The sequence below is a fragment of the Nannobrachium achirus genome (assembly GCF_963921795.1).
Source record: "Nannobrachium achirus genome assembly, chromosome: 24".
In the NCBI taxonomy this organism is placed as follows: domain Eukaryota; kingdom Metazoa; phylum Chordata; class Actinopteri; order Myctophiformes; family Myctophidae; genus Nannobrachium; species Nannobrachium achirus.
The window spans coordinates 2,095,841-2,167,929 of NC_137831.1; the positions used below are offsets into that span (position 1 = coordinate 2,095,841).

The 72,089-nt window shown below is 43.5% G+C and overlaps 1 protein-coding gene across 1 annotated transcript; it reads left to right on the top strand.

Moving 5' to 3' along the window:
- Positions 1–4,836: 4,836 nt before the first annotated feature.
- pudp (pseudouridine 5'-phosphatase) lies at positions 4,837–51,717 on the top strand. Its single transcript, XM_080754864.1, has 4 exons — positions 4,837–4,920; positions 7,770–7,988; positions 16,151–16,380; positions 51,114–51,717. Exons 1-4 carry the CDS (start codon positions 4,854–4,856, stop codon positions 51,288–51,290), a joined length of 693 nt encoding a protein of 230 aa, XP_080610990.1. The 5' UTR covers positions 4,837–4,853; the 3' UTR covers positions 51,291–51,717.
- The last annotated feature ends 20,372 nt before the right edge of the window (positions 51,718–72,089 follow it).

A 72,089-nucleotide genomic window follows, 5' to 3' on the forward strand; every position in this document is an offset into this window, starting at 1 on the left:
TGATTACTGGTGCTATAGATCTGTTTACTGGTGCTATAGATCTGTTTACTGGTGCTATAGATCTGTTTACTGGTTCTATAGATCTGTTTACTGGTGCTATAGATCGGTTTACTGGTGCTATAGATCTGTTTACTGGTGCTATAGATCTGATTACTGGTGCTATAGATCCCGCGAGAGTGTGTTGCTGGGGACAGCTAAAGAGCAATAATAAAGTTGATTTTCTCAGTTGTTGTGTCGCTGAAAAAAGCCACTTTAGTATGACAATTTTGTTAATATTATGTGGCTTGTGATGATCTGGTCCAATATTTAGTTCAGTGAGCACAGCTTCTGAACTATTATTTTGCTCTGTGTTCACGTTAGCTCTCTCATTGTAAATGAATAGACTCCAAACATGCTTCCGCCTCCTAAAAAGGTATCTACCTACGTCACACAGAAACGGGAAGTACAGGTCTTTTGCACCCTCTTGCTATCGCCCTCTTGGCTCTGGTCTCTCATAATCACATGTGATTTGCCAACTGGGCTTCCAGTAATCAAGTGTCCAGAGAATATTGATCTGAAATAATCCTTTGTCAAGCAAATCAAGGTGATTGATTACAGTTTGCAAGGCAAGGGGGACATCATGGAGAGCCTTTTTAAGCATTAAAACCCTATGGGTGGACAGACCGGAGTCCCTCAGGGATACATACTGGGTCAGCTCCTTCCCCCCCCCCCCCCCCCCCCGCGACACCAAAATCTCTTTTCCGAAATGAGTAAATCAATGGCTCAATGGTGAGCTGGTGATCCATTTTTTGGAGCTGTGTGGAACACAAGCTCCCTATACGTGGCCGTGTGTGTGGGTCTGTCTGTCTCCGTCCGTGTCTGTCTGTATGTAGCCTAAACGTCGGCGCGTAACTAGTGCCGCACCATTTACGCCACTCGCGCAATATATACATCAAAATGTGCGGCTCGGCCGGGAATGGTGTGCTATTACCTTTCGTTCCGATCCGCCTTACCATGCCGACGTAATCGGCAAAAAACGACGCTTAATTGTCCCCATTGACTTATAATGGGACAATGCAAGAAATCACTTTCAAGTATTTTTCTCTCGTAAACCATAGGAGCTACAGTTTCAAACCTCGGAGAGGAGATTCATAATGATTTTAAGAATGAATCGAAAAATAATTACATCACTCGGCCTCATGGTGGCGCTATAACGGCCCACTTTACGTTTTGCCCCGTAACTCTTGAACCGTAGATCGGAAAATTAAAATTCTTTTTTCCCTGGATTCCTTGGGTCAAGACGCATCTCCCCATATAGGCCACGCCCATTTGCGCCAGGATATATTTTCCGCCATCTTGAATTTTCTCCAAAACACACTTTTTGCTCCTTTTCCTACATATTTTCTTCAAATGTCACAAAAATCGGTACACATGATCCTGGGTGACCAGAGAGGTGCTGTTGAGTCTAGCCTGCCCTGAGCATCAACTGCAATACACACACACACACACACACACACACACACACACACACACACACACACACACACACACACACACACACACACAGCTCCACTTCGAACAGAGGTTCGATTTTTTCTTTTCTGCTCGTAGCTTGTAGATCTGCTATTTTAGCAAAATGGTGAAAATTTCAAATCCTTCTAAGGTTTTTTTTGAAAAACCTATGTTTCTGGCAGGAACTTGTACAAGCTTGGGTACCCACTAGACGCCTCTCTCTCTCTCTCTCTCTCTCTCTCTCTCTCTCTCTCTCTCTCTCTCCCAGCCACGCTACACACAGTTGCGTGAAACATCTTCTCCCTAGCGTCTCAGAATGAGGGGGGGGGGGGAGGGGAGGGGGTTCCAATGCATTGTCAATGGAAGGTTGTTTGGTGTTTTGTCGTTGCCGTGTCTCTTGCTCAACCGAAGGCTGTCTTTTGGCCAAGAGACACGGCAACGACAAAACACCAAACAACCTTCCATTGACAATGCATTGGACCTTCCCCTCCCCCCCATCATTCTGAGACATTACGGAGAAGATGTTTCACGCAACTGTGTGTAGCGCGCCTCTCTCTCTCTCTCTCTCTCTCTCGCCACCCTGGGGTGTTGTTGTTGCTATTGAGCGACGTTCTGAGCTTTCACTCAGTCAGTATAAGAGCAATTCCCCCGAAACTGATGCAATTTGGCAACAGAGAGAGAGAGAGAGAGAGAGAGAGAGAGAGAGAGAGAGAGAGAGAGAGAGAGAGAGAGCGGAGCTCCCAACCAGGGACGTGCTGGCCATTGGGAAAAGCGGGACAACTCCAACGGCCGGTTCATTCCCGGCCGGTCCAGGCCGGCCATTAGGAAAAAAATAATATAAAATGTCAGCCTTCGTTCCATTTTGGGGGCTGGGCGGTCAGCAAAGTAAATCGTCACTGTCGGGCAGAAACCTCGTATCTCCAAGTTTCAAATTTGTTCATTCTTTTCGCAAGGCAAAGCCCTGCTTCATCATACAAGGCCGTCGCACAAAAGTAGTGAAAACAGCAGATCTACAAGCACACAACGCCGTAGATCGGCTGTTTTCACTAGTTTAAATCATTTTTTAAATGATAAATACAAAACAAACGGTTTTGGACATACAAGGTTTCCACCCGACAACGACAAAATATAACTCATGTACAGTAATTGGCCCACTGGCTTGTCAATCGTCATGATCTGAAATGGCAAATCTTTGAGTAGCAGCAGCGCTATAGAGAGAGATCTCTCTCTATAGCGCGCAATGAGGGCCTCTACAACTCTTTTTCCCGGGCTGAATCAGGGGCCCAGCACGTCCCTGCTCCCAACGCCTCCATTCCATTCTGGCTGTCCCCCCAATTAGAGCTTAAATCCATAGGCTCATTAGAGTCTGCTGCGGGCCGAAGCTCCTTGGTTCCCCTGATGTCTCTCTCTCACGCTAACAAGACCAACTCTGTTAACATTTCCAATTATTCAGAGGAAATGTGACAGTGGCGCCGAAAGAAGTCCTATGTTTTATTCTTTTTTTTCCCCCCACCACCTTTATTTTTATTCTCCAAATTAATACTTTAAGACAGCTTCCTTTCCTGTGACCTGCTCCGGAGGATTCAGGAGGAACGCAGCGCGTCCACATGGGGATAAAACCATGCTGTTGTAATGAGGTTAAAACTACATATCGTACTGTAGTAATTGCGACCGTCAGGGAGCAAGTTGCGATGAAGTGTGTGTCACACTTTGCGGTAACACTTTGTCTGTCACACTAGTTGTCTGTCAAGCTAACAGCACCCTCTAGTGTAATAATGTTATAGGGCAATAAGTCCTCTTCTTTCATCTGTCATCTCCTTGATGATTGGTTGGCAACATTTTATTTCACAAGATTTCGCGTTACTTAGAGGAGGCCATACATAGGTGTAACAGTGTAATAGTGTAATAGACTGTGTGTGTGTGTGTGTGTGTGTGTGTGTGTGTGTGTGTGTGTGTGTGTGTGTGTGTGTGTGTGTGTGTGTGTGTGTGTGTGTGTGTGTGTGTGTGTGTGTGTGTGTGTGTGTGTGTGTGTGCGTGCGTGCGTGCGTGCGTGCGTGCGTGCGCGCGCGCCTCATTTTAAAAAGTCTGTTGTTTCTGCACGCCCTGGCGGTCGCTTCTCGCCTTTAGGGAGTCTTAAGGTCTTTGCAAACTGCTGCGTTTTTCGGGCCGAATATCGGAGTGAATTTCGGAGTGCGTGAATAAAAAAATCAACCTCACGTTATGTCAATCACATTTGCACACTGCCGCCGGTTCCGTATTTATTTTCGGACCAGGTTTGATTTTTTCCGATTTTCGCAGCTGTCTCACTGAGTCCCTTAGTCTCTCTCCCTTTCCTCTCTCTCTCGGATTTCCAAAACGCAACGAAAACAAGCAGTGCAGTGTGCAACCACCTTTACTTGTGAGGTTACTTAGAACTACATGCTGTTGTAATGAGGTTAACATTACATTGTGTGATTCTATGCTCGATTAGCTCCAGAGTCACATGTTATGAGGCTGAAACGTAGGCCTACACGTCTTGTTAGAAGAGTATTTATAAGGTCAGAGTGTTGTACTGTTAATGTGCTTGAAACAATAAGACGTATATTGTGTAATTGGATCACTGGATATGGACTTTATTGAATAATGAAGGAAAACAAAAACATTCTAAAAACATTATTCTAATAATATATAATATAATATAAAGACAGCTGTTTCAATGAGCAGAATGACACGCACGCACGCACGCGCGCACGCGCACACACGCACACACGCACGCACGCACGCACACACACACACACACACACACACACACACACACACACACACACACACACACACACACACACACACACACACACACACACACACACACACACACACACACACACACACACACAGGAACCGTAAGGAGAAACATGACTTCATTTCCCATCAGCCCGTTGCAAAAAAAAAAGGACGACCATAAAACGTCAAAACCATGAACGTCCACACAGGAATAATAAAGCAGCTCGTATTGGCTGCTCGAGTTTAACGATTTAATCTGTGGTTTATTTCATCTTCAGTGTTGTTTTATGTGTTCATTAACACACCGGTAATATAGAAAGTTAAATTAACAGCCTCTTTGTGTTGAAATGCATAACAAACATCCACTTTTTCCTTCTCTTGGTGTTAGTTTTTGGTCGGCCCTCCTCAGAACACGTTCCTCTCTGTCGTTCTGTAGGGACTCTCTCTGTCCCAGGTGTTTCCACCAGGTGGGCGTGGTTTTCATCCCATAGCTCTAGGCCTGTAACCACGCCCACCTGATCTAAACACCTGGGACAAGAGTCCCTCTGAGGCAGCGTACCAGAACAGAAGAAGAGAGAAAAACAAACCGTTGCAGCAACATGTGTGAGGAGAGGAGCTTCCAGCCTGTCAGCCATGTGATCTTCGACATGGACGGACTGATACTAGGTTATTAAAACATTATTTAATGTCCTTGGGTTAACAAACAACACGTCTTTACTGTTACATTGTTTTGAAAGTTAGTTTCTGTTTTAAAAGGGGAAAAACTAGAAAGGACACAGTCCTTGTATTGGGATGTACTCAGGGACGTGCTGGGCCCCTGATTCAGCCAGGGAAAAAGAGTTGTAGAGGCCCTCATTGCGCGCTATAGAGAGAGATCTCTCTATAGCACTGCTGCTACTTTGCCATTTCAGATCATCAAGTAACAAGCCAGTGGGCCAATTACATGAGTTATATTTCGTTGTTGTCGGGTGGAAACCTTGTACGTCCAAAACTGTTTGTTTTGTATTTATCATTTTAAAAATGATTTAAACTAGTGAAAACAGCCGATCTACAAGCACACAACGCCTCGCACCGCGAGGCTTTGTGTGCTTGTAGATCTGCTGTTTTCACTAGTTTTGTGCAACGGCCTTGTATGATGAAGCAGGGCTTTGCTTTGCAAAACATTTATAAATTTGATACTTGGAGATTCAAGGTTTCAGTGACGATTTACTTTGTTGGCCGCCCAGCCCCCAAAATGGAACGAAGGCCGACATTTTATTTTTTATTTTTTTCCTAATGGCCGGCCTGGACCAGCTGGGAATGAACCGGCCATTCGGGAGTTTTCCCAATGGCCAGCACGTCCCTGGATGTACTGTTGCATTTTTTTGACAGTTAGTTTTTGTTCTAAAAGGAGAAACAACAACAACAGCCTGTAGCCTGTTACTAGGTTAACAATAACACTATCTTTATTTGATCTTACATTCTTTAGTTGTGGTTCTAAAGGGAAACAAATATCAACAGCAGACTGTAGTGTTTGTATCTCTGCTGCTGCTGCTGCCTTGTCAGTCAGTTCTGTCTGAGCTGGGGCTGGCTGGAGGAAAATAGCAGATCTACAAGCTCACATTGTAACGCGTTGTGAGCTTGTAGATCTGCTATTTCAGGTCTGTTTTACTAAAGCATAGTGAAGTGATATTGATGAATGTGATAAAGCCACAAAAGCATGTCATAAATATCAGGCTACATTTCACTTAAACGCCAGAGCTTAACTCTGCATGTAAATAAGACTTTTTTTATTAATGTGAGAGATCGGGACATAATTCTGTTGGTCCTCCCAAATGTAGAACTTGAATATCTCAAAAGTAGTATTTCAGCATGGCATCATTCATTCAGCAGCCATATCTTCAAAACTGTTGGGTCAATCTCCACAACCAATATATCATTTTGTAGCTATGATTCCCAGCTTTCAAATGAAGTGTGAAAATGAAAAAGAAAAAAAAAAACAATCAAATGATCTCGCGGCACCCCTGGACTGCCGTCACAGCACCCCAGGGTGCCCCGTCACCCACTTTGAAAACCCCTGCATTAGAGGGTAGGAGAGGACGCGCACATTTTATTTAACAATAAATGAATCATCTTATTGATTATGTGCGATGAGGAAATGCTTCTCCAGAGGCATTGAGTGGCGCGTCGCAGCCCATTGATCCCTGGCTGATTGATCACACCACGCACCTGTCATCTGATCACAACATAAATAGATGTAGATAGATAGATAGATACCTTTATTATCCCAAGGGGGAAATTCAGTTGTCCAGTTGTAGCACAGCAGTATACAGTTATTTACAAAGTTACAGAGAAGTAGGAAAAGATAGATAAGAGGGAAAAAAAGAGCAGTACAGTACCAATAAAGAGAAGGTGTATCAATAGAGGGGGCGAATAATATATAAGTATACATAAAGTGTCTTACAAAAAGAGACCATAGCAGTCAATGCTAGTTAGTGCAACAAGTATCTCACTGTCATTGTTAAGAATACTCAGAAACTACCAACACAACCTAGTAGTGCAGAGTCAAAAATCAGTGCGAAAGAACAAACAAAAAAAAAAACAGCTCAGAGAAGAAGAAACTAGGAAGTGTGTCACCACAAGACGCACATGAGCACTCTCCCTGGAAGGTCCTTAGAGGTCAAAGTCAGTACAGCAATAGTTCCGTCAGTCTAGGTTAGGAAGGAAGTCCTTTTCAAGCGTCCGTTATGTGTCTCGTTGTACAGCTTAAGGGCAGCCGTTACAAAAGATTTTCCTAGTCTTTCACATCTCCGTCCTGGGTAGGCAAAGCTGTGTTGTGGGTGTTGTAATACAGGGGATCTCAAAGTGTGGTCCGGGGACCCCGTGTAGGGGTCCTCGAGGGAGGTCCAGGGGGTCCGCATGTAGCACACTGTCATCAAAATCCTTTTTAACCATTTTATCCGTTAACTAGTTGGCTATTCAAAATAATAGCAGATCTACAAGCTCACAGCCCATCACTTTGTGCCGCGCTGCGAGCTTGTACATCAGTGTTGTTTTTGACAGCAAATTCAGATTTTGTTTTAGTGATAGTCTTTTGAATTAAATGTCATTTAGTTTTAGTCATAATTTAGTCACCTGAAAAGTTTAGGTTTTAGTCAAATTTCAGTCGATTAAATATACGATTTTTTTTGACCAAATCTTCAGTTGATTTAGTCGACTGAAATGTATTTTGGCAGGCCTTGATGACATTGTAATGTAATGGCTACAGAAAAAAATCAATGACCATACATGAAGCTAGTTAGTTTGTTTTTAGGTTTTTAGAACTTTGATTATATTGTGTTTTTTCTAGATAGATATCCATTTGCATTTGTTATATTCTTGATGATGTACTGACATATTATCTTGTTTATTATAGTGATGTATTATCTGCTTATTGTAAGTCGCTTTGGATTAAAAGCGTCTGCTAAATGCCTAAACTGTAAACTGTAAACTGCCTTAAATAATCATGTGCGGTATTGTTGTCCTCTCCCTCTCAGACACAGAGAGACTGTACACGGTCTCGTTCCAGGAGGTGTGTGACCGCTTCGGGGTTCGCTACACCTGGGCGGTGAAGTCCAAGGTGATGGGCATGAAGGCTCTGGAGGCTGCCCAGGTCATCTGTGAGGAACTGGCACTGCCCATGAGCGCCCAGGAGCTGCTCACTGAAACCAGGAGGATCCAGGAGAACATCTTCTCCTCTGCACAACTCATGCCAGGTACAGTAGGAGATATTCTCCTCTGCCCAGCTCAGTAATTAGAATGGGTTAATGGGTTAAAGGACAACTCCATCCTAAATCACATCTTTCCTACTTATATTGATCCAAAAGACTGTCCATGGTGTCTATTAGGCAGAAATGCTCCTGTTGTCCAGTTTCCCCAGCAGAACCCAGCAGCTCTCATAGCATAGAGTGGAGCATATAAGCCTATTGCTGTTACACTATTTGTTGAGGTCAAAAGTAAAAACAAAAAAATGTCATGAATGTGTTACTAGTTGTCATTACAAACACATCCATGCCATCATTGTCCCACACAAGCCACCACACTGCTAAACAGATGTTTTATGTGTTTTGCCAAGTCCCGGAAATGATGCCCTTTGATTGGCCAGTACAGTCACTTTAATTGGCACTTGTGCCGAATGCTCACCCCAAAACATAACTTATAAGACTGTGGTGGCTTGTATGGGACAACCAAGGCATGGATGTGTTTGTAATGACAACTAGTAACACATTGATGAAAAATAAAAATGTGTAAAAGCGATAGGCTGTTTGGCCTAAACATGGAGATGTTATGCTATGAGAGCTGCTGGGTTCTGCTGGGGGAAACTGGACAACAGGGGCATTTCTGCCTAATAGACCCCATGGACAGTCATTTTGGAACAATAAAATACAACACTACAGTATGTTACACTATAGACCCCATGGACAGTCTTTATGGAACAATAAAATACAACACTACAGTATGTTACACTATAGACCCCATGGACAGTCTTTTTGGAACAATAAAATACAACACTACAGTATGTTACACTATAGACCCCATGGACAGTCTTTATGGAACAATAAAATACAACACTACAGTATGTTACACTATAGACCCCATGGACAGTCTTTTTGGAACAATAAAATACAACACTACAGTATGTTACACTATAGACCCCATGGACAGTCTTTATGGAACAATAAAATACAACACTACAGTATGTTACACTATAGACCCCATGGACAGTCTTTTTGGAACAATAAAATACAACACTACAGTATGTTACACTATAGACCCCATGGACAGTCTTTATGGAACAATAAAATACAACACTACAGTATGTTACACTATAGACCCCATGGACAGTCTTTTTGGAACAATAAAATACAACACTACAGTATGTTACACTATAGACCCCATGGACAGTCTTTATGGAACAATAAAATACAACACTACAGTATGTTACACTATAGACCCCATGGACAGTCTTTATGGAACAATAAAATACAACACTACAGTATGTTACACTATAGACCCCATGGACAGTCTTTATGGAACAATAAAATACAACACTACAGTATGTTACACTATAGACCCCATGGACAGTCTTTATGGAACAATAAAATACAACACTACAGTATGTTACACTATAGACCCCATGGACAGTCTTTATGGAACAATAAAATACAACACTACAGTATGTTACACTATAGACCCCATGGACAGTCTTTTTGGAACAATAAAATACAACACTACAGTATGTTACACTATAGACCCCATGGACAGTCTTTATGGAACAATAAAATACAACACTACAGTATGTTACACTATAGACCCCATGGACAGTCTTTATGGAACAATAAAATACAACACTACAGTATGTTACACTATAGACCCCATGGACAGTCTTTATGGAACAATAAAATACAACACTACAGTATGTTACACTATAGACCCCATGGACAGTCTTTATGGAACAATAAAATACAACACTACAGTATGCTACACTATAGACCCCATGGACAGTCTTTATGGAACAATAAAATACAACACTACAGTATGTTACACTATAGACCCCATGGACAGTCTTTATGGAACAATAAAATACAACACTGCAGTATGTTACACTATAGACCCCATGGACAGTCTTTTTGGAACAATAAAATACAACACTACAGTATGTTACACTATAGACCCCATGGACAGTCTTTATGGAACAATAAAATACAACACTACAGTATGTTACACTATAGACCCCATGGACAGTCTTTATGGAACAATAAAATACAACACTACAGTATGTTACACTATAGACCCCATGGACAGTCTTTATGGAACAATAAAATACAACACTACAGTATGTTACACTATAGACCCCATGGACAGTCTTTATGGAACAATAAAATACAACACTACAGTATGTTACACTATAGACCCCATGGACAGTCTTTATGGAACAATAAAATACAACACTACAGTATGTTACACTATAGACCCCATGGACAGTCTTTATGGAACAATAAAATACAACACTACAGTATGTTACACTATAGACCCCATGGACAGTCTTTATGGAACAATAAAATACAACACTACAGTATGTTACACTATAGACCCCATGGACAGTCTTTATGGAACAATAAAATACAACACTACAGTATGTTACACTATAGACCCCATGGACAGTCTTTATGGAACAATAAAATACAACACTACAGTATGTTACACTATAGACCCCATGGACAGTCTTTATGGAACAATAAAATACAACACTACAGTATGTTACACTATAGACCCCATGGACAGTCTTTATGGAACAATAAAATACAACACTACAGTATGTTACACTATAGACCCCATGGACAGTCTTTATGGAACAATAAAATACAACACTACAGTATGTTACACTATAGACCCCATGGACAGTCTTTATGGAACAATAAAATACAACACTACAGTATGTTACACTATAGACCCCATGGACAGTCTTTTTGGAACAATAAAATACAACACTACAGTATGTTACACTATAGACCCCATGGACAGTCTTTATGGAACAATAAAATACAACACTACAGTATGTTACACTATAGACCCCATGGACAGTCTTTATGGAACAATAAAATACAACACTACAGTATGTTACACTATAGACCCCATGGACAGTCTTTATGGAACAATAAAATACAACACTACAGTATGTTACACTATAGACCCCATGGACAGTCTTTATGGAACAATAAAATACAACACTACAGTATGTTACACTATAGACCCCATGGACAGTCTTTATGGAACAATAAAATACAACACTACAGTATGTTACACTATAGACCCCATGGACAGTCTTTATGGAACAATAAAATACAACACTACAGTATGTTACACTATAGACCCCATGGACAGTCTTTATGGAACAATAAAATACAACACTACAGTATGTTACACTATAGACCCCATGGACAGTCTTTATGGAACAATAAAATACAACACTACAGTATGTTACACTATAGACCCCATGGACAGTCTTTATGGAACAATAAAATACAACACTACAGTATGTTACACTATAGACCCCATGGACAGTCTTTATGGAACAATAAAATACAACACTACAGTATGTTACACTATAGACCCCATGGACAGTCTTTATGGAACAATAAAATACAACACTACAGTATGTTACACTATAGACCCCATGGACAGTCTTTATGGAACAATAAAATACAACACTACAGTATGTTACACTATAGACCCCATGGACAGTCTTTATGGAACAATAAAATACAACACTACAGTATGTTACACTATAGACCCCATGGACAGTCTTTATGGAACAATAAAATACAACACTACAGTATGTTACACTATAGACCCCATGGACAGTCTTTATGGAACAATAAAATACAACACTACAGTATGTTACACTATAGACCCCATGGACAGTCTTTATGGAACAATAAAATACAACACTACAGTATGTTACACTATAGACCCCATGGACAGTCTTTATGGAACAATAAAATACAACACTACAGTATGTTACACTATAGACCCCATGGACAGTCTTTATGGAACAATAAAATACAACACTACAGTATGTTACACTATAGACCCCATGGACAGTCTTTATGGAACAATAAAATACAACACTACAGTATGTTACACTATAGACCCCATGGACAGTCTTTATGGAACAATAAAATACAACACTACAGTATGTTACACTATAGACCCCATGGACAGTCTTTATGGAACAATAAAATACAACACTACAGTATGTTACACTATAGACCCCATGGACAGTCTTTATGGAACAATAAAATACAACACTACAGTATGTTACACTATAGATACTGTAAAGCCCTTATCAGAGTCCAGGGTGAAGAGCCTATCACCGTATATTTTAGGTGATCAGCTATCCACCTAAAGTGAGAAAACAAGTGGAGGCCATCATAGTCAGTCACGGTGAAGTCCTATCACTGTGACTGACTGGTCTAGATCGACCAATCAGTGAACGGGGTGACGGGTCGATCTGTCTGATAGTAAAAACAGAGAGATGTGTCGGGACTTATTGTGTCTAAAAAGACATATTTAGCCACTTGTACGCATGCCCCACATTTTACCACGGTAAACGTGATAAAACAATAGAACAAAGCAAATGAAAACATTTTAACACTCACTTTTTCTTTTCTCTCATTACAATCTAAAATATGAACCCTTGTTGTAAAAAAACAAAGTTGTCCTTTAACTCAGCAGTGGTTCTCAGGCTTTTTGGAGAAACACAGTGATGTGTATTTGGGCCCATCAGACTCCCATCTCAAAAAGTATTTCATGAAGCCAGATTGTACATGCTGTATGCAGTGCAACTCTAGTTGGTCACTGCGTTGGGAACGGGACACTAACTGAGGTAAATAAATGTGGCTCGTTGCATGCATAATGTTGCACAGCTTAACCAGTTTGAGTGTCATTTACACAAACCCACCTCCACGTTGCACTCATTTATTGATTAAAAGATAAAAGCCTTTTTATCTGTCTCTCTCACTCCACAACCCAGCGCACTTGTTGTCATAGCAACGGGTAATATTTGCATACTTGAATAAACAAAGTGCGCTGCACTTAAACACCCTCTCCAATGATGTCCTCATCAGAGTCACGGTCATAATTAAGAGTACACACCGCCTCTGATGCCGGCTGCACCGATGTCTTTAAGCCATTAAGATTTAAAAAAAGAAACATTTATTTGTTTTCTGAGAAAGAAAATAGATGTTCCTATATCAGTGGTTCTCAAACCTTTTCATGTCAAGGACCCCCAAAATGTTATCAGGGGTGAGATGCCTCACGTGCAAGCACGCGCACGTCACGAATTTAGAGGGGCACCACTTCTAATATCCACATCACACCACTGAATGTTATGTATTTGGCCGCAGACCCCCATCTCAAAATAGTTTGTTTCAGAGAACCCCAGAAGCAAAGAAATTAGTTAAAAATGTTTGCTTTGAAAAAATATATATATTTTCGTACGATTTTTACCACTTTTCAAGATCTGCCACGTTATGAGCTTGTATATCTGCTTTTATTATTATCCCCAGATTTTGTAACCATTTTTTTCACCCAGTGCCAACTGCCCAAGCTGTAATCCTGGACTCTGCTCTCCCTCTGCCAACCTGGGCAGAGCCCCAAACTGAGCTCATGCTTCCTTCAGTACATGAGGAGTGAGCAGGCCGCTTCTTATCACCTGACAGGGGGGATTTCCCCAGAATGGACGTAGCGTGTGGAAAGAACACGTTATTCCAACCTGTTCCTTTCCCCCTCCATCAGGCGCCCCGGCTGGCCAGGGGGAGGCAGTATAGAGACTAGGATTACTGTTTTACTGGGGGGATCGAACCCGGGACTGTGAGGCGACCGCGCCGCCACCGTGCCATCGTGGCCCGTGTTTTCTCCAATCTTGTAAAAACGTTGACACTAATGTTTAAAAAAAAGAAAAAATTCCACAGCTGTGGTGTTTTTGCCATTTAACCATTTCTTTTTATAGATTTTTAAAAATGTTCACAAACAACATAAAATCACAAAAACAAAACACTGTAAAACAGAACAGACTACAGAGTCCTCCATTTTTCAAGTCCACTTTTCCTGTTCACACTATTTTCGAGAGCAGGCTCTGACATCGTAATCCTTCAAACAACTACATGCATTTCTTTGATCTAATCTCATAAAATATGACTAGAATAGTATATTTGTTCAGTGTTTTACCGCTTTGTTTTGATACCTCCGGCTCCTACTGTAGTTCCAAACATGAAATGACATTATTTTTATCACATTCTATTCTCTCAGTGTTCCAATAACTCTCTAGAGAAGACTGTCTGTCTGGAGCAAAGCGGCTGTTTTTTGGCAGTTCCATTTCTTTGAGGAGAATTCCTGATTCTTCTCTCAGTCGATGGAGAAACATGACTTTGTCAAAAGAAGCAGACAACTTTCTCTCTCTAAGGGTCGTTTCACACTCTAATAAGGAACCTAACTAATTTCGGTTCGGGAGGGCTCCCCGACCCGAGATTATTTAGGTTCGGGGGGAGTTCATCCATACTTTCTTAACGGCTAGTGCCGAAGTCGCATGTAAATATTGGAGGTCCGTGGCATGACAACGTTTGTGGCCGATGAATGAGCGTTGCAGAGCGGATACATATTTGACTGGCCCTCGCGCTGCACACTGAATGACTGGAGGTCCAGTGAGTAGCAGCTCCAGTAGGCAGCAGCACCAGCGGGGTCTCTTCTCTCTCTCTCTCTCTCTCTCTCTCTCTCACTCACACTCACAAACGCTCGATCAATCTACAAGCTCACATTATAGACGTGCCGCCTCCCTTGCTGCATGCATGTCATCACACAGTCACAACTCGTCGTGGAAAACAACACGGAACACTAGCAATTAGCAAAGTTGTGTTTAAGCACTTCTTTAGTCTTAAAAACGGCAGTGCGATACACGCAGCAAAGCTGTGTGTGTGTGTGTGTGTGTGTGTGTGTGTGTGTGTGTGTGTGTGTGTGTGTGTGTGTGTGTGTGTGTGTGTGTGTGTGTGTGTGTGTGTGTGTGTGTGTGTGTGTGTGTGTGTGTCGCGTGCGCGCCTCCCAGCGAGAACCTGACAATGTATCCGCTCTGCGACGATCAATACACGGCCAGACAAGCATTGGAAGTCGGCGTGCCTCCCTCCCAAACGACCGCTGTTTCATGGGTTCACAGCCGAGCATATGAACTTGGAGCCAGGATGAATGAATGAGAAGACACCGCTGAGTACCGAAATTAAGTCGGGAGGTCACAACATTTCTCCAGCACCGTGGAGCCGAATTTAGTCGGTTGACGCCCCCCGAACCGGGGGATGCGAACCATATTTGGGTTCGCCTAGTGCCGAACCGAAATTAGTTAGGCTCCTTATAACGGTATGAATCGACCCTAACACATTAAGACGATTCTACTTAAAGGGATATTCCACTTTCAACAGGGATACAGCTTATGGGCTTTTCTCCACACCCATTGTAACTTCAAACTCCATTTTAACCATGATAGATTCATTAAAAAAACACCCATTATTTTTTCTGGTAACTCATATTACCCTCCTAATACGTGAGCAGGCCGTGTTTTTTCAATAACCTTTTTCATTTATTTTTAATACATTTTTATTGTATTTAATTTTTTCCATTTTTTCCAAAGAACTATTAAAAATAAAAGAAAAAAGTTATTGAAAAAAACATAGCCTGCTCACGTATTAGGAGGGTAGTAAGAGTCACCAGAAAAAACAATGGGTGAGTTTGAAGTTACAATGGGTGTGTGTGGGGAGAGGCCCTGGGCCTGGAGGGCCTGATAACATTTACATCACATATCTAAATATTCAATCAAGTGAATTAAAAACTGTTCAGGGTGTTCATAAAAGCGATACAATGACCAAAGGTTTTTTTGGAAAGTGGAATTTCCCTTTAAGTATTGACGGTTCAAGTGGTTAAATATCTGAAAACACGAATTGACATGAATCCAAAATACACTGATGATTGTGCTGTCAAACAATGAAACTATATGGAATCTATGAACAGGTTGTGGGGGTCCCTGCTTCATCCCTCTCTCAACTAAGGGGTCCCTGCTTCATCTCTCTCTCAACTAAGGGGTCCCTGTTTCATCTCTCTCTCAGCTAAGGGGTCCCTGCTTCATCTCTCTCTCTCAACTAAGGGGTCCCTGCTTCATCTCTCTCAACTAAGGTGTCCCTGCTTCATCTCTCTCTCAGCTAAGGGGTCCCTGCTTCATCTCTCTCTCAACCAAGGGGTCCTTGGCCTGAAAACGTTGAAGACCCCTGGTGTATGCATTAACTCTTTTACATGTATTTGTACCTTTAACTCTCTCTCTCTCTCTCTCCCCCAGGTGTGGAGAGGTTGGTACACCACCTCCATGCCAGCGGCGTGCCCATGGCGGTGGCCACCAGCTCAGCGGGTGCCACCTTCCAGATGAAGACCCTTCACCACGGGGTCTTCTTCAGCCTGTTCCACCACATCGTGCTGGGGGACGACCCGGACGTGAAGGCTGCCAAACCCCAGCCAGACCCCTTCCTGGTGTGTGCCGGGCGCTTCAGCCCCCCCGCCCCCCCGGGGAAGGTAAGGGAGACCACCAGAACCAACCACATGCCTTTGTTCTGTTTTTGTGGGGAAAGCTTTGGCAGGAAAATAAGCAGATGGGCAAGCTCACAGCGCGTCACAACGCAACTGACGCACCGCCGTCCAAATAATTGTGACCGAAGGTCGCATTTACCCTGAGAAATCTTGTAGCGTGTCTGACTGTCTGTACGTACAGGAAGTGATGTCACAGGATGTCAGTGAGTCACAGTGATGTGGTACAGAATGACTCATATATGGGCATGAAAAGGTGGAGATTTCTGATGTCATAAATCCCAGGCCGAAAATGAGAATGTTAGGGTACCCCCTTATGCCCATATATGGAGATCCACAGGCATCAAACCAAGGCCCTAACTCACCAAGGCCCTGCTTGGCATTACTAATTAACATACGTTTTTTGCCCATATATGGAGATTCCTATATCTCCATATATGGGAGATAAGTGTCCGCCAGATAAGTGTCAGGTCGCAGCGTGATTTTAGGGCAAAATGTGTAGGAGCAGTGTCCAAAATGTGTTTAAAAAAATCGGCCTGATGGTGACGCTATATGGCACAGATCCATGTTGATGACATGAGTGTAGACATACTGTGTAGCGATTTGCGTCATTTTAGGGCAAAATTTGTAGGAGCAGTGTCCAAAAATGTGTTTTACAAGAAACTGCCTCATGGTGGCGCTAGAAGAGGGCCATGTGAGAAATGGAGGTTGTGGTTTGGCAGGCAAGGAGTGTGTGTGCAAATTTTGGCATGGATCGGGGCAACGGTGGCGGAGATATGAGCAGGGCAAAAGTGTGACCTGTGATGTGTGACAGACAGACTGACAGACAGCCGGTGGAGGTTTTGTCTTTATTGTTCCCGAAGGGAAATTTGTCTTCACAAGTCTGTTCAACACAAAAGACATGATTATGACATTTTACATGACGATTTATTGTCACTCAAATAATTGCGATTAACGATTTAATTGTGTTTTTTGTCGTTGACAATTACATTACCTGTTTGGGTCGTAGGCTTTGAAGTTACACATGGCAGATATGACACCTAACCTAACCTATACAAAGAAATTACTGACATATTTGACAACTTTATAACCTAAAAAGAACCTTGATAGTGGAAATAGCCGATCTACAAGCTCACAGCGCGTCGCATCGCGAGACATTTTGATAACCAAAAAAAAAGAACAGTTGTTGTGGGCTCAGTGGGTGAAAAACAACAGACTGAGTGCATGTTGAAATGACCCCTGACATGTTTGAAAGTGAAGTCAGAGGCGTCAATTGGGTATGGCAGGGGTATGCAGCTGCCATACCCTGGGTCCAGGGGGGTCCAGGGGTATGCAGCTGCCATACCCTGGGTCCAGGGGGGTCCAGGGGTATGCAGCTGCCATACCCTGGGTCCAGGGCGGTCCAGGGGTATGCAGCTGCCATACCCTGGGTCCAGGGGGGGGGGGGGGGGGTATGGTATTGTATTCTCCCCATCTTGACAGAATGGTATATTCCCAGGTTCCGCAGGTCAGCTGCACAGGTGCAATGCATTGTTGTTAATTGTGACACGTTTACTAACATGCCAAGTTTAGCTGCACTTGAACAACCGTTCCAGGCTGCCATATCCAGCCTAAAAAAACCTTAGAGACCTGTGTAAAAAACGGACAAAAGTTTATTTTTAGCTTTTTTTCAGACATTGTGAAAATAGCAGATCTACATGCTCACAACGCCTCGCAGCATGTAGATCTGCTATTTTCACAATAGAACCTTGTTATACAAAATGTAATGCCTCTTTTCCATGAGGACTTCCATCTTTGCCATACCCTAGCTTTTTGCTGAACTGACACCACTGCAGAGTGCACGTTGAAATGACCCCTGACATGTCTGAAAGTGAAGCATCCCTTCAAGGAGGTGAAAGCTTTTCTTCCATCTTTGTTTGGCAGCTCTTCTTCCTCAGTCCTCAGAGGAAGAGCAGTGTTTTGTTCTGTGCTCTTCTTCCTCAGTCCTCAGAGCAACAGCAGTGTTTTGTTCTGTGCTCTTCTTCCTCAGTCCTCAGAGCAACAGCAGTGTTTTGTTCTGTGTTCTGAGGTTCTCCTAAGAGGTGAACTCTAGACTCTGCCCTGCAGCGCTGGAAGGCTCTGTTTGAATACAGAGCTACGCTGGGTGTTTGTGATGAGGCATGCTCTGACATGGTTTAGTCCAGGGGTCCTCAACGTTTTCAGGCCAAGGACCCCTTAGTCGAGAGAGAGAGAGAGAGAGATGAAGCAGGGACCCCCATAACCCATAGATACCATATAGTTTAATTGTTTGACAGCACAATCATCAGTGTATTTTGGATTAATTTGTGTCACTACTTAAAGGACAACTTTAGTTTTTTACAACAAGGGTTCATATTTTAGATTTTAATTAAAGAATATAAAAGATGAGTGTTAAAATGATTTCATTTACTTCTTTCTATTGTTTTAGAGATTCTTATTTCAGTGGTTGGGGGCATGCGTACAAGTGGCTAAATATGTCCTTTTACACAGAATAAGCCCATTCCCAAGATACAACGCAACCTTTCATGGTTGGATGTGACTTATGGGGGCTAGAAGTGTTACTGTAAATAGCAATAAAGAAACTGCTGGCTTTTTGTGTCTAAAAAGACATATTTAGCCACTTGTACGCATGCCCCCATGCGTACGCAATTTACGCATGCCCCACATTTTAGCATGGTAAACGCGATAAAACAATAGAACGAAGCAAATGAAAACATTTTAACACTCACTTTTTCTTTTCTTTAATTACAATCTAAAATATGAACCCTTGTTGTAAAAAAAAAAACTACAAGCTCATCACAAGCTTGCAGATCGGCTATTCTCAGCAAATAGGTTTGGTAAAAAAGTACAGAGTGAAAGGTCAAGTTTACTAATTTTAGTGGCTTAATGTCTGAAAAACATAAAACGTGAATCCAACATAGACTCATCACAGTGCTGTCAAACAGGTCTATGAATCTATCAGCTGTGACACATTTTGAGCTTGTAGATCTGCTATTTTCAAGAGATTTTTGAACATTGATTTCATGCATTTGAAAAGGTGTGAGAAGTACATTCTGCCTGTACTTTTGCTTGAGTACATTTTGACTTGAAAGTAAAAATATATTGTTGTTGGTCGAGAACTGGGAACCCTTCGGAATAACTCTTTGTGCTCTAATGACGGTTTCTCTACCCCTGAGCCATGCCGCCCCCTCATGTGGCCTATACCAGTCACTTATTATTTTGGTCTCGTTTTCATGGACCCTGGATGCGTATTTCTCTCGCTAAAGCTGGCAAAACCGATCGCCTCCGCAGCGTTGCTGATCGCATGGTTTGAAATGGGGCATTAACGAAAAAGTCGACAAGTCGACTTAATTTCACAAGTCGACTCCCACTAGAGAAAGTCGAAAGTCGAAGTAAAAAAAAAAAAAAGCTTTCTATTGTGAAAATAGCAGATCTACATGTGCGAGGCGTTGTGAGCATAGATCGGCTATTTTCACAATTTCTGCCTCTATATATTTGACAATCTGGACAATGTTAAACTTGGCATTTTAGAGGTATTAAAAAGTCCTTAAATTGTCACTATAAATGTGCAGATACCCTCTATACACTTAAACTTTATGTTGTTTTTTTTACTGTTGAGAGAGAAAACAATGTTGCACATTAAGTTAATCATCTGGGGACCCCCTAAAATAATTGGGGGGGTCGTGTGACTCGTGTGTGATGTGATGACGTCATCAAACGATAAAGTCGACTTCAACTCAACTTTTTACTGAGTCGAGTCGACTTGCAAAAATCACAAGTCGTTGATGCCCTGGTTTGAAACGACCGTTGAAATGAACTTTGTGGCCTCTTTTTGTCGGTTCAGCAACGACGCCGTTGTGTACTTTTTGACCTGCAGGACCGATAGAAAACAAAGTCTCCACTTGAAGTTGGGAGTTTCTGCTGCTGTGGGCTTTTAGGAGGGAAAGAAACGCCAGCTGTCAGTTCCATTCAGGTCACACATTAAGGTGTTGAAGTCTCTTAACAAAAGCAGTTTGTCACAGACAGAACGCCGCAGTGCAGGACAGCACTGGATCACACAAATGCTACATACTGCAAGGGGGAGGGGGGAGGGGGGAAGGGGGGGGGGGGGGGGGTTACAGAAGTAAAAAAAAGTGGGTGAAATGTATTTCTTGTTTTTGCAGTACGTGTTTAGTTTTTACTGGAATCAGTTACACATCGACACTCCGAAAAACATTGCTATCCCGACCACCTAAACCTAAGCTTAACCCTAACCCTAACCTCATTGAAACTAACGCTGGTGAATGCTAACCTGGTGTTCGGCATGGAGATGTTTCGGAATGGAAACCCGCCCCCGTTGGGATCAGAATGGGCTTCATCGTCACATCACAGGTTTAAAGAAGTAACGAAGTGGGTGTCCTCTTTATAAACCTGATTCTAGTTTGATGTACAAACGTGGGCTTCAAAAACTCATTGACTGCCAACAATAAACTTTGACTTTGAGTCTGTTTGTGCCCGGCTAGCTCAGTCGGTAGAGCTCTCGCCTTTGTACCGCAAGGTCATGGGTTCGATTCCGGGCACCGCCAACTCAGCGTATGAGTAGCACGGCTTGGCAAGTCCTGCGGCAAGTACTGGGAGCTGATGGTAGGTGTGGCACTCCACCTCAGCAGTCCATCTCCCAGGGGTCTAGCGCATTGTAACGGGGACAGACTCCCGCGTGTTACCGGCTGATACCGACAATAAGCCACTCCTAACCTACTTATTTTAGAGTGACACGTTATGATATTCTTACTTTTTATCTCTTTTACTGCTATGGACGTTCCCGTTCGCCCCATTTTTTACGGCGGCGCGTTGCCAATACGGCTCGTTCTTTTTTACCTTGTTTTGATGACTGTAAGCTGATGAGGGGTCGCGCAGGTGTGTACAGTAAAAACATCTCCCGTAATGCTGCTCTCAAATCTCTACCTCACGTAAACATCAATGATGTCCAATTCACTTCCTGGCTGTTCACTGTGGATCTATTGCTCTGATGCGATTCTGTGGTCTGAATGTATGGCAGGCGGAGCGGCCCATTTCACATTAATTCTTGCATAAGGCTGCCCTCTGCTGCCAGTATGGCCAAAGTACACATCTGACTGCCCATTGCAAGATGAATTTGTTTAGAAAGAATCAATAGATCATTTTCTATAACATCGCAAAGGGAAGCTGCTTTTTGCTGGCACCAGACCCAATACATAAATAATAACATCTGGCAGTAAAACTGTTAAAAAGGTCGCAGTGTGACCGGTGTGCAGACGTGCACGATCGCAGTCCATCGCAGACCGGATCTTTGTGTGTTGAGTTCTATATAAAATAGAGAACGGATAGCCCAGATATTCATTTCAATGAAAGTTGCTAAGCAGGGACGTGCAGAGAATGTTAGAGAGGCAGGGGCTGGCATTTCTAAAAGGGTCTTTTGGTGGAAACATCGAAAATAGCCCACCTCCAAGCTCATTTGGAGGTGGGCTATTTCCGGTGCTTGATACCACACTGAACTAAGCATAATCAAGTCAATATCAACTCAAAATGGAGATGTGGCGTAACGGCATGGATTTCTATGACATCTGACATCATACATACAATCCCTTTTATGCCCATACATGGAGATCCCTGTCTGTAGAACCAGCCACACGGATATGGGCTGTCTTCCTCCATATATGGGCATTCCCATATGAAGTCCTGTTAGATATGGTCTTAATATTGATGACATCAGGGATCTCCATATGGGCATAAAAGGGATTCTGTTAGTCGTTCCCATGACATCACAGCGATGTCAAAGCGTGATGCCAACAATCCCTCAACAGCGACTTCTTTTTTTTAGAACTCAGAGAGAGAGAGGGAAAAATAAAATGCCATGGATCACTGGAGTGGATTTTTCTGTTAAAACCTTTCAATACAAACCAAACATCGTGGTGGACAGATTTATGGTTCCGAGTTAGCCATAAAGTGTAACTCTTATAGAGAACTTTATTGAGTGTACTGTTACTGCTTCTGTGGAATGGGGGAAATGCTCTCTGCCGTGTTTGTGTTTGCTCTGCTGTACAGAAAACCAGTGGATTGGGTCAAAACGAGTGCTAATGTAGATCGTCTACTTTTACATTTGTTTTGGTCGTAGAGGGACGTGGCGCCCCTCTACAGATCCGGGAGGGCAAGGCGCAGGCGGCCGTGGTGGTCCGCGGTCCCGGCGGACCATCAAAGGGACCGAAAAAGAGCGCCGCCACGATAATCAATCAAACAGCTAGGCTAGGCTACATATATACTGTATCTCAGATAGCATACATGCTAGGCTAGCTTGCTTCCCCAGTGTTGTTGTAGTCCAGCCAATAAAGGTTATTTGACCATGTTCACCACAACGTTAATCGTCGCTATTGTTGTAAAGACGCAATGAAGACCTGTGTGGCTTCTAAAACGTTGTCCAATGTCCACCACATCTATAAATAATAGCGGTGTCCAGTTGTGAACTTGTTGTGACTGAATGAAGAGGACGGGGAGAGGAGGCGGGTCGCTAGACTCCGAGCAGTGAGCTGTGTCAACAGTAGCAGAACTGAGCTCCACTAGACTCACTCAGTATATACACAAACATAAATACAATACAGAATTAATGTAATGCTATCGGAAAATACACGTAGGCAGTAGGCTATACGTTAACATTTGTAAGATAAACTATATTTTAATTGGATACTTTTAATTTTTTTCCCCAACTAGTCGGTATTCATAAACTGGACCGGTTTGATTGATTGATTGAAAGACTTTATTGTCAGTTTGCATAGGAAAAGGTACAGTTTCATGACGGTACCGTTCACTGGTACAAGGTCTACTAAAAGGAGATCCATGAAAAGACTAAGCTTATTTCCACAGGAAACCATTTGAGTATCTCATATAAGTATCATCAAGTAAACCGAATCGAACCGGTAAAACCGAAAACCGTCGGCGTCACAACACTACATAGTAGTTCCTCATCAAAATGCATCCGTTCAACACACCGCAATTTTTTTTCCCATGGAATGCGTTTCATGTCTGCTTTCAGAAAGAGGTGCGGCAGCAACCCGCCGCAATCACACACATAAAAGGCGGAGGGTTGAAATAATTGAAAATGATTGAGATGTTGCAGCAGTGTGTGTGTGGGTGTGAGTTCTTTTTATTCCCTTCTTCTTATTCTCCTCCGGCTTAATTTAGCAGTGAAACATCTCCTCCTCTAATAGATACATCCTCACCTCCACCATGACAGAGCTACAAATAGCTGTGCCCGTAGCACTGCTGGGTGCAACCTGCTTTATAATCTGGAGACAGGAGCGCTTAGAGCTGGCATTTCTCTGGAGGAGATATGAGACCCCCCCGCTTCCATGGGGGGGAGTAACCAATGATGATAGAGAGAAGGAGAGGGGGAGGGAGAGAGAGGGAGGGAAGAAAGGGAGAGAGAGAGGGAGAGGGGGATTGAGAGAGCGAAAGGGGAAGGGCTAGAGAGAGAGAGAGAGGGAGGGAGGGTGTGAGAGAGAGAGAGAGAGAGAGAGGGAGAGAGAGGAGGGAGGGAGGGAAGAAAGTTAGAGAGGGAGAGGGGGATTGAGAGAACGAGAGGGGAAGGGCTAGAGAAAGAGAGAGCGGGAGGGTGTGAGAGATAGAGACACAGAGGAGAGAGAGAGAGAGAGAGAGAGAGAGAGAGAGAGAGAGAGGAACACACACCACTGACTATTGCCGATGATGGAGAGGTTATTATATAGCTTTATGTATTGAGAGGCACTCTTGCCGATTTCAGAAGAGACTCGTCGCCAATTGCAAGATATTTAAAAAGTTATTTGGGGCCATGATGATAACCTCTTCTTCCCACTAAGGATTTATATTGTCTGTGTTATTGTTTACAACCACAATTATTCACGTGTTTTCGCCAGGTTTTAAGGTCTTATTTTAGTTGTTTCTCCTAAGCTCGAGGCCCTCTTTGCCCATCGGCCCCACCGTTGCGCTTAGGTTCACCGGGAAAACCGCCGCCGCGGAGCAGACAGTGTGAGAGAGCGAGGGGGGGAGGAGGGGAGGGGGGGGGGGGGGGGGGGGGGGGGGGGGGGGTCATGAGGGAAGGAAGTAGGAGGATGCCCCAACCACCTAAGCTGACTCCTTTCCAAGTGAAGGAGCAGCGGTTCTACTCCAAGTCTCTCTCGGGTGACTGAACTTCTCACCCTATCTCTAAGGGAGCCACTCATCTGAGGAAACTCATTTCGGCTGCTTGTACCCGCGACCTTATACTTTCAGTCATGACCCACACTTCATGACCATAGGTGAGAGTAGGAAGGAAGATTGCTCGGCAGACAGAGAGCTTTTTAATTCTATACAGGGACAATTAGTCCGCCCAAGTATAGTAATTCACGCACACGCACGCATGCTCACACACACACACACACACACACACACACACACACACACACACACACACACACACACACACACACACACACACACACACACAGATGCAGAAGCCTAGTTCAGTTCTCTATCATTAATCTTACATGGCATTACTCCAAAGCATGGTTTGTAACCTCCTTATTCAAATCAGGTACAATTAAAGAAATGAAGTCAGCGTCGTCGCCGTCCCTCCCCCTCCCCCCATAGCTCACATGTGAAACTGACCTATTAACTGCGTATAGAGCCCTATTTTATACCAAAGCTACTTGAACATATTATACGGGACAGCATTTGCTAAAATATTGCCGATCTACATGCACACAACGCGCTGCGGTTGCGACGCGTTGTGAGCTTGTAGATTGGCTATTTTTTGGGACATAGACATTTGGTAGAGTGAAAAAAAGACTGTATCAAGTATGTTATTTCCAGATCTGTTATACCAATTATAGAGGGTTTAACTCATACTGTGCCGATCCCGAACTAGTTCGGCTTTATTTCAATCCAATACAATGTTTTTTTTTATTAATTCACTTACCCCGAGCTGCTTGTAGAGTCGTGGGTGGTCCTGGCTCGCTAGCCGCTAGCCAGTTAGCCATTCTACTCTGTCCGACGATATATTCCATTAAAAATGGTTTAAAATACATTTTTGAGCTCCCCAATGTTCACCCGATGTTCGGCGCCGCTTCCGATGAGTACACGAGTGTGCCGATCCCGAAGTAGTCCGGCTTTTTTTAATTACATGAATGAAATGATAAGAGGCCTTCTGAAGCCTGGCCTGATTTTTCTAGCTACTAGCCGAAAGCTAGCAACCTCCCGGCCGGCCGTAATTTGCGAACGCAATCGCCAATCTCCGCCTAATCCAATGAAAGACCACATCTTTATAATAATAATAATAATAAAGCTTTATTTGTATAGCACCTTTCATGACATGAAATGCAGCTCAAAGTGCTTTACAGAGCAGAAAATGAAGCACAGTTACTTAACAGAAAAAATAAAATACACATGAATACAATAAAGCAGAACAATAAAAACATAAAACATTGAAGAACAATTTCAGAACAGTGTGGACGTCAATAGCATCAAAGAGATAAAAAAATAATTCAGCTAAAAGCAAGAGTAAAGAAATAGGTCTTGAGCTGTGCTTTAAAGCTATCCACAAAGGCTTATATCTCTGGATTGTGTCTTTGAAAAGCGGCGCGAGGTTTATTTACGGCGAAATCGCCCAAAAATGATCTTTTAGATGACAAAATGGGAATAGCCATTCTGTTAGCATCTTCATCCGGGACATTTCCATGCCGTGCATGAACGTGAGCACGTGAGGTCCTGGAAGGTTAGGTCCTGGAAGCTAAAGCGCTCGCCTATGAGAGATGCGCTGGCATTCTTTGGCCCCTAGAGGGCGCTGGCACTCAATGAGTTAAGTGGTACCGGATATGCAGCTCTGCAAATAAAAGGTGAATTGATCCCAGTGCATGACAGAGGATAGACGGTTATTAATGTGAGTGTTCTTTTTATCACTAAGACCCCACACTGGGAGTCGGCAATCCCCGAGCTATCGCCCCTCCAGGGTTTAACCCATTCAGAACGGGTACACATTATTGTGTATCAGTATTTTATGCTTTAACTATTGAAAAAATAGCAGATATACAAGCTCACAGCGCGGCACCGAGTGCCGCGCTGTGAGCTTGTAGATCTGCTATTTTTGAAAAAATAATGAAAATTAGAATTTTGACCCGATTCTATAAGTGTCTTTTGAATCCTTCCAAGGTTTTTTGAAAAAACGATGTTTCTATGACAGCAATCTGGCCAGCCATCGTCAAAGAAAAGGTCCTTTTCACTTCAACTGGAGCTCAGTTAGTCTGTTCTTGAGAGACTACTATGTCAGTGGTTCTCAAACCTTTTCATGTGAAGGACCCCCAAAATGATATGTATTTGTCCACGGACCCCCATCTCAAAATATTTAGTTCCAGGGACCCCCCCAGAAGCAACATTTTTGTTACAAATATTCGCTTTGAAAATACACATATTCAAAGATTTGTAGAAATTTTCACGACTTTTTCAAAAATAGCAGATCTACAAGCTCGCAGCGCGGCACTCGGTGCCGCGCTGTGAGCTTGTATTTTTCACCGGTTAAAGCACTCAATAATTCTAGGCCCTAAATGGGTTTAAACAGAAAGTCCAAGCTGCAGCGATATAGCGCCGTGAGTGACGGAATCCCCCCTCCCACCCCCCCCTCCTCCTTTCAGCACAGCCGCCATGAAATATTCAAAGCGGTGGACGAGGAGCCGCGAGTGAAAAAAAAAGCGTCCCGACATGCTATTGTGCGTGGAGGCTGAATGAAATGCTCTTAAGAGAAACCCCGACCGCACGGCGTTGATTTAAAACCACTCCACTCACACTCAGCACTCCAGCGCCTTACCCGCTCTTATCTCGCAGTGCGTGCGAGGGTGTGTGTGTGTGTGTGTGTGTGTGTGTGTGTGTGTGTGTGTGTGTGTGTGCGTGTGCGTGTGAGCGTGCATGTGTGCGTGCATGTGTGCGACTCAACTCGCGGTTTGTAATTTTTTTTGTAGAACTGATAATTTTCTTCTACAAATCGCCGCTGTCTGGCAGAAACCTCTTGTCTCCATCGTTCAACACTTAATATTTTAATTTTTTTAATGTTTTTTCTTTATTATATTTTTTTCTTTTCACAGATTAATGCCCTACTTTGTCGCGTACGACGAGTGTCACACAAAAGTAGTGAAAATAGAGGAGGCGTTATTATTATTTAATGTTTTTCTCGCTATTGGAGCATTGTGTGTTCAAACCATAAACGTTTGAACACAATATGAGGTTTGTGTTGCCACAGCAGGCTGCAGGCTTTCTGCCTCACATCACAGATGTGAGGCAGAACAGTGGCGTCAGTTCAGCAAAAGCTAGGGTATGGCAAAGATGGGAGTCCTCATGGAAAGGATGCATTACATTTTGTATAACACTGTTCTATTGTGAAAATAGCCGATCTACATGCTCACAACGCCTCGCAGCGCGAGCATGTAGATCGGGTATTTTCACAACATCTGAAAAAAAAGAGTTTTGTCCGTTTTTTACACAGGTTTCTACGGTTTCTTGGGCTGGATATGGCAGCCTGGAACGGTTGTTCAAGTGCAGCTAAACTTGGCATGTTAGTAAACGTGCCACAATTAACAATAATGCATTGCACCTGTGCAGCTGACCTGCGGAACCTGGGAATATACCATTCTGTCAAGATGGGGAGAATATAATTATAATACCTTGTTAAAGTGACCATTTTGTTAAATTTTGCATTTGTAGTTATTTTACTGTAATTTAACAACATAATAACCAGCACAGATAGACAAAGAGACATTATTTTCCCCCCTGGACCCAGGGTATGGCAGCTGCATACCCCTGCCATACCCAATTGACGCCCTTGATGCAATTGATGCAGAAGGCAGAGCAGTGGCCTGTCCTCGTAATACAGAACTTCACACGTCTCTGTCTCTTCTGGTGCTGTGAGGTCAGGATGTTTCGCCCTCTGACAGTTTTACTTAGAGGAGTAGTTCACCCCCAATATGACTAATAGCAGATCTACAAGCACTCACAGTGTGGTAGAGCTGCTGTTTTCAATAGATGTTTATGCATTTCATTTTACGCATCTCCCCCGGTGGTGTTTGCCACCACTGTCTGCGTGAGCGTCTTCAGAGCTGGTTTATTTTAACGATCAATCAATGGATGGATGGATGGATTGTGTTTCCCAGCTTGGATCGATGACAGCAACTTAAAGCAGCAGAACTTTTTAAAGTTCCTATTTACTGGTGTCACACTTTGAATGGTAAAGTTACAATGACATCACAATCTGAAGTGTTCTGGCCATAAGCATAGTGCTACAAGTTTACACATGCATGCGCACACACACGCACACACACACACACACACACACACACACACACACACACACACACACACACACACACACACACACACACACACACACACACACACACACACACATTCATACAGTGATGTCAGAGGAAACCATGCTTGGCACCAACCTGCTCATCAGGAGCAGTTAAGGGTTCAGAGTCTTGCTCAAGGACTCTTCGACATTAACTCAGGGGGAGCCCGGGATCAAACTGGGAACCCTTCAGGAACCCTCTGTGTTCTAATGACGGTTTCTCTACCCCTGAGCCACTGCTGCCCCAGTACACACAAAACAAACAAAAAACACAACACAAAAAAAAAAAAAAAATCCAGCCCAGAGTGCTTATAGTAAGCGGACATGGCAACCCGATAGCGGCAGCACAGATGATGAAACACCCCCCCCGATCGTTTAGAAGACGCGGCGCGCAATCTGTCACTGTCGCTTATTGACTCACCAATGCATGCAGCACACACACACACACACACACACACACACACACACACACACACACACACACAGGTTTGTATTACTAACACTTGTGAGGACATCGATATCTTAGGATGGAATTTTCTTCCATATTTACAAGTGTGCGTGTGTGCGTTTACAGACCTTAAAGAGGACGTTGTGTTCTGTGAGACGCGTTGTGTTCAGTTGCAACCGCTTAACACATTCCCCGCCATTTAACAATACCTTCGTACTCTATGGTGCCTCTGGTCTCCATAGACTTCCATGTAATTCATAGTGCACGGATCATGCACACCCATGCCTAGATAATGCACCACGTGTGTCCACATTGCTCACAGCTTTCAAACAAAAAAATCCGAATGGAAATCCGTTCAGGCATTCATGAGATACAAGCCATTATGTTTTCCTAAAATGTAAACAAAGATGGCTGCCATGTTTGATAGATGGGGTTGCTATGGGGGTTAAACATGCAATTTCGCGATTTCTATCATGCCTACTACATTTTTTGGGGTCCAAAAAAATTTTTGAAAAAACTTTTTTTTTGAATTTTTTATTTTTTATTTTTTCAAAATGGCGGAAATTCTCGGGACTATCGGGCCTGGCAGGGAAAGACATTAAAATAATCTCGGGACTATCGGGCCTGGCATGCAATGAGTTAAAATGAGTTCAAATTGGTGGTTCAGACATGTCATGTCTGAACAGGCTCCATAAAATCATAAATGTATCCAGCAAGATAGCTGGGGTACGGCTGGAGAGTAAGACCTCTATGTGAAAAGTCATTTCTAGGGATAGAACACCCCCGTTATACAGTCGATATAACCTTATGCCCTCAGGACGACGGTACACAGTACCTGCGTTGAAGGCGAGGGCTTCCAGGACATTTGTCCCTACAAGTATAGGGCTTCTGAACAAACAAGCCCCAGCTCAGTTCCGTGCATGAAATGTTATGACTGGTATTCTCGTTTTGTATCATGTTGTCAGTGAATTGTGAGTTTGTCTTGTCATTCATGTATTGTGGTGTGTATCATGTTGTCAGTGAATTATGAGTTTGTCTTGTCATTCATGTATTGTGTATTATGTGTTGTGATTTTGTGTCCTGATGACTGCTTGGTGCAAAAAGAATTTCCGCAAGGACAAATAAAGCATCTATCTATGTCGCTGTCCATTGGTGGTGGTGCTGAACCACTCATGTCATGTCGCTGTCCATTGGTTGATGTGCTGAACCACTCATGACATGTCGCTGTCCATTGGTGGTGGTGCTGAACCACTCATAGCATGTCGCTGTCCATTGGTGGTGGTGCTGAACCGCTCATGACATGTCGCTGTCCATTGGTGGTGGTGCTGAACCACTCATGACATGTCGCTGTCCATTGGTGGTGGTGCTGAACCACTCATAATAGCATGTCGCTGTCCATTGGTGGTGGTGCTGAACCACTCATATCATGTCGCTGTCCATTGGTGGTGGTGCTGAACCACTCATGTAATGTCGCTGTCCATTGGTGGGGTGCTGAACCACTCATAGCATGTGGTCTATTGGTGACAGTGGTGATTTGATCTACTAAAACAGACTGTTTCTGTCATCTGAAATGTTTCACTTTTAGTCGACTAAATATACTAAATCTACAGTAGATTTTTTACGACTAAAATGTATGTTGGCGGCTGTTGATGGCGTACTTGTAATGCCTGAGCTCGTCATGAACGGTACGGCACACGCCATTTTTGCACCCCTTACATTATAATTTTCACTCCCAGCACCTTATATTTATAGCATATCGTCGTTGTCGGGTGGAAACCTTGTATGTCCAAAACCGTTCATTTTGTATTTATCATCTATAAAATGTACTAAACTAGTGAAAACAGCTGATCTACAAGCACACAACGCCTCGCATCGCGAGGCGTTGTGTGCTTGTAGATCGGCTGTTTTCACTAGTTTTGTGCGACAGTCTTGTATGAGGAAGCAGGGCTTTGTTTTACCAAAAGACGTACACATTTGAAACTTGGAGATACGAGGTTTCTGACCGACAGTGACGATATTTTATGATTATGTTGCGAGGAAAACGTTGAGATAATAGCTATTTTGGTTAGAACTGACTGAAAATAACTTTGTACTTCAAGTTTAAAATTATACTAAATATTTGTGTCCAAATAAATTCCAAATATTATTAAATTATCTCACGGCACCCCAGGGTGCCCCGTCACCCACTTTGAAAAGCCCTGCCAGACGTATGGACACAAACATAATTACCCAGGAATGCACTTGAATCACTTCAGTAATCATGTCTGCTCTGTGGGAGGAAACCAACCTCTGGTTGCTCTCTTGTATCTTTGATGAATGAAAGGAAACCAACCTCTGGTTGCTCTCTTGTCTCTTTGATGAATGAAAGAAAACCAACCTCTGGTTGCTCTCTTGTCTCTTTGATGAATGAAAGGAAACCAACCTCTGGTTGCTCTCTTGTATCTTTGATGAATGAAAGGAAACCAACCTCTGGTTGCTCTCTTGTCTCTTTGATGAATGAAAGGAAACCAACCTCTGGTTGCTCTCTTGTCTCTTTGATGAATGAAAGAAAACCAACCTCTGGTTGCTCTCTTGTCTCTTTGATGAATGAAAGGAAACCAACCTCTGGTTGCTCTCTTGTCTCTTTGATGAATGAAAGGAAACCAACCTCTGGTTGCTCTCTTGTCTCTTTGATGAATGAAAGGAAACCAACCTCTGGTTGCTCTCTTGTCTCTTTGATGAATGAAAGGAAACCAACCTCTGGTTGCTCTCTTGTCTCTTTGATGAATGAAAGGAAACCAACCTCTGGTTGCTCTCTTGTCTCTTTGATGAATGAAAGGAAACCAACCTCTGGTTGCTCTCTTGTCTCTTTGATGAATGAAAGGAAACCAACCTCTGGTTGCTCTCTTGTATCTTTGATGAATGAAAGGAAACCAACCTCTGGTTGCTCTCTTGTCTCTTTGATGAATGAAAGGAAACCAACCTCTGGTTGCTCTCTTGTCTCTTTGATGAATGAAAGGAAACCAACCTCTGGTTGCTCTCTTGTCTCTTTGATGAATGAAAGGAAACCAACCTCTGGTTGCTCTCTTGTCTCTTTGATGAATGAAAGGAAACCAACCTCTGGTTGCTCTCTTGTCTCTTTGATGAATGAAAGGAAACCAACCTCTGGTTGCTCTCTTGTCTCTTTGATGAATGAAAGGAAACCAACCTCTGGTTGCTCTCTTGTCTCTTTGATGAATGAAAGGAAACCAACCTCTGGTTGCTCTCTTGTCTCTTTGATGAATGAAAGGAAACCAACCTCTGGTTGCTCTCTTGTCTCTTTGATGAATGAAAGGAAACCAACCTCTGGTTGCTCTCTTGTCTCTTTGATGAATGAAAGGAAACCAACCTCTGGTTGCTCTCTTGTCTCTTTGATGAATGAAAGGAAACCAACCTCTGGTTGCTCTCTTGTCTCTTTGATGAATGAAAGGAAACCAACCTCTGTTGCTCTCTTGTCTCTTTGATGAATGAAAGGAAACCAACCTCTGGTTGCTCTCTTGTCTCTTTGATGAATGAAAGGAAACCAACCTCTGGTTGCTCTCTTGTCTCTTTGATGAATGAAAGGAAACCAACCTCTGGTTGCTCTCTTGTCTCTTTGATGAATGAAAGGAAACCAACCTCTGTTGCTCTCTTGTCTCTTTGATGAATGAAAGGAAACCAACCTCTGGTTGCTCTCTTGTCTCTTTGATGAATGAAAGCCAGCATTAAATTATAACCCGCCGGAGAGTCTCCTGAGCATTTATTAAATAAACACATAATGATAAAAAAAAAGATACATCTGTTTTATTCTCTGTGTTGACCTGCATGTCTAACAGGCATTTGAAAGTTAAGGTGGTTGCACACTGCTATGTTTTTTTTTTCTTCTTTTTTTTTTTTGCAAAAATTATTTTCAGGTCGAGTAGAGAGAGAGAAGGGAGCAAGGGATCCAGTGGTTGCGAAAATCGTGTTGATGTAACCGTACCCTAACAGAGTATTTCTACATTTGCAGTATTGATACTTTTACTTAAAGGAGTGGCAACACCGGCCGAAAATTAACATTATGATACAGTAGGTCACGTGGTGTTTCTTCAAACAGTCTGAAAAGGAGGCGGGGCCGTATCAGTTAGTAGTGAATGTATACTTCGTCCGTCGTGCGGTGCCGCGCAATGTATACTTCGTCCGTCGTGCGGTGCAGCGCACAACCTTGTTGTTAGCGTGTAGCGTGGCTAGCGCTGCACCGCACGGCTATTTGCGAGAGCTAATGTGTGTGTACACACACACACTCACACACACACGCGCGCGAAAGCACACACACACACAGGCTACACACACAGAGTGTATGAGCCGCGGACCTCCTCTGCGGAGGAGGAGGAGGAGGAGGAGATCGCTGGTCCCTCGTTCTACGGTTGCTCCGGTGTCCCGGGTGCTCACGTCAGGTTAGGGCAAGAGACAGCAGGGTATGGCCGACAAAACCGTCGCATAGACGGGGAGAAGCGTGTTGACCCTCGTACACCTTTTTTGACACCTTTTTTGAAGAAGACATGTACTTTTTTATCGGTCTAACCATTGATTTTATAGCGAATGCTATATCATTTTTACCCCTAGAACTGATAGTTTTAAAGTTGGTTTAGAAAGTCGGAAAGACACCTCAGACAGCTTTTTTTGGGGCAGTTTCAAAAGATAATGATATGGATAATCGACTCCGCCCCTCCCCCCACATTAGCCCAATCAAATTAATTTATTTCGGTTACTGTACAGAAAGTACTACTTTCAGTACAGTAACTACAATAAATTAATTTGATTGGGTCATTTAACATGGGGGTACATGACATCATTAAAAAAATTGGCTAATTTGATAGCCATAATTAGCTGTTTTGGCCGTGTCACGCCCCCTTTAAGTAAAACATGTGAGTACTTTTTCCCTCCACGGCCGCTGTGTGAGAGCTGTCTGCTGCTGCTTGTCAGTGGAACAGGAGGACACATTATTCTGCTAGCACTCCACTGGTGTTTGTGTATGGATCAGGGCAGGGGTGCCCAAAAGGTAGATGGTGATCTACCAGTAGATCACCAAGGGTGTGCAGGTAGACCACATGACAAGCCTCTAAAATGTATAAAATTAAAATATAAAAAGAATATGTCAATATGACATCAAGAAGGGCCTGTCAGCTCCCTTCATGGCTTCTAAAGTAGGCAAACCTCCAATGCAATGCTTTGTTCAAGAGTCAGTAGCATTACAAAGAACCCCAAAACCTACCACTTCCATACAGAATGGGATGAAGACATTTCCCTCAGTATTTCCCATTTATTTCCCCCTTACAGTAAGTGTGTTTGTCTAAAATGTAACACCAGCGCTGCTGTTCCAAAGCCCCCCTCAGGCCCTCAGCTAAAACATTTTGGATGGGTAGATCATATTGAGCTAGTCATTTTAAAAGTAGATCTCACGTCAAAAAAGCGACTTCATTACTTCATTACACAAGTTGACTCCCACCAGAGAAAGTCGAAAGTCGAAGTTGAAATAATAATAATATTAATAATAATACTTTCTATGGTGAAAATAACAGATCTACAAGCTCAGTTCTGAGCATGTAGATCTGCTATTTTCACAATTTCTGCCTCTATACATTTGACAATTGGGCCAATGTTTAGTGCTTGTAGATCGGCTGTTTTCACTAGTTTTGTGCAACAGTCTTGTATGATGAAGCAGGGCTTTGCTTTACCAAAAGACGTACACATTTGAAACTTGGAGATACGAGGTTTCTGCCTGACAGTGACGATATTTTAGTGATTATGTTGTGAGGAAAACGTTGAGATAATAGCCATTTTGGTTAGAACTGACTGAAAATAACTTTGTACTTTGTAAAATTATACTAAATAATATTTTTTCAAGTGTCCAAATCTCGCGGCACCCTTGGACTGCTGTCACTGCACCCACTTTGAAAACCCCTGATTTAAAGTTTACTATGACGTTTTGACAACCTAATCTCTAAGAGTTGTGAGGAGAGCTCTTCATCTCTCCATTCTAATCTCTAAGAGTTGTGAGGAGAGCTCTTCATCTCTCCATTCTAATCTCTAAGAGTTGTGAGGAGAGCTCTTCATCTCTCATTCTAATCTCTAAGAGTTGTGAGGAGAGCTCTTCATCTCTCATTCTAATCTCTAAGAGATGTGAGGAGAGCTCTTCATCTCTCCATTCTAATCTCTAAGAGTTGTGAGGAGAGCTCTTCATCTCTCCATTCTAATCTCTAAGAGTTGTGAGGAGAGCTCTTCATCTCTCCATTCTAATCTCTAAGAGTTGTGAGGAGAGCTCTTCATCTCTCCATTCTAATCTCTAAGAGTTGTGAGGAGAGCTCTTCATCTCTCATTCTAATCTCTAAGAGTTGTGAGGAGAGCTCTTAATCTCCATTCTAATCTCTAAGAGTTGTGAGGAGAGCTCTTCATCTCCATTCTAATCTCTAAGAGTTGTGAGGAGAGCTCTTCATCTCCATTCTAATCTCTAAGAGTTGTGAGGAGAGCTCTTCATCTCCATTCTAATCTCTAAGAGTTGTGAGGAGAGCTCTTCATCTCTCCATTCTAATCTCTAAGAGATGTGAGGAGAGCTCTTCATCTCTCATTCTAATCTCTAAGAGTTGTGAGGAGAGCTCTTCATCTCTCATTCTAATCTCTAAGAGTTGTGAGGAGAGCTCTTCATCTCTCCATTCTAATCTCTAAGAGTTGTGAGGAGAGCTCTTCATCTCCATTCTAATCTCTAAGAGTTGTGAGGAGAGCTCTTCATCTCCATTCTAATCTCTAAGAGTTGTGAGGAGAGCTCTTCATCTCTCATTCTAATCTCTAAGAGTTGTGAGGAGAGCTCTTCATCTCCATTCTAATCTCTAAGAGTTGTGAGGAGAGCTCTTCATCTCCATTCTAATCTCTAAGAGTTGTGAGGAGAGCTCTTCATCTCTCCATTCTAATCTCTAAGAGATGTGAGGAGAGCTCTTCATCTCCATTCTAATCTCTAAGAGTTGTGAGGAGAGCTCTTCATCTCCATTCTAATCTCTAAGAGTTGTGAGGAGAGCTCTTCATCTCCATTCTAATCTCTAAGAGTTGTGAGGAGAGCTCTTCATCTCCATTCTAATCTCTAAGAGATGTGAGGAGAGCTCGTCATCTCCATTCTAATCTCTAAGAGTTGTGAGGAGAGCTCTTCATCTCCATTCTAATCTCTAAGAGTTGTGAGGAGAGCTCTTCATCTCTCCATTCTAATCTCTAAGAGTTGTGAGGAGAGCTCTTCATCTCTCATTCTAATCTCTAAGAGTTGTGAGGAGAGCTCTTCATCTCCATTCTAATCTCTAAGAGTTGTGAGGAGAGCTCTTCATCTCTCCATTCTAATCTCTAAGAGTTGTGAGGAGAGCTCTTCATCTCTCCATTCTAATCTCTAAGAGTTGTGAGGAGAGCTCTTCATCTCCATTCTAATCTCTAAGAGATGTGAGGAGAGCTCTTCATCTCTCCATTCTAATCTCTAAGAGTTGTGAGGAGAGCTCTTCATCTCTCACTGCCATCTCCATCTCCTAATCTCTCAACAACACATTCAGAGCTGCGCTGCTGCGCCTGTCAGCAGCTCCAAGATACAACGTGAATAGAGTTAGGAATGTTAAAGGTAGGCTCAGTGATTTCACTTAACTCTCTTAACTCATATCCTGCCATTTTGAATGCCATTTTTTCAGGCTATCCCGCCAGAAGTCTCCATAGACTTCCATGTAATTTATAGTGCACAGATCATGCACGCCCATGCACAGATCATGCACAGATCATGCACCATGTTTGTGCAGGCTGTTCACAGCTTTCAAACAAAAGAATCCGATTGGAAATCCGTTCAGGCATTCTTGAGATAATAGCCATTATGTTTTACATGTTATGTAAGCAAAGATGGCTGCCCTGTATGAAAGATGGGGTTGTATGGGGGTGGAACATGCAAAATCGCGATTGAAATCATGTTTACTAGATTTAATGGGGTCCAAAAATATATATATTTTTTTTTCAAACTCGTCATACTCGTCATAAGCAGAGTGGACCCATAAATATAACTAGTCATAAGCAGTAGATGAGTTAAGGTGGTTCCACATGGTACGCGGTCACCGCCTGCTAGCAATTCATTTTCACTGGGAGGCGGGCGGCTATCTTGGCCGCGCAGCGAAGTTTTGGGGCGGCGAGGCGATCCCCCGCGAGCGTGCTCATTTGTGCATGCGTACGCGGGGCGGTGAGAGATGGATCTTTTTGAAATATGGCCGCCGCTGGTCCAAGCAGGATCCCCCACGGCAACCGCTGCCCGTCTGTAGAGTGCCTTACTGACACACTAAGGATTTAAGGACTGTCTTAAACTGCCATCAAAGTAGCTTAAAAGTAGCTTTCCTTTGTGATTTTATACAAAAATATCCATCCATTATCTCCAAACCCAATCTTTTGGATAAAACAAGCCCAACGTCACTTATAATAAGCAGACATGGCAACACCGTTCAACATTCTGAAAAATGGCTATATGCTGTAGTTTTGGAAATATGAGGTTTCCAGCCGACAGTGACGGTCTTATGTCTTTGCCAGCAAGCTTTAAATGAATACGTTTGATGTTCTGTCTGTTGTTGAGTTGTGGACAGAATGTTTGTATTGCATTCCTAAACCATCGTTCAATTAACGTCCCAGTTTGTCGATAGAGAGAAAAAGTGATTTTAAAGAAAGCTGCAGAAAGTTAGAGATTTACTTTGAAAGATTTGAATAGACTCCGTCTTACTCTGCTGCTGTAATGGATTCATCCTAAAACTAAACTATTCCCCCCCAAATGAGAACTTATTCTGTTTCCCTGTTTCTCCTCCTCTGTGTCAGAAACTCACTCATCTGTCCTGCTCATTTCCACCATGGACAGCCAGCTCCACACGTCACTCAACTCTCCATGACAGACTGGAACTTTTCCACAGTGGATGAGTTTCTATGCTAAACTTTTATTTTTAGACTTGACCGGCCTTATTTGAATGTGTCAATTATTACAGACACAGCAACTTTTCATTCATAGTCCAATACAGCAGAGGTCTTCAACAGGGGGTCCAGGACCCCTAGGGGGTCCTCAGAGTTACTACAGGGGGTCCTCCAAATCTTTGTGTGATAGAAACTTTTTTTTTCTCCTTTTTTATATTAACCTCTTGAACCCTAGCCTCCATATTCTGAGAACCGTTGCCAAAAATAGACGATCTACAAGCTCACAACGCCTCGCAGAAAAGGTTTGGTGTGGAGGGGAAAACAGAGTGAAAGGTCAAGTTTATTAAGTATTGACGGTTCAAGTGGTTAAATATCTGTAAACACAAATTGACATGAATCCAAAATACACTGATGATTGTGCTGTCAAACAATGAAACTATATGGAATCTATGAACAGGTTGTGGGGGTCCCTGCTTCATCTCTCTCTCAGCTAAGACGTCAATAGGCTTTAGCCCGCCCACGCTGAAGTAGAATCTCCGTGCGAAGGATCAGACTCTCTTCCCAAAACGAAGTGTGTGATAGTCTGACGCTTGCAGTCAGGCTAATATTCTATTGAGACTATATATATATATATATATATATATATGAGGTGGAACCATGAGGTAAAGTGGTACTACAATTGGAATGTTACAGAGAAGATTAGGATTGACACATGACTTTAATAGAGATTCATGAGAATTCAACTTGATACAGAGGACGCGCTTGGACATGTTGCAACTGAATTGTGATGTAGCTTTGATCATCTATAAAACTAGTCTGACATGTCTGGACTAAAACATTAATGGTTTTTGCTCTGGAAGATTTTGTCTGTTTTGTAGGCTAGAGTATTGTGTGTGTGTGTGTGTGTGTGTGTGTGTGTGTGTGTGTGTGTGTGTGTGTGTGTGCGTGTGCGTGTGTGTGTCTGTATGAGTCTGTTGGGTAGTGTTTGTTTTATCTCTATTGCAAGGCTGTGTTCCCTGAGTCTGTTGCTAGTCAAGGCTTCCCTCAGCTCTGGGCCGTTCTGGGCCATTCTGGGCCATTCTGGGCCGTTCACTGTGATTCTAAGGTATTCTGACAATACATGTTCTCCATTTATGGCTCAATTGCATTCGATTTTGCTTTGGTTTTGCGTTGTCTCTTTCCAGTATGTTCTGGTAGCTTTCTGAATTGAATTGAATTGAACAAGCGGACGAAATGGGTTTCCTCAGACGGGTGGCTGGTATCTCCCTTAGAGCAGGGGTTTTCAAAGTGGGTGACGGGGCACCCTGGGGTGCCGCGAGGTAATTTGATAATATTTGGAATTTATTTGGACACTTGAAAAAATATTTAGTTTCATTTTAAACCTGAAGTACACAGTTATTTTCAGTCAGTTCTAACCAACATGGCCGTTATCTCAACGTTTTCCTCGCAACATAATCACTAAAATATCGTCACTGTCAGGTATAAACCTCTGTCGCACAAAACTAGTGAAAACAGCAGATCTACAAGCACACGTTGTGTGCTTGTAGATCAGCTGTTTTCACTAGTTTAGAACATTTTATAGATGATAAATACAAAACGAACGGTTTTGGACATACAAGGTTTCCACCCGGCAACGATGATATGCTATAAATATAAGGTGCTGGGAGTGAAAATTATAATGTAGGGGTGATTAAATTATAATGTAGGGGTGATTAAATTATAATGTAGGGGTGCCTCGGATTAAAAAAAATATGTATGGGGTGACCTGAGACAAAAAAGTTTGGGAACCCCTGCCTTATGCCTCATTCACACTACAGATATGTAGTTGAACGTTTTGCTTGGTAATTCAATGTAATCTCAATGGAAACCAGCTTTAAAGGCTGGATTCCAAGGACAGCCGACACGCCCAGCCTTTAAAGCTGGTTTCCATTGAGATTACATTGAATTACCAAGCTAAACGTTCAACTATATATCTGTAGTGTGAATGAGGCATAAAGCTGGTTTCCATTGAGATTACATTGAATTACCAAGCTAAACGTTCAACTATATATCTGTAGTGTGAATGAGGCATAAAGCTGGTTTCCATTGAGATTACATTGAATTACCAAGCAAAACGTTCAACTATATATCTGTAGTGTGAATGAGGCATAAGAGATTGGGTGAGAAGTTCAGTCACCCGAGAGAGACTTGGAGTAGAACCGCTGCTCCTTCACTTGGAAAGGAGTCAGCTTAGGTGGTTGGGGCATCTAGTACGGATGCCCCCCGAGCGCCTTCCTAGGAAGGTCCTCGATGCACGTCCCACTGGGAGGAGACCCCGTGGCAGACCAAAGACCATATGGAGGGATTATATCTCCAGACTGGCCTGGGAACGCCTCGGTATACTCCCAGAGGGAGTGGAGGAAGTTGCTCGGGATAAGGAAATCTGGAGGTCTCAGTTGGAACTGTTACCCCCGCGACCTGACTCCGGATAAGCGGTTGAAGATGGATGAACATTTTGAGTTGATTAAGTCATGTATACACACACGTGGTAGAGCAAGGGTCTTCAACAGGGGGTCCAGGACCCAGAGTTATTACACGGGGTCCTCTGAATCTTTGAGTGATAGAAACCTTTTTCATATTAACCACGTGTGGCCACATAAAAATCCAATTTTAACTCTTTCTGTATACTTTTTTGGAAAAAATCTTCCTCCTAGTATAATCATAATACCTGATAATCATGTTTTAGAGGGGGGGAAAATCATGGCACCACCTCTTTAACGACACACACACACACACACACACAAACACACACACACACACACACACACACACACACACACACACACACACACACACACACACACACACACACACACACACACACACACACAGGGTTAGGGTCAGTGTCTCTAATGGCTGTGAGGTCATGCAGTGAGCAGCTCACAGCAGACCAGCTACCAGCCAGCCTAACGTCAGTGAGTGATACACTGCACTTTGCATTACATTGTTTCCTGTTTATTTTTTACGACGCTACAACTGAATTATACATTAGGAACGCATTGAAGTGTACCTTAAACCCATTTAGGCCTAGAGTTATTGAATGCTTTAGCCATTGAAAAATAGCAGACATACAAGCTCACAGCGCGGCACCGCGTGCCGCGCTGCGAGCTTGTAGATATGCTATTTTTTTTAAAAAGTTGTGAAAATGTGTGCAAATCTTTGAATACATGTATTTTTAAAGCGAACGTTTGTAACTCAGATTTTGCTCCTGGGTGGTCCCTGGAAGTAAATATTTTGAGATGGGGGTCCGTGGCCCAAATACATATCATTTTGGGGGTCCTTCACATGAAAAGGTTTGAGAACCACTGACATAGTAGTCTCTCAAGAACAGACTAACTGAGCTCCATTTAAGTGAAAAGGACCTTTTCTTTGATGATGGCTGGCCAGATTGCTGACATAGAAACATAGTTTTTTTTTTTTTTTTTTCAAAAAATCTTAGAAGGATTCAAAAGACACTTATAGAATCGGGTCAAAATTCTAATTTTCAAGATTTTTCAAAAATAGCAGATCTACAAGCTCGCACTCGGTGCCGCGCTGTGAGCTTGTATATCTGCTATTTTTCAATAGTTAAAGCATAAAATAATGATACACTATAATGTGTACCTGTTCTGAATGGATTAACACAGCGCTACGCATAATGAGGCATCATGCAAGAGAGAGAGAGAGAGACAGACGTTGTAACGCTCGATAAGACATGAGATGCGGGCCTGTACTGTACATAACAATCAACAAAAGGATGTGTTTTACTTTTTTTCCATACACCACTCAAGTACAGTTGACAGCACACACGGTGCTGGCTGTGTTCTGCTGTGTAGGGAGAGGTGTACTCTGTAGAGGCCTGTACTGTAGGCTGTGTTCTGCTGTGTAGGGAGAGGCGTACTCTCTGTAGAGGCCTGTACTGTAGGCTGTGTTCTGCTGTGTAGGGAGAGGTGTACTCTGTAGAGGCCTGTACTGTAGGCTGTGTTCTGCTGTGTAGGGAGAGGCGTACTCTGTAGAGGCCTGTACTGTAGGCTGTGTTCTGCTGTGTAGGGAGAGGTGTACTCTGTAGAGGCCTGTACTGTAGGCTGTGTTCTGCTGTGTAGGGAGAGGCGTACTCTGTAGAGGCCTGTACTGTAGGCTGTGTTCTGCTGTGTAGGGAGAGGTGTACTCTGTAGAGGCCTGTACTGTAGGCTGTGTTCTGCTGTGTAGGGAGAGGTGTACTCTGTAGAGGCCTGTACTGTAGGCTGTGTTCTGCTGTGTAGGAGAGGTGTACTCTGTAGAGGCCTGTACTGTAGGCTGTGTTCTGCTGTGTAGGGAGAGGTGTACTCTGTAGAGGCCTGTACTGTAGGCTGTGTTCTGCTGTGTAGGGAGAGGTGTACTCTGTAGAGGCCTGTACTGTAGGCTGTGTTCTGCTGTGTAGGGAGAGGTGTACTCTGTAGAGGCCTGTACTGTAGGCTGTGTTCTGCTGTGTAGGGAGAGGTGTACTCTGTAGAGGCCTGTACTGTAGGCTGTGTTCTGCTGTGTAGGGAGAGGTGTACTCTGTAGAGGCCTGTACTGTAGGCTGTGTTCTGCTGTGTAGGGAGAGGCGTACTCTGTAGAGGCCTGTACTGTAGGCTGTGTTCTGCTGTGTAGGGAGAGGTGTACTCTGTAGAGGCCTGTACTGTAGGCTGTGTTCTGCTGTGTAGGGAGAGGTGTACTCTGTAGAGGCCTGTACTGTAGGCTGTGTTCTGCTGTGTAGGGAGAGGTGTACTCTGTAGAGGCCTGTACTGTAGGCTGTGTTCTGCTGTGTAGGGAGAGGTGTACTCTGTAGAGGCCTGTACTGTAGGCTGTGTTCTGCTGTGTAGGGAGAGGTGTACTCTGTAGAGGCCTGTACTGTAGGCTGTGTTCTGCTGTGTAGGGAGAGGCGTACTCTGTAGAGGCCTGTACTGTAGGCTGTGTTCTGCTGTGTAGGGAGAGGCGTACTCTGTAGAGGCCTGTACTGTAGGCTGTGTTCTGCTGTGTAGGGAGAGGCGTACTCTGTAGAGGCCTGTACTGTAGGCTGTGTTCTGCTGTGTAGGGAGAGGCGTACTCTGTAGAGGCCTGTACTGTAGGCTGTGTTCTGCTGTGTAGGGAGAGGTGTACTCTGTAGAGGCCTGTACTGTAGGCTGTGTTCTGGTGTGTAGGGAGAGGCGTACTCTGTAGAGGCCTGTACTGTAGGCTGTGTTCTGCTGTGTAGGGAGAGGCGTACTCTGTAGAGGCCTGTACTGTAGGCTGTGTTCTGCTGTGTAGGGAGAGGTGTACTCTGTAGAGGCCTGTACTGTAGGCTGTGTTCTGCTGTGTAGGGAGAGGTGTACTCTGTAGAGGCCTGTACTGTATGTAGGCCTGGCTTACACAACCGTAACACATTCACATTTGCATTTAGACAGAAGGGAAATGAGTTGCCTTTGAATCAGATAAGATCCACTCGACGGATTTTATCGTCTTTGTCGGGTGGAAACCTTGTAAGTCCGAAAACTGCGACTTTCCGGGATTGTAATTAAAATATAGGAAATGTAGCAGATCTGCAAGATCCACTTTTTTATTTTCTTTTATACATTTTTATCCCACAATTTTGTAACCCATTTTTTCACCCAGTGCCAATTGCCTATGTAATCCTGGGCTCTGCTCTCCCTCTGCCGCGGCTGGGGAGACAACGGACTGAACTCATGCTTCCTTCAATGCAGTCCAAGTTGCTTCTTTTCACCTGACAGGGGGGATTTCCCTGGGATGGACGTAGCATGTGGAAGGAACACGTTATTCCAACCAGTTCCTTTCCCCTCCATCAGGCGCCCCGGCTGGCCAGGGGGAGGCAGTATAGAGACCAGGATTACTGCATGTTTTTGTGAGGGTATCAACCCTAGGAGACACGGGGAGAACATGCAAACTCTACAAAGAAAGGCCCTATCGCCGACCCCACCTAGGGTGTGGGCACTGATAACGTGGAGGGAGGAGCACGCCACCAGCAACCACAGCGTCCCCCGGCGGGAATCGAACCCAGGACCTTCTAGCTGTGAGGGGAAGCGCTAACCACTGCGCCACCGTGCTTCCTGCGAGATCCACTTTTGATGCTTGTTGTATAGCTTACAGTTTACAGTTTACAGTTTAGGCATTTAGCAGACGCTTTTAATCCAAAGCGACTTACAATAAGCAGATAAAACATCACAATAATAAACAAGATAATATGTCAGTACATCAACAGCAATATAACAAATGCAAATGAATATCTATCTAGAAAAAAACACAATATAATCAAAGTTCTAAAAACCTAAAAAACAAATGCTAACTAGCTTCAATATGGTCATTGATTTTTCTGTAGTGCTAAGGGTTTAGGTGGAGTCTGAAAAGGTGAGTCTTCAGTCCACGGCGAAAGCTAGCGAGTGAGTCCGTTGTTCTAAGTGCGACAGGGAGTTTATTCCACAGCTTGGGGGCCAGGAGGGCAAACTGTCTCGGACGAGTGGATTTTTGTATAGTTCACGAATAAAAAACAGAAACAGTTAAACTATGGAGATAAGAGGTCTCTATAGTGGTGTTGGTGAGCCCACAGAGATGAGAAGTGGCTGAGAGGGTTGGACAACCATTCACACACAGTGGATGTGAAAATGTTGCCTCTTATCAATGACAGAAAACACTGTATAGGCCTTTCTTTTTAATAAATTCCATTTGGACCTTCATATATAGAATTCAATCCTGAATGGTTTTTGTTGTGGAATTGAACAGTATTGTTCATCTGTAGTCGCTGTCTGGTGGAGGCCTCTAAAACCGTTTTTTATGGTCTTAAAATAAATGTACAGATTCTTCTAATTATTTGAGTGACAATTAATCGTCATGTAAAATGTCATATCGTGACAGCCCTATATCTCAGAGGCAAATATTGTACTTTTACTCCTCTACAGTTATTTGAAAACCTTAGTCACTATGTTACTTAGTTCACAGGTCATTAGGAGCAGGTGTGATTCCTTCCTTGGATAAACAGATGGGGCCATGCTTGGCTTTGCCCCCGGGCAGCCGGGCACAACGTTTCAGCAGGTTTCGTCATGCCCAGTGCCCCCTGCACATAACACTCTGTTCAGAGACTCTGAAATATGTTATTAAAGTAGAGGAGAAAGCTCCTTTCAGGACCTGGAGGTTGGTGCAGTGCTTGAGGCCCAGGCAGGTAGGGCTTAAGGTTGTTAGTTACTGTAGGAATGGATGGCATTCCGGAGATGTTTATGGCGTTACCGAGGCATGGGCACGGAATGGAAGGTGGGACTCATTGCTTTACAAAAGGCCACGGCACGCGCGCACGTACTGTGTGTGTACACACACACACACACACACACACACACACACACACACACACACACACACACACACACACACACACAGTGTTGTGATTTGAATCGTAGTGGACACATGAGGTGGACCAGTGGTTCTCTATCTTTTTAGAGAGCCAAAATATATATATATATTTGTAAATATATTTTTGGGGTCTTTTTGCCTGCAGAGTGCAGTAACTACATTTTTGGACACAACAACTTATTTGTGTCGCCCAAAGGTCAAATTAACCTTCATGATATTGGAGGATGAACAATTAGCTCAAGAACAGATCAGTTTAATATCACTTTTATGCCTCGTTTGGCATCATTATCTCATTTGGCTCATCAGTTGTAACACTTTTCTGTTTGTAGTTAGTGCACTCTGCAGGGCAGAGGTAGACATGTGGACTGGCATGTTCAATGTACTCATAATATACATACTTGTTTTTTTCACTCTCTATCAAATGTCTTTGCCAAAAAAAAGCGATTCTCTCCCCTGCTGGTGTTGAGTGTTCAGTCACCTGTTTTGAATGATTTCAGTGCATTGAATGAGAAATTATCAAGTGTTTTCAAGTGTTTGAATGGTCTGGTATCTCGGATACTCAATTCTGGGTATCCCGGTATCTCACAGTGGACGGTTGATCAAAACAATGAAACAGTGGCTTGATTAGTAGTGAAATGTCGACATCTAGTGGTCAACCTCAGAGGTACACAATAACAAAAACTGAGCTGAATTCCAGCATCGATCTAGAGGCCATGGATTCTCTGTTCCCCGGTGTAACACTCCACGCCACAGACCCCGACGGAGCGGTGCGGTATTGGGCGCCGATGTGGGAACGGCGGCCAATCCCACTCAGCCACGTTACCGAGATATGTGCCGTTATGGACAGAATAGTAAATATTCAGTCCCTCACTATCCACGTCTACCCCACTGCACGTCTCCAGCACTATCCACGTCAAAGATAAATGCACAAAAAAGGAGTCACATCATCCGTTCATTAGCTCAGTCAGTAGAGCACGGATGCAACAAACCCACGGCTTGGGTTCGATTCCCGTGAGGGGAATATAATATTCGAGGCGACAGATATCGGCGCATGCGTACATCAAAGTGCACGGAAACAGGATACCCTGTGGATACCCCGTGGATACCCCGTGGATTCAAACGTCTGATAAATGGTGAAAAAGTCCGATTGAATGCGAAGAGAGCAGTCGAAGCTGGTGGTTCAGTGTTGTAGTGTGGTGTTGTGTAGTGTTGTGTAGTGTTGTGTGCATGCTTTCTGTTCAGGTCTCGCTACATGTCACAAGCTATAAGACATCTTGAGGCGGCTCAAGCGACCATCGCAGCGCTCGGCGGTGTCTCACATGGCTCGAGGTCGTTTGAGACGGCGTGCCTCCGTCGATGTCAAAGACTATATTTGGTTGGCGGGGAAAATAGTGGCACAATCGGCATGCGAACCCGGGAGGTGGATTGGGAGTCTAATAGTCTCGCGTAGCCAGACAACTATTCCACCATCTCCGAGTCTGGAACGGCAGCTCCCGAACGGCGAGTATCAGAAGTAGCCACTGCTGCACTGAACTGTAGTCCCATTGGAAACATAACAGAAACACAATAGCTCGGACAAAGTCATTCGAGCGGCCTATTCTTGTTATGGGTGTATAGTTTAAGAAAACATTTGAAAACATCATGGAGGTAACACCAATAACACCAGAGAAAGACGAAATAACGCCCCCAAAAGGAAAGGAGACATAACGCTTCCAGTAGGACATGTTATTGCTACTGCACCAAGGGAGCCAAGAGAGCTTCCCGCGCCATACATCTGGCATACGCCCATGCCTGATGATTTCACCAGTCTGCACGTGGAACCTGCATTTCCAAGGTCATCTAGCGCCACCATCAGGCCGATTATTGCGAAACACATTTTTGGACACTGCTCCTACAGATTTTGACCTAAAATCACACAAAGCGGTACACAGTATCTCTAAAGTCATGCCATCAACATGGATCTGTCCCATTTCCCATATTCCCTCCTGATTGGCTACCATTGCCTTCTAAAGTTTGGGTATGCATACTGGGCCCTGATTGGTCCCTCACTACTTCGGAGGGAGTGAAATCCAATCACAACTGAGCGGTGCCAGACCAAATCTGACGAGGGCGATTCGTTTTTATTTTCGGCGTGGAGATTTGTTGTAGAGGGGGAATGGGGCAAAGTATTGAGGGTTTATGGGGTTTACTGACTGAACATACACATTTACATGATTCCTATCATCACAACGCTACCCATTGATAGATGCTGTCAAACAAGTCTTTTAAGCTATCTGTGAAACCTATTAAAAATATTAATCTGCAACAAAATCTCTCAGCTAAGGGGTCCCTGGCCTGAAAGTGTAACGTCTAAGACCCCTGATCTAACACAGTATCTGATGCACGGTGCGGTACAATAATTATGGTGGTGAAATGTCAAGGTCGAGAACGGTGATTAAGACATTAACACGCAGCACGTAATCTCTGAGCAATTAATTATAACCGTAGGTTAATAACACGTTGCTGTGCATGCAACCACGGAACCCTTAATGATAGGGTTTACATGTTTCCATATGTAACTGGTGAAAGATTAATTATAGGTCAACGCAGCAAAGCGATCTTTCTTATCGTTGGACTTTGTGGTTGAACTCGACGCTCGCCGATACTCTGCACCTTAATCCTGCAAGACCCGAATTAATTTCTACTGGACAAAAAAAAAAAAAAAAAAAAATCAGATGGTGTTGTAGAAGTCCTAATCACAGGAAAATGTAATGTTAAAAAATTAATAATGTTTTTGTAAGGTTTTATTGCCATAAATCATAAATCATGCTCTAATTTGCATTTTGGGGATATTTTTCACAATAATAACATGTTCTAGACATTCTAATGATGACGAAAAAATATGTTACAGGCATTTTACTTCTATTTTTTTGAGGAATAGCTTCAGTTAAAAAGTGAGATGTTGTTCGTCCAGAGTAGACGCTGGAATTTCGTATTTATATGCAAATATCGTGGCCAATGGCATTGTAATACTAAACAATAGGATTTAATGGTGATGTTAATGTGAAAAAAGAACAGGAAAACTAATTATATATATATATATTTTTTTTTTAATGTTGCCAAAAAGCAACACTGGGCCTTGCAGGGTTAATCTGATGTACAAACACACTGATGCTCTTCTCTGTACCTTAACTCATCCGCTGCCATAACAAATAAGTACTTAAAAAGACCATTCTGCGTTGTCTTATTACACAATAGGGCCGGGACGATGAGCGATATTATCGTTTATCGCAGGGTTCTTCAACGTTTTCAGGCCAAGGACCCCATAGTTGAGAGAGAGAGATGAAGCAGGGACCCCATAGTTGAGAGAGAGAGATGAAGCAGGGACCCCATAGTTGAGAGAGAGAGATGAAGCAGGGACCCCTTAGCTGAGAGAGAGATGAAGCAGGGACCCCTTAGCTGAGAGAGAGATGAAGCAGGGACCCCTTAGTTGAGAGAGAGATGAAGCAGGGACCCCTTAGCTGAGAGAGAGATGAAGCAGGGACCCCTTAGCTGAGAGAGAGATGAAGCAGGGACCCCTTAGCTGAGAGAGAGATGAAGCAGGGACCCCTTAGCTGAGAGAGAGATGAAGCAGGGACCCCTTAGCTGAGAGAGAGATGAAGCAGGGACCCCTTAGCTGAGAGAAATGAAGCAGGGACCCCTTAGCTGAGAGAGAGATGAAGCAGGGACCCCTTAGCTGAGAGAGAGATGAAGCAGGGACCCCTTACTTGAAAGAGAGATGAAGCAGGGACCCCTTAGCTGAGAGAGAGATGAAGCAGGGACCCCTTACTTGAAAGAGAGATGAAGCAGGGACCCCCACAACCTGTTCATAGATTCCATATAGTTTCATTGTTTGACAGCACAATCATCAGTGTGTTTTGGATTCATGTCAATTTGTGTTTTCAGATATTTAACCACTTGAACCGTCAATACTTAATAAACTTGACCTTTCACTCTGTACTTAGTCTGCACTTTTTCCCCTCTACACCAAACCTCTTTGCCGAAAATAGCCGATCTACAAGCTCACAACGCCTCGCAGCAGCAGCGCGAGGCGTTGTGAGCTTGTAGATCTGCTATTTTTGGCTTAAGGTCTCAGAATATGGACGCTAGGGTTCAAGTGGTTAATATAAAAAAGGAAAAAAAAAGGTTTCTATCACACAAAGATTTGAAGGACCCCCTGTAGTAACTCTGAGGACCCCCTAGGGGTACATTATAATTTTCACTCCCAGCACCTTATATTTATAGCATATCCTCGGTGTCGGGTGGAAACCTTGTATGTCCAAAACCGTTCGTTTTGTATTTATCATCTATAAAATGTACTAAATAGTGAAAAAAGCACATCTACAAGCACACAATGCCTCGCATGGTGAGGCGTTGTGTGCTTGTAGATCTGCTGTTTTCACTAGTTTTGTGCGAGTGCGACAGTCTTGTAACTTGGAAATACAAGGTTTCTGCCCGACAGTGACGATATTTTAGTGATTATGTTGTGAGGAAAACGTTGAGATAACAGCCATTTTGAAACTGAATGAAAACAACTTTGTACTTCAAGTTTAAAATGATAGTAAATATGTCTAAAGTACTAAAGTGTATACTAAATAATAAGTGTCCAAATGAATTCCAAATATTATCAAATGATCTCGCGGCACCCCTGGACTGCCATCGCGGCACCCCAGGGTGCCCCGACACCCCAGGGTGCCCCGTCACCCACTTTGAAAACCCCTGCCCGAGGGGGTCCTCAGAGTTACTACGGGGGGTCCTCCAAATCTTGGTGTGGGAGAACTTTAGCCAAAAATGGCAGATCTACAAGCTCTCAGCTTGTAGATCGGCTATTTTCACAATAGAACCGTGATATACACCAGTAAGACTCCCTAATTGGGAGAGAAGTGACTGTCAGGTTGCATACACAAACCTTGGAAGGCAATGGTAGCCAATCAGGAGGGAATATGAGAAATGGGACAGATCCATGTTGATGACATGACTTTAGAGATACTGTGTACCGCTTTGTGTGATGTTAGGGCAAAATCTGTAGGAGCAGTGTCCGAAAATGTATTTTTTAAAAATCGGCCAGATGGTGGCGCTAGATGGGACAGATGCATTGTGATGGCATGACTTTAGAGATACTGTGTTCCGCTTTGCGTGATTTTAGGGCAAAATCTGTAGGAGCAGTGTCCAAAAATTTGTTTTGCAAGAATCGGCCTCAAGGTGGCGCTAGAAGAGGGTCATGTGAGAAATGATGGAGGTTGTGGTTTGGCAGCCAAGGAGTGTGTGTGCAAAGTTTGTCATGGATCGGGGCAACGGTTGCGGAGATATGAGTAGGGGAAAAGTGTGACGTGTGACGCGTGACAGACTGACAGACGGACTGACGGACTGACAGCCGGTGGAGGTTTTGATAGTAACTGTGACCTGACGGTCGCAAAAATGTAATGCCTCAACTCTTAGCGCTCGTCAGGGTGGGGGTGGAGGGGTGGTCCCCAGTTAAAATATGATTTTTTGGGGGGTCGCAGCCTGAAAAGGTTGAGAACCAGTGAATCTACCCTAACCATAGCTTGTGTCTCCTGTGTGTTGCAGTGCCTGGTATTGGAGGACGCCCCCAACGGTGTGAGGGCGGGTCTGGCAGCGGGCATGCAGGTGGTGATGGTCCCTGACAAGGAGATGGACCCCCGGCTCACCACCGAGGCTACGCTCACCCTGGCCAGCCTGGAGGAGTTCGAACCGCAGCTCTTTGGACTGCCAGCGTACCACTGAACATTAACACACTCCTACAAACATGTATAATAATTAAGCAATATTACACGAGAGGGTGTGGGATAACTGAATTATTTGCACGACTGTGATGCGGTCAGGAACGAGCCGAAGGTCACCAATTATACAACCAAAGTATAGGCTATTCACACTGTGGGGCAATTCACAATTTCAACAATCGCTAATCTGATTCCTTGGAAGTGTTTGACTGACATTAAATAGTCCTTGTTGTTGATTAAAAAGAGCGCAGTCACCGAGGCAGCAATCACCACAGCTGAGCTGTCAGTTCCAATAGGCTATACTTCGCCGTACGACCGTATCGCGCAGCGAAAATAGCTGATCTACAAGTAACAACGCGCCGCGCCGCATGGCGCCGCGTCGCACTGCGTCACGCCGCGTTGTTACTTGTATATCGGCTATTTTCGCTGCACGATACCATTGTATGACAACAACAAGTCCTGGAAACATTTCACAGCCCAAGTAGTTGTCCTGGCTGTATTGAGTTCAAACCTTGACTCTAACTTGTCGAGCTCTTCCTTTGACAAAGCACAATGTCTGGTTGGTTTTGCGTTCTCCTTATCATCCTCATCTAACCATTCATCTAAAGTAAGTTCACCAAATATATCGAAATTAACAGTGAAATCCATTTCCAACGGGATAGTAGTGTAACAAGTTGTTATCCAGTCCGAGTGGCTAGTTTGCACTGCAAGCTGCTACTGTGTTTTCCCCTCCAGAGGGCGCAGCTGTGCCATATATGGGATAATCAGGTGGAGTGGCGGAGTGATACATTCTTCATGTGATTAGGCCCAGGTCTAGCAGTGCATCTGTGCTCGTTTGATGCACGGTTGGAGAGCCTGTTTTCCATTGAGAGCCGGACTACTTGTTGTATAATTATTATAATCATAATAATTATTATAATAATGCCTTTTATTTGTATTGCACTCTTCATTCACAAGGAATATCAGTGTGCCACAGAAAGAAAAACAAATCAATAGCAGATGGACAAGGCTGTTTGCAGCGGAAGATTTCCCCACAATGTAGTCGGGGGCCTTAGGGAGATAGAATGGTAATTTCGCGCTAATCAGCGCCAAATGTTGCACAGATGTATCCCAGGGCATTGCTCTAATGATTTAGCTAGGGCACCCGAGTTGGCGACCTTCGGGGTCGCCACAGCGGCCAAATCAAATTGGGCTCCCATCGACTTTCTATATGGATTCAGCATCATGACAAACCCCTAGTTAGACCCCTCACATCCTACTTAAATACCCAGAAAAGAAATGTTTTTCTGGCTATTTTCCTCCTGTATAGAAAGTCAATGGGAGCCCAACTTGATTTGGCCGCTGTGGCGACCATAAAGGTCGCCGACTCGGGCGCCCTAGCTAAATCATTAGAGCATGCCCTGGGCTACATCTGTGCAAAATTTGACGCTTTTACCAAGTAGGGAATGAGACATTACCCCAGGTGAAGGAGTTTAAGTATCTCGGGGTCTTGTTCACAAGTGAGAGAAAGGGGAAGACGGAGAAGGAGATCAGCCGGAGAATCGGAGCAGCAGGAGCGGTTTTGCAGTCGCTGAATCGCACTGTTGTGAAGAAAAAATAGTTGAGCCGTAAGGCAAAGCTCTCTGTCTTTCGAGCAATCTTCGTTCCCACTCTCACCTATGGTCATGAAGTGTGGGTCATGACCCAAAGTATAAGGTCTCGGGTACAAGCGGCCGAAATGAGTTTTCTCAGAAGGGTGGCTGGTATCTCCCTTAGAGATAGGGTGAGAAGTTCAATCACCCGAGAGAGACTTGGAGTAGAACCGCTGCTCCTTCACTTGGAACGGAGTCAGCTTAGGTGGTTCGGGCATCTAGTACGGATGCCCCCCGAGCACCTTCCTAGGAAGGTCCTCGATGCACGTCCCACTGGGAGGAGACCCCGTGGCAGACCAAAGACCAGATGGAAGGATTATATCTCCAGACTGGCCTGGGAACGCCTCGGTATACTCCCAGAGGGAGTGGAGGAAGTTGCGCAGGATAAGGAAATCTGGAAGTCTCAGTTGGAACTGTTACCCCCGCGACCCGATTCCGGATAAGCGGTTGAAGATGGATGGATGGATGGATAGACTAATATAGCGCGAAATTACCATGTTGTCTCCCTAACGCCCCCGACTATTCCCCACAATGACAGAAAGCTGGAAAGACACTAGTATAGTGCCCTGAGGAACTCCGCTCTAGTGTCTTGATGGTGTACTCTACGTGTTTTTTCCAAGGGTTTTCCCATGGTATCAAAATACTGACATTTGATCCCTGTCCTGTGACAGCAGCAGCAGCACCTCTCACTTCACAAGGGTGTGATTTTTTTCTTCTTTTTTTTATGGTGCCAATCACATAGAAGGTATTACTGCTGACTATAATTACATAAGATTTGACCCAACAAAGCCTTCCTGAACACTTTAGAGCTGGGGCTTTAACTGATTAATTGCGATTAATTAATTACAGAAAAACATTTTAATCGCACTTAGTTTTTGCACCACAGAACCTTCAGTTTGGGGCATACCGATCATAGTGATGCACCAACCAAGAAGAGACAACAAACGCAAAGGGAGAAGTAGCCGATCAGAACGTTTTGCTTGGCCCAGTGGATGAGAAATTCAGATTTAAAAAACTCACTCGTTGATTCACTCGTACAACAAAATGTGTTTTACTTGAAAAAAATGCTTCTCAGGTCAAATATTTATATGTGATTAAACATGCGATTAATTTCGATTAATTAATTACAAAGCATCTGATTAATTAGCTAATTTTTTTTAATCGAGTCCTAGCCCTAGTTTTTAGGCGTTTGTGTGTGCGTGCGCACGTGTGTGCGTGCGTGCGTGCGTCATGGGTAGTACTTGGACATTTCCAGAGATGACTGTATCATAAATCTGTGCTCAAATTGAAGGTAATGTGAAAATTGTGACTTAATGCGGTTTCAGAAAGTCTTCCTGTTAGGCAAATGCATCTAAAGTCAATACATTCACACTGCACAAACATTATGCTTTTCTGATTCTCATTACTTTCTTTCCCCCTCATTTTCCCGTGACTTTGGCTTCCTCGACTGATTTAATTTGGCTGTGGTTGCTGTTCAAACATCATTTGCATATAAACATATTTCTGAGCCGTCAGTGAATGAGTCTTGATGAAACCGCAGCAGGGATTTCCTCCTCACACGATTTATACACACAGTCTGATCATCTATACCGTAGTTAAAGCTGCTGTGTAGCTTTCCTATTCCACTACAGATTTCTGGGGGAGAAGAAAAGAAATAGAGAAAAAATAAATGACAGGGGTGAACCTGTTGCCTTTTTCCTTACAAAGATAACAACCCCATCATTCAGCATCCACCATTTGATGAGATTTAGCCTCTATATACCACTGGCTACAGCTTCTAGATCTGGGGTGCCCACACTTTTTTGACGTGAGATCTACTTTTAAAATGACTAGCTCAACATGATCTACCGATCCAAAATGTTTTAGCTGAGGGCCTGAGGGGGCTTTGGAATAGCAGCACTGGCGTTATATTTTACACAAACACACTTAGGCTACTGTAAGGGGGAAATAAATGGGAAATACTGGGGGAAATGTCTTCATCCCCTTCTGTATGGAAGTGGTAGGTTTTGGGGTTCTTTGTAATGCTACTGACTCTTGAACAAAGTATTACATTGGAGGTTTGCCTACTTTAGAAGCCATGAAGGGAGCTGACAGGCCCTTCTTGATGTCATATTGACATATTCTTTATTATTTTAATGATATATTTTTAGAGGCATGTCATGTGGTCTACCTGCACACCCTTGGTGATCTACTGGTAGATCACCATCTACCTTTTGGGCTCCCTAGATGTACATGTCACCTAGAAGCTGTAGCCAATGGTATAAAGCAGTGGTTCTCAACCTTTCAGGTTAAAAAATAGTACCCTACGAGCACTAAGAGTTGAGGCATTACATGTTGTATAACACGGTTCTATTGTGAAAATAGCAGATCTACATGCTCACAACGCCTCGCGTTACGAGGCGTAGTGAGCATGTAGATCTGCTATTTTCACAATGTCTGCCTCTATATATTTGACAGTTTGGCCAATGTTTAATTTGTCATTTTAGAGGCATTAAAAAGTCCTTAAATTGTCACTTTATAAATGTGCAGATACCCTCTATACACTTGAACTTTAAGCTGGTTTGTTTACTGTTGAGAGAGAAACATTCTTATTCTTAATCCTCTTGGTGCTAGGTAGCACATAAGGTCTTCACCAACGAACGCCAATGCTGTCTGTCTTCTGCCCAATGTTGCTCTTGGCCCCAGGTCCACCCGAGCTCTTTCATCTCTTTCTCCACAGATCTTCTCCTCCACAGAGAGAGAAACATAGTTACACACATTTAGCTTATCATCTGGGGACCCCCCTAAATCATTTGGGGACCCCCCCACATTTTGAGAATCCCTGACTTATAAGTAAGAACATGTGAGCGCTTCTTCCACCACTGCTGGCACTGAGAGTCTAGTTTTCTACTGAGCGGAGACCTGAGCTCTTCCGAGCACAGGTCACCACCAGGCCAGGCGTCCTGGTGGTGCTACTGTATAATAGGCCAATGTAAAAAGGATGGCATGTGTTCTTTGCCAATCTTAGACCTTTCATGGCAGTCGGACGCTGCATGGATGATATGAGGCATTGTGTTCCAAAAATGTGTTCTGCTATTAGTCTACCTGCTGGTGGCGCTATAACAGGCCAATGTGAAAAGGGTAGCATTTGTTCCTTGACGTAGTGGGAATATGTGTGGCAAATTTCACGGTAATCGCAAGCTGCGTTGATGATTTGAGGCATTTGTTCAAAAGCGGAGCATTCATGCAAACTTTGGAAGCCAATATTAGCCATGACTGTAGAGATACTGTCTACCGATTTGTAGGATTTGTGGACAAAATCTCTAAGAGTAGTGTACAGAAATGTGTTTCACAAACATCAGCCTCATGGTGGCGCTAGAACAGGGCCATTTGAAAAATGTGGGGCAGAGGTTCTGAATTGGCACCCAGGGAGTGTGTGTGCTCATTTTAACAGCCACCGGGCCAACGGCGACTGAGATTAGCTGGTAACAAACTGGAGGGACGCACGGACGGACGGACGGATGGACGGACGGACAGGGGCGAAAACATACTCTCCCCCTTCGGCTGGTGGAGACAATGACTCTGGGTTCCAGCCTTCCATCTGTCAGTGTGCTGCTTGTTCATGTTGTTCTACTCTCAGGCTGCTCTCATTGTTTTCACAATGAAACCCAGCAAACCTCGCAGGGTTCCTGTTGGGCACCCCTGGGTGCTTTCTGTGTCTCCTTGCCATTGAGCGTCTCTAAGCTTCTGCTCCATGGAACTGTTCCTGGCTTTGTTGTAGCGTTAACCAATTAAGACCAGGGATTATTTTATGCTTTAACTATTGAAAAATAGCAGATTTACAAGATCTACAAGGCACCGAGTGCCGCGCTGTGAGCTTGTAGATCTGTTTTTTTTTTTTTTCTTTTTTTTAATCGTGAAAATCTTGAAATCCTGAATATATGTTTTACAAAGCAAACTTCTGTAACTGAAATCTCTAGCTGGTTCAGGGGGTCCCTGCGTGGAACAACATATTTTGAGATGGGGGGGCCGGGGGGGGGGGTTATACATGTAATTTTGGGGGTCCTTGACATGAAAAGTTTTGAGAACGACTGACCATAGATGCGTTTTTCAAAAACCTTTGAAGGATTTAGAAGACATAAAAATATTCAAAGACTTTCACAGATCTACCAGTTGGCAGCGCGTCACCTGTGTTCCCGGTCTGAATGGATTCAAATGTGCAAATCACGTGGACCGAAAACAGTCTGGCCTCTGCTAGGCCCCCTCTGTGCATGTGTTTATTTCCCATTGTGCGTTGGGAGCTGAAACTTGGCCTGTGATTACGTGGTGGTTGAGCACACATAAATCCTCAGTTGTAATCGAACTCTGAGAGCATAACAAAAACACTTGGAGTGAAATTAACAGTGAGGATTTCACTGTGGGGGATTCCTGCAGTCTCTGGTTGGTTTCACTGTGGGGGATTCCTGTAGTCTCTGGTTGGTTTCACTTTGGGGGATTCCTGTAGTCTCTGGTTGGTTTCACTGTGGGGGATTCCTGCAGTCTCTGGTTGGTTTCACTGTGGGGGATTCCTGTAGTCTCTGGTTGGTTTCACTGTGGGGGATTCCTGTAGTCTCTGGTTGGTTTCACTGTGGGGGATTCCTGCAGTCTCTGGTTGGTTTCACTGTGGGGGATTCCTGTAGTCTCTGGTTGGTTTCACTGTGGGGGATTCCTGTAGTCTCTGGTTGGTTTCACTTTGGGGGATTCCTGTAGTCTCTGGTTGGTTTCACTGTGGGGGATTCCTGTAGTCTCTGGTTGGTTTCACTGTGGGGGATTCCTGTAGTCTCTGGTTGGTTTCACTTTGGGGGATTCCTGTAGTCTCTGGTTGGTTTCACTTTGGGGGATTCCTGTAGTCTCTGGTTGGTTTCACTGTGGGGGATTCCTGCAGTCTCTGGTTGGTTTCACTGTGGGGGATTCCTGTAGTCTCTGGTTGGTTTCACTGTGGGGGATTCCTGTAGTCTCTGGTTGGTTTCACTGTGGGGGATTCCTGTAGTCTCTGGTTGGTTTCACTGTGGGGGATTCCTGCAGTCTCTGGTTGGTTTCACTGCAGCTCTTCAAACTGAAGGAAAAATGTCACATTCTTTTTATTACTTAAAAATCAAACCTCGGTTCGAAGTGAAGCGGTGAACTTTCATTCTATGTGTTCTAGAGTTATGAACTCTGTGATCTGTACATTCTTTATATTCTGAATGAATTAATGATTTTATCTGGAGGGCAGAATTGTCATGTGAAGCTTGACCAATCCTCAAAGTATCCAATCATCAGACCGAGACGGACACTACACACATATTCTGGACGTACAGGACAGATAAAACCTGTTCATTCTGGACTGAAATGACCATATATGGACATGAGGTGACAGACATTTTGTTTTTGATAAAACCTGTTCATTCTGGACTGAAATTACCATATATGGACATGAGGTGACAGACATTTTGTTTTTGATAAAACCTGTTCATTCTGGACTGAAATGACCATATATGGACATGGGACACAGAAAGCCACTCCTTGGAAGCGGCTTTCACCGCTTCAAAAATGTTATCCCACAATTTTGTAACCCATGTTTCACCCGTGTAAATTATCTAATGTAATCCTGGGCTCTGCTCTCCCTCTGCCAACCTGGGCAGAGCCCTTAACTGACCTCATGCTTCCTTCAGTACATGAGGAGTGAGCAGCAGACCGCTTCTTATCACCTGACGGGGGAGTTTCCCCTGGTTGGACGTAGCGCGTGGAAGGAACACGTTTTTTTTCCCCCCTTCTGAAACATTTCCTAAGTATGAAATAATATGTACATTTATACCACTCTGACTGCATGTATAGGTCAAATTGAAGAATTTACCTGTCAATTTGACCTATAAATGCAGTCAGAGTGGTAGTTTTTTTTTTTTTTTTTTTTTCAGTCACCCGAGTGTTAAAATATTTGGATTATTCACCAGGGCATTTCCTCAGCTTCCAACAAGTTTCAAATGGTCATATTCGTCTTCAAATATTTGTTTTCCAATTTCAACGAATGATACATCATATGAAAGCGTACATACTTTACTTTAATAATCTGTGAAAATGAAAGTAAATTAATTAACACTTATGTTGCTATGATTTTTTCTCTTCAATGTCCCACATTGCCATGGTTACCATAGACTTCCATGTAATTGCGCAATTGTGTAAAAAGTGCACGCCCATGCCTAGCTGATGCACCACGTGTGTGCACACTGTTCACAGCTTTCAAACAAAAAATCTGCTTGGAAATCCGTTCAGGCATTCATGATTTATCAGCCATTATGTTTTCTTCAGATGTAAACAAACATGGCTGCCATGTTTGAAAGAATGGGTTGGTATGGGGGTTAAACATGCAATTTCGCGATTGCGATCATGCCTAATACATTTCTGGAGGACCAAAAAAACTTTTTGAAAAAAAAAAAAATTGAAAAAAAAAAAAAAAATGTTTCAAAAACGGCCCAAACTCGGGGAAACTCGGGTTGGCACAGCGGTAGTACCTTTTCAAACTCGGGAAACTCGGGTTGGCACAGCGGTAGTACCTTTTCAAACTCGGGAAACTCGGGTTGGCACAGCGGTAGTACCTTTTCAAACTCGGGAAACTCGGGTTGGCACAGCGGTAGTACCTTTTCAAACTCGGGAAACTCGGGTTGGCACAGCGGTAGTACCTTTTCAAACTCGGGAAACTCGGGTTGGCACAGCGGTAGTACCTTTTCAAACTCGGGAAACTCGGGGTTGGCACAGCGGTAGTACCTTTTCAAACTCGGGAAACTCGGGGTTGGCACAGCGGTAGTACCTTTTCAAACTCGGGAAACTCGGGTTGGCACAGCGGTAGTACCTTTTCAAACTCGGGAAACTCGGGGTTGGCACAGCGGTAGTACCTTTTCAAACTCGGGAAACTCGGGGTTGGCACCAGATGTGTTAAAAAAAACTGAAAAGTGACCAACGCTCCCTTGCGGCACAAAGCACAGCGACCAGTCACAATTGGGAAGCAGAGGTGTGGCACCAAATCCTGGGCCCTGGGTGCAATGATTCACTGCGGGCCCCCCATGAATGTTCTTCATAAACCTTGGGCCATTGAGCAGCATGGAGCATTGGAGTTTGGAAGTGCTCGTTGGAAACCACTCAACGGTCCTGCATTCCACCTGTTTCTAAATGTCACATAACGCAGGAGGCAGCAGGATGTTGTGTTGTTGAAAACGAGTGCTTCCAAACTCGGACACTTGGAAAAATAAAAACCTGTACAGAATGTCTTGACAGAAAGTAGCTCATAACATGCCTATGGTGGATTTTTATGAAACAAAAACTTGGCAGATAGAAAGTGGATAATTCAAGCTTTCAGTACAGCAGCTATATTGGTGAGTTTAACTTTGTTTAATAAAATCAGATAGGACTTTTCTTTGTGGATGTATGGGCTGTCAGTGGCAGAAATGAGTTTTTTGCCGCTCAGTAGGCGTTCCCACATAACTTCCAGCAACAGTGATGTCACGCGCATACCCTCTATAGTGCAATGATTTACATAAAAATAAAAATAAAATAAAAGTTGAAATAAGGACTTAACCCTTTAACACCTTCTAAGCCAAGGGGAGCCCCTTAATGTTAAAACCGTACTATATCGCACATCCCCCCAGGGACTCTCAGCCACGTCGCACATTCCCGGACTTTGTCTTTAAAACCGGAATAAAAGCTTTTGATCCGAAAATCGGCGATCGTCTAACCTTCCCTAGTCACCACTCGTGCACTGATGGCTCATGCAGACCGTGCATGAAGCAGAGGTGACGTCAGCGCCTCTCCTTCTCCAAGGCACCTTCCACCCATCCGTTTACTGTCTACACACTCGAGCTCCTCCTGCAGCCATGCTTGGGGCTATGCTAGCGAAACTTTTCAGGTCTGTTCTTCAGTCACACATGGACTATTTGCGGGGACATTTACGTGAAAGGATCGCGCACGCGAAACGCACGGGGACATCGACGATCGGCCAAAACCCCCATTCTATCCCAACGGAGATCGAGAAAATCATGGTGAGTTACTGGCCTGGGGGGGAAAAAAAAAGAAAAAACAGCGGCGCTGTTCAAGATGGAGGGGCTGCGGGGTCATGTTTATAAACATAATATTATGTCTCAGATCACAATACAATAATAGAAATTTCACGGCTAATCTACCAACCCCCATTCTATTTCGGACTGCAACGTGTTAAGTGCCTATCCCGAACATGTTCGGGATATTCGGGATCAAAAACAATTTTTTATTTGCTATTTTACTTACCCCGAGCTGCTTGGAGCAACGTGGGTGGTCCCGGCTCGCCCAGCGCTCACCAACGAGAGACGCTAGATGCTCCGACGATTTATTCCATTGAAAATGGTTTAAAATAAAGTTTAGACCCCCCCCAATGTTCACCCAATGTTCATTGTAGGCGGCGCAACGTATTCCAGGGTGCCTATCCCGAACATGTCCGGGATATTTAATAAAATGAATTATTTTATCGGAGGCCTCAATGAAGCCCCGGTCTAGACGTCCATCCTTGGCCGGGACTTAGACTCGGCCATCCACGGGCCGTATTCGCGCTAACGGCCAAATCGCGCCGCCCACTCCAATAATAAATCACATCTTTAGACAGGATTTTCTCCGGATTGTGTCCCCAGACCCAAAGAGAAAGTTTTTTTGCGACTGAAATAGCTTTAGATCGGGCTTCTAAAGGGGTTAGCATTTTGGCTACGTGTCAGCTAGCTTCCTCCTCTCGACACCCATAGCATTGACTGGAGTGAAAACACAAGGCAGTTGGGAGAGGGTCGACGAAAGCTATAAAGAAGGTCTATGGAGAAATTTCTGGCACTCTAGCACCCCTTGTGGCCGGATGGCACTGTATGAGTTAAGGTTTCCGCTCGTGTCAGTTGTGACGATCCATTACATATTCTGTTTTATCTGCCTTGTCTTTTTGCAGAGGTATTCTTATTCTCTCTCTCTCTCTCACTGGAGAGTTTTTACAATCCCCAGACAGACCCAAATACTGGCTTTTAAAACCCCTGCTTCTTTCCCTGTTCTCACAGATATGGAGTTCAGGGCTGTTATCTGGAGAGAATGTGTGTGCATCGCTCTCTCTCTCTCTCTCTCTCTCTCTCTCTCTCTCTCTCTCTCTCTCTGTCTCTCGACATTCAAACCCAAGGCTTAGCAAGAGGCCCTTAAGATTGAGTTGGGGAAAAAAGAAAGAAAAATACTTTTAATGTTTGAAATGAGGTCATCTCGACAATGTGCAACCCCCTCCCCCCCTCTCTTTCTCTTGTCCCAGTGTTCGGCGGCCTGGTCTGTCGGGGGGGGGGGGGGGGTCCTTGTCTGAGCACCGATAAGCCCCCCCTGGATATAAGAGCTGACAACAGAGATGAATGTGTCTCAGTGACTTCCAACCTGTCAGCCTCACAGAGCACCAGGGGGCCTAGCATGTCACCCACAGATCCTCTCAGGCACGTGCACACATAGACATCAAAGGGGGCTTGAGCCCCTGCCCTTTTACCTGTCTATAAAAAGTGTCCTCTCCAGACCATGAATGCAGTTTTTACTAAGGTGAAAGAAATGCAAACGCCCCCTCTTTCCATGCCATACCTGAAGGCAGCGTTCAAGAGAATTGCCTTGTCCAAAACTCTCCTGAACTTGAATACAGCATCTTATGTTGAAATAATTCAACACACGTTGTGAGCTTGGAGGTCGGCTATTTTCGGTGCCTCCGCCAAAAGGCCCTTTTAGAAATGTGGAGGGGAAAGGAACTGGGGAAGCTCCCCCCTGTCAGGTGATAAGAAGTGGCCTGCTCCCTCCTCATGCACTGAAGGCAGCATGAGCTTCAGTTCAGGGCTCTGCCCAGGTTGGCAGAGGGAGAGCAGAGCCCAGGATTACAGCTTAGGCAATTGCATGGCACTGGGTGAAAAAATGGTGACAAAATTGTGAGATAAAAATTTAAGGAAAAAATACAAAATAAAATACAGTACTAGTTAGGGCTGTCACAATTATTACATAATCGTCAAATCGTGATTATTTGACATAATCGCGATTATTTTTCATAATCGTCATAATCGTTTCCATGTTGAAAAACTTTCATATATTTAAAAAAGAGTCAAAAAATAGTGGAAATAGCAGATCTACAAGCTCACAATGTGTCGCATCGCGACGCGTTGTGAGCTTGTAGATCGGCTATTTCCACTATCAATGTTCTTTTTTAAGTATAAAGTTGTCAAACATGTCAGTAATTTCTCTGTATATTTAGGTTACGTGTCGTATCTACCATGTACAACTTCAAAGCCTAAAAGTCAAACATAAATGTAATTGTCATTGACAAAAACACAATTAAATCGTTAATCGCAATTATTTGAGGGACAAATAATCGTCATGTCATAATCGTGACAGCCCTAGTACTAGTTACACAACCTCACATTCATTCCTCTCTCTGCACTCTGAAAAGTGTGATCAAATGCTAATCTGTTGCAGTGGAAAGAGAAACGAGGAAGTCAATTAAAATGTGCGTCGGTGCCAAGGCCCTTTTTATGCGAGATAGTAAATAGATTTATGAAAATCCTCTTTGTTCGGCCGTCGGCGGACTTAAAGCAAAACCATGATGTGCAAGGTGACAAAAAAAAACTCTCTTCTCTTCTCTCCTCATTCCTTCCATCCATGAATGAAGGCAGTGGTGCAAAGTAACTACTTGATAGGGCATTAACGACTTGTGATTTTTGCAAGTCGACTCGACTCAGTAAAAAGTTGAGTTGAAGTCGACTTTATCGTTTGATGACGTCATCACATCACATACGACCCCCCAATTAACTTAATGTGAAACATTGTTTTCTCACTCAACTGTAAACAAACCAACATAACGTTTAAGTGTATAGAGTAGACTATAGAGGGTATCTGCACATTTCTAAAGTGACAATTGAAGGACTTTTTAATGCCTCTAAAATGGCAAATTAGACATTGTCCAAATTGTCAAATATATTGAGGCAGAAATTGTGAAAATAGCAGATCTACATGCTCACAACGCCTTGCGGGGCGTTGTGAGCATACAGATCTGCTATTTTCACAATAGAAAGTATTATTTGTATTTAATTTTTCAACTTCGACTTTCGACTTTCTCTGGTGGGAGTCGACTCGTGTAATGAAGTCGACTGAGTCGACTTGTCAACTTTTTCGTTCATGCCCTACTACTTAAAGGGGCACTCCACCACTTTTCAACCTATGTTCATATAATTGGTCCTCACTAAAAAATAGCTTTGTCTTTTTTTTGTATTTTATTTTTTGGCAGGTCAGCCATCATCTTGTGACATCATCGATTGCCAATCCAGCTTATAGAAACTGCAGGCTTTCTATTCCTGAAAAGTTGCAATTTTAAAGTGGAAGCCATTGTTCTCGCGATAATAAAAATCTAAATATTTTTTTTCTCAAAAATATTGATACATTTTTTTTTTTTTTTTTTTTTTTGAAAATTATCATGTCACTAGACGATGGATTCTGAACTTCCCACAGCTCTCCTAGGAGACTTGGACTGAGTAGAAACAAATTGTGATATTTTATCATGAACATTAATGAGGACCTGTTATATGAAGACAGGTTGAAAAGTGGTGAACTACTCCTTTAAGTACAGTACAATGTTTATCTCCACAGCCCAGGCTTGGAGCTGCAGTCTCCTGGGAAGCCAAGAAGCTCAAGAGGAAGCCAGGATCTTGATTGAAGAATGTATCACTGCTGCATGCTGGGAGGAAAACCTCCTATCTGTGTTTGTCAACGATTCATCCATGAATGAATGCCTTTACTAGGGGCTGGCAGGGGCTCAGGAGGGAGAGCCGCCCGTCGCTGTGGAACCCAGGCAGAAGGTTCGATCCCGGCCGGGCTCCCCCAGAGTTAAAGGAGTAGTTCACCCCCAAAATGACTTTTTTTCTATTGATTACTCACATCATGGAGACTTGAGTATCATAATATATATATTTTTTGTTTTTTTATCGCATTCTTAAGACAAAAATATTATTACAATAAATTTACCCCCATTGATTCCGAATGGAGACCCAAATGCATTTGGGTCTCCATTTGGAATCAATGGGGGTAAATTTACTATAATCAAATTTGTGTCTTAGGAATGCGACAAATACAAAAAGGTATTATTGAACTCAAGTCTCCATGGTGTGAGTAATCAATAGGAAAAAAGTCATTTTGGGGGTGAACTAGTCCTTTAACTTTTTCGCCGCCGTTGACAGTCCTCACCGTCATTGAAAGGGTTAATACCATGGCGCCGTTGACGGTGAGGACTGTGAATCTTACTGTATATACAGTAAAGATATTATTACTTACTTAATGTCGCTCCGGTCCCGCTCGCATCGGTAATGTCGGCGATTTGTTTACAACGCACGTTGGGCGTGCACGCGAAGTGAAGCTCCTCAATGTTAAGTCAATGGAGAGGCCCATAAAGAAACTTCATTTAAACAAAATAGCCATTTTGAGACATTTTGCAGCAGATCTAAATGTAAACAAGGCACAAGGCAGGGCGCAGCCATCTTCCCTCTTCTTGTCCCACACTGTCATGTGACTAGATGACGTAATCGTTGCCGTCAAGTGATAATCCAAAAAAACAAAAACAACCCCCTTCCAGCCCTTCAAAATAATAGCGGCGGCCTATGGAGGAAACCACGTGGCACCGAGGCACCAAGCAACCTTCAGATTAAGAGGCAGTAGATGTGTTAAGGTAGTTTTTTTTTGGGCCGAATAGGAGCGAATTTCGGAGCACATGAATAAATAAATCAACCTCACGTTATGTCTTAGGTTTTAGGTTTAGGTTTAGGTTTATTAGTCACATGCATATCCATACAGGTACAGACATACAATGAAATGCTTGTGCCAGGAGCACTCTCAGCCATAGGCGATTTTAAGGGTCCTAGGGTGCACGTGCACCCCCTGGCCGCCAGGCGGCCATTTTGATTTTTTTTTTTTTTTGTAATGTAACTTTATTTTATAATTATTAAATAAAACAGTGATCGTGATTTGTAAAATGTGCGCAAAAAGAGAGGTGGAGGGGCAAGTATAGTAGTTCACTCGACACTGACAGTAATGCTAATGAACGTGAACCAGAGGAGGTGGACGGAGCTTGCAGCAGCAGTGATCCAGCCACCGACATCACTGTGGAAGGCTCGCCGTTGCCGGAGACCGAGGCCCCGGTTCCTCCACAGCAAGCAAGCCCCACTCCAGACTCAACTGTTGTTACCCCAGGCCCAGACCCAGAGGAGCCAAATGAAGCCAACTTTGTTCATGAAAGAGACCCTTGCCATGGCCCGGATAAAGCCAAGCAGTTTTTGGCTTTGGGTCCATATCAGCCAGAAGATGTAGAATGTCCATTAAAGGCCGCTGGCGAAAAACAACGCAAATTCAGAAAGGAGTGGTTTAAAGATTTTGCCTGGCTGGAGTATAGCGTGCGCCATGACCGGGCGTTCTGCTTTCCATGTCGGGCCTTTGGTTCTGAGAACGCCGAGCAAGCTTTCAGGAGGACAGGTACATAAAGACACATCTCTGTTTACACAATGCTGTTGTACTCCCTCCAAGTGCATAGTCTATTATGTTCCCTTTTTTCAACTGTTTTGTTATATTGAAGAGAATGTGCGCAAAAAAAAAGAAATGGAGGACACGACACTGTTTGAAAAGAAACTTGCTTTTTTTCAAGAGAAGGGAATGCATAATTCTGATTCATTTGGTACATTAAAACACGTCTACACACTGTACCTCACCATACCAGTTACGAGTGCTTCAGCTGAGCGCAGCTTCTCTACTTTGAGACAACTAAAAACGTATTTACGGACAACCATGACTGATAAAAGAGTGTCAGATATAGGCATTTTACAGATTGAGAAAATACACGAAATTAAAGTGCAGAAAATAATTGAAAGGTTTGCAAGTGCCAAAACCCAGAGGCTGCAGTTCATTGTGTAATAAGGATGTGTCTACTATTTGTTTTTGTGAAATGCTTATTTGACACTGTAAATGACTGCTTGATTGCTTGATGAATGATGATTAACTTGATGTTTGGCTTTATATGTCCTGGCTGTGCTGCCTCTGTCTGCAAAATAAGTAAATAAATCCTATAGATAGACATATGGTGTCTAGAAAAAGAAGCACCTGTTTTACACTTTTTTTTGTTTATATTGTGTTACATTTGGGTACAAAATTAACTGCAGAAATCCGCTAAAACAACATTACAAAACCGCTAATATCCGCAATTTTTTTCGCTTCTCGCGCACGCGAACGTCGTGCACGCGCGCTGCGCGCGCGTGCATGAGGTAATAGAGGTCGTGCACCCCCTGCTGGAAGAGGCTAGAATCGCCTATGCTCTCAGCCTTATTACACACAATCATGTTTGACGTCAACATGTCGATCATGTTTGCACACTGTCGCCCGCTTCGCATTTTTTCAGACCACTGGCTCTCTTTATCTCTCTCTCTCTCTCTCTCTCTCTCTCTCTCTCTCTCTCCTTGCCCTGAAAAAAACGCATTTCACAATGAAAAACTCAGCAGTGTGCAACCAGCTTTAGTGTGGAAGAGTCCTTGAGCAAAACGCCGAACCCCTGATTGCTCCCGACTAGCAGGTTGGTGCCTTGCATGGTTTCCTCCACCATCGGTGAGAGTGAATGTGTGTGAATGTGTGAATGCAGCCTAATGCACAATCAAATGCACCATTTACCACTTCATAGTACAAGAGTGACACACTGCTTCACTGCCAATCGGCTTCACGAGTCGTGAGCTTGTAGATGCTGTAGTTCTGAGCTTGTAGATGCTGTAGTTCGCCATTTCTGCATTTTAATAAAAACAAAAAAAAGATGTCTGTCTGTGGGTTTGTATAAATATCTAACTAAACAATAACTACACTGGATCTATTTCTTTCTTGAAAAGTCACTTCTTTTAGATTTACGAGGTTTTGTATCCCTGCTGCCACAGTTTGTATCGTCCACTTGAACTCCTCTCCAACGCTTCATAAGAACCCTCAGAGATGGAGATGGACCTCATGGTTTATTCAGCTTCATGAGAAGGAGAGGATCAGGACGATGATAGGAGCAGGTGCTCCCATAATGACGACTAGTGCTTGTGTATGCAAGGCAGGCAGGAGGGTGTAATGCACAAAATTCACAATAAAAGCCCCACAACAATATGTTTTGGTGGAATTGGACCGTTTCATTTTCTGGCGTCCGTTTCAAGGAGTTTGAAAAGACATGTTAACCCAGCCAGCACGGTCAGGACCTGGACCAATCAGTGACGTCTCCTTTGGGGCCAGATCACAGCCCATATATTGGGATGATGTTGACGTCATTACCAGGACGTCATATGGGCTTTTTTGTTTGACAGGATTATTGTTATTGTTTGTAGTTGAAATGCAAGCATAAAAGGTTATATTCTATATCAGGGGTGGGCAATGTTGATGCTGAAAAGGGCCACTATATTTTCACACACACTCCAGAGGGCCACAATGAAGATACAGTCAAACAAAAATAGCAAAAATAGCAGATATACAAGCTCAAAACGCGTCGCACTGCGACACGTTTTGAGCTTGTAGATCTGCTATTTTTGCAATTTCTTTAATTGGTATCCTGAAAAGTATTTTTTTTTTTTTTTTCAAATGCATGTACAGGTTATTGTGTTAATATGTTACTTCTTACTTTATGAATGTAATCACAAATGTATTGGACATTTAAAAAAGACTAGTTGTAGGCTACTAGTCATCAAGAAGATACTAATATACAGTCGACTGAAGTAATTAAAGCGGGTCATGTTTACATGTTTGGAATTGTAACAGCTGAAATCATTAATATATTATTGTTTTGATATTAACCTGCTGAGGGCCGCATTAAGTGAAGGTAGGGGCCACATGTGGCCCCCGGGCCGCCAGTTGCCCATGTATGTTCTATATCATCATAGGGCATTCCCATATGAAGTCCTGTTAGATATAGGCTTAATATTGATGACATCAGGTATCTACATATAAGGGCATAAAAGGGATTCTGTTTGTGTGGTTCCTCTGACATCAGTGATGTCAGAGCGTGATGTCAGAGTGGCAAACCCATAGACAGAAAGCAAGTGTACACGTCCAGATGTCCAGACCTTCTGTCCAGATGTCCAACTACATCCAAGCTTCTGGATAACTATAAGGAGACATTTTAGACAGAATTCTGCATGGAAACGTACTCTCATGTTTTACTTAAGTAGAAGTATCAATACTGCAATTTAGAGGTACTCTAAATTAAGTAAAAGCCATGGAGTTAACATTTTACTTCAGAAAAAAGTACACATGTATTGGCATCAAAATGTACCTATAAAGTAGGCCTACCTAAAGTAGAAAGTACTTGTTATGCAGAAATGCCCCATTTTCCCCCACATTTTCAGATGCATGTAAATGTCTAAAAATCTACAGCAGATCTACAAGCTCACACATGGCCTTGTTCACCACATCAACCTGGTTGCCTGTTTCACTCACGAAGTCTGGCACCCCTGCCCAGAAGAAGCCAGGTGTGGTGATTACTTCCTGGTTCAGTGTGAGAACAGCTGAAGGTCTCATGTTTGTTTTCTGCCTGCAACGTAACGTAAGTACGTTTCTGTTAGTGATGCAGCATCAGAGAGAGAGATGAAACAGGGACCCCTTAGTTGAGAGAGAGATGAAGCAGGGACCCCTTAGTTGAGAGAGAGATGAAGCAGGGACCCCTTAGTTGAGAGAGAGATGAAGCAGGGACCCCTTAGTTGAGACAGAGATGAAGCAGGGACCCCTTAGTTGAGAGAGAGATGAAGCAGGGACCCCCACAACCTGTTCATAGATTACATATAGTTTCATTGTTTGACAGCACAATCATCAGTGTATTTTGGATTCATGTCAATTTGTGTTTTCAGATATTTAACCACTTGAACCGTCAATACTTACTAAACTTGACCTTTCACTCTGTACTTAGTCTGCTCTTTTTACCCTCTACATCAAACCTCTTTGCCGAAAATAGCCAATCTACAAGCTCACAACGCCTTTATTATTTTATACTTTAGATATTGAAAAATAGTAGATAAGCTCACAGCGCGGCACCGAGTCGTGAAAATGTGGGCAAATCTTTGAATATATGTATTTTCAAACCAAACGTTTGTAACTCAAATTTTGCTTCTGGGGGGTCCCTGGAACTAAATATTTTGAGATGGGGGTCCGTGGCCAAATACATATAATTTTGGGGGTCCTTCACATGAAAAAGTTTGAGCACCATTGACATAGAAACATTAGAAGGATTTGAAATATTCAAAGACAAATTTTCACCATTAAAAAAAGTAAATAAAAAAATAGCAGATCCGAGTGCCGCGTTGCGAGCTTGTATAATCTGCTATTTGTCAATGGTTAAAACACAACGTAACGCGTAGTAATGCGTTCCCAGTCTAACTGGGTTAAACCCCCTCCTCCCCCTATGAAGAACATTCATGGGGGGCCCGCAGTGAATCCTTGCACCCAGGGCCCAGGATTTGATGTGACACCCCTGTCTCCCTCCCAAATACCAACAAGGTAAACGGGGTGCAGAAAGGGGGGTCTATCCTCTCTCTGTCACACCATGCCAGGGTTGCCAGATCAGAATGACAGTTTCCAGCCCAAGCACAACTTAAAACCAGCCCAATTCAATAAAAAACAGCCCAAATCGGCCAAACCCATGTTAAACCGCAAAATCGAACCACAAAACCGCGTTTTATATATATTTATATATTGGCCTACAGATACAATATTTTCCTCCCTCACCGGCATTAAACCGGTGACAGTGACACACTACATGCAGCTTCACCCCTAGATGGATCAGTATCCATCTCCCGCCCTACGTACTCACAACATCACAACATGGCCGTCATTGGATCAAATAAATGTCCGGTCTAGACTGGATACGGAAACAGTGCATGCATTTATGGTGACTGGATACAGTGAGTAGGTGGGTTATAGACCGGATCAGAGCACTGAGCAGTAGAAAGACACCAGGTTTTACACACTGTACTGCGTGAAAAACCTGGTGTCTTGAGGCTAATAAAACCAGACAGATATGTTAAAAACAAGCCCAAATTTTAAGTCCCCGCCCAATGCTATTTTTTCCAGCCCAATGAGTTTTAAAGTAGCCCAACACTGCACCATGCTCCAGTGGCCCTCGCTCTCTCCCTGCCCAGGTTATTTCACACCTCACAGGCGCCGCGCAGCGCCATTCAAAGCGATGCGCGCCAGGGACGTGCTGGCCATTGGGAAAAGCGGGACAACTCCCGAGCGGCCGGTTCATTCCCGGGCCGGTCAAAATAAAATGTTCGGCCTTCGTTCCATTTTGAGGGCCGGGGACGGCCAACAAAGTAAATCGTCACTGTCGGGCAGAAACCTTGCATCTCCAAGTTTCAAATTTATACATTTTTTCGCAAAGCAAAGCCCTGCTTCATCATACAAGGCCGTCGCACAAAAGTAGTGAAAACAGCCGATCTACAAGCACACAACGCCTCGCGGTGCGAGGCGTTGTGTGCTTGTAGATCGGCTGTTTTCACTAGTTTGAATCGTTTTTGAAATGATAAATACAAAACAAACGGTTTTGGACATACAAGGTTTCCACCCGACAACGACGAAATATAACTCATGTAATTGGCCCACTGGCTTGTCACTTTGTCCCAAATCTTTGAGTAGCAGCAGTGCTATTAGTTAGGTAAAGTTAGCCAAAAGTTAAACCAATCTGGGAACTAAATCAAAATCAATATCTTTCTTCACAAATGTGTTCATAAAGGTGTCAACTATCACCTCTGAACTTTCTCAATCACAACTCCATTGGGGAACTTTGTGGGAACCAATCAAAGTTGGGGGTATCGGGATACCTGGGCCTGGGATTAAAGGGGATAAAATGAAAAAAATGTTAATATGAGCATATGGGGTGTGTAATTAGGGTATTTTCGGGCTGCTGAATCCATTCCAACCATTTGTTTTCAGTTTAAATGACTCCTTGGCCATAAAATAGGCCTAATTGGCTAAGGCTTAGCCAATCATGTCATTCGAGTTCACCTGTGTCCTGTTAGTCCCTATGCTTTAAAACCCTTTTGAGTGTTCCTTGTCAGATTGTATCATGTTATCATGTGTGTCATGATGTGCGCTTACCCACCTGATCTTGAATAGTTTTCAGGAATTCA

Excerpts from the sequence above, each read along its gene's own strand:
- pudp (XM_080754864.1), top strand. The coding sequence starts at position 4,854 with ATGTGTGAGGAGAGGAGCTTCCAGCCTGTCAGCCATGTGATCTTCGAC. Across the intron at positions 4,921-7,769 it reads CATGGACGGACTGATACTAG|ACACAGAGAGACTGTACACG; the intron begins GTTATTAAAACA and ends TCTCCCTCTCAG. Across the intron at positions 16,381-51,113 it reads CCCCCGCCCCCCCGGGGAAG|TGCCTGGTATTGGAGGACGC; the intron begins GTAAGGGAGACC and ends TGTGTGTTGCAG.